Source organism: Chenopodium album, chromosome 13, assembly GCF_948465745.1.
Source record: "Chenopodium album chromosome 13, dcCheAlbu1.1, whole genome shotgun sequence".
NCBI classification, from domain to species: domain Eukaryota; kingdom Viridiplantae; phylum Streptophyta; class Magnoliopsida; order Caryophyllales; family Amaranthaceae; genus Chenopodium; species Chenopodium album.
In genome coordinates this window covers 44,273,095-44,345,183 of record NC_137846.1, presented here as the reverse complement: position 1 = coordinate 44,345,183, position 72,089 = coordinate 44,273,095, and the positions used below count along the sequence as shown (strand labels likewise).

At 34.5% G+C, this 72,089-nt stretch overlaps 2 protein-coding genes and 1 long non-coding RNA gene across 4 annotated transcripts; 1 reads left to right on the top strand and 2 right to left on the bottom strand.

The window, feature by feature from the left end:
• Nucleotides 1-29,775: 29,775 nt before the first annotated feature.
• LOC145574794 (uncharacterized) lies at nt 29,776-35,120 on the bottom strand. 2 transcript variants are annotated; one of them, XR_014098176.1, is made up of 4 exons: nt 33,527-35,120; nt 32,260-32,402; nt 31,768-31,908; nt 29,776-30,016 (listed from the first exon to the last, which is right to left on the bottom strand). It is a non-coding gene; the product is annotated as an uncharacterized LOC145574794 (long non-coding RNA). The 2 variants fall into 2 exon arrangements; XR_014098175.1 differs by lacking the exon at nt 29,776-30,016 and having other exon boundaries at nt 31,478-31,908.
• Nucleotides 35,121-43,831: 8,711 nt separating this feature from the next.
• On the bottom strand, nt 43,832-58,359 carry LOC145576693 (polynucleotide 3'-phosphatase ZDP-like). Its single transcript, XM_081634418.1, has 12 exons — nt 57,961-58,359; nt 57,618-57,665; nt 57,146-57,208; nt 55,901-55,954; nt 55,635-55,703; nt 55,284-55,340; nt 47,818-47,894; nt 46,849-46,930; nt 46,554-46,670; nt 45,140-45,252; nt 44,947-45,016; nt 43,832-44,189 (listed from the first exon to the last, which is right to left on the bottom strand). The coding sequence occupies exons 1-12, from the start codon at nt 58,321-58,323 to the stop codon at nt 44,142-44,144; spliced, it is 1,161 nt and encodes a 386-aa protein (XP_081490544.1). The 5' UTR covers nt 58,324-58,359; the 3' UTR covers nt 43,832-44,141.
• A 767-nt stretch (nt 58,360-59,126) lies between these two features.
• On the top strand, nt 59,127-69,891 carry LOC145575560 (uncharacterized). The gene is made up of 6 exons (XM_081633414.1): nt 59,127-59,342; nt 62,779-63,447; nt 66,470-66,652; nt 67,049-67,231; nt 67,324-67,414; nt 69,543-69,891. Exons 1-5 carry the CDS (start codon nt 59,127-59,129, stop codon nt 67,351-67,353), a joined length of 1,281 nt encoding a protein of 426 aa, XP_081489540.1. The 3' UTR covers nt 67,354-67,414; nt 69,543-69,891.
• Nucleotides 69,892-72,089: the final 2,198 nt, after the last annotated feature.

Sequence of the window (72,089 nt, the reverse complement as noted above, 5' to 3'; positions counted from 1 at the left end):
CTCTTCTCACCATATAAATGGGTCATATTAGGGCCAACCAAAGGAAAGCCAAATACAAACACAAAAGTACGAATCAGCAAAAGCTTAGTACATATGCACCAAACTAACATGAATATCCCATCAATAAGAATAGTAATAAAACACGCTTGTCATACAATCACAGTCAACTTACCTTTGACTCATAACTAGCAATATTAAGTATTAATTAATAGCTTTGGATTACGCATCGAACGGGTTTCCTTCCTTAAAAATATATCCCATTAAAATGGAGCTTTCAACCAGGGAGCTACCCCAATTGGCACCTAGTATGTCTCACCTTGGTGACGGAATTCTAGCGCATAAATAATAATAAAAGAAAGTACAGCGTCCTATACCCCTTTAGAAGCTATGCTCAAATATAAAGTCACATAACCCTCCCATATGTTCATACTCAAGGTATATACGTTCCAAGAATTTTGGTGCGTATCCTCTTACACTTTACGTGAATAATATGTGAAGATTCCAACCAATCAATCAAGAATAAACATAATAATAATCAACATATTCTTCCAATTAATTCTTGAATTAATTAGTAAGCACGCACTATTTATTTTAATTAAGGTTCCTTGCCTAGTTTTGTGCACAAAATTGCACGATTACTACCTTGGTGCATAGAATGCACTAAAAAACTCCTTGTCTCGATCTCAACTTACTTGAGTGAGCAAATAAATAAACTAACTTCCTTGACTCAACACCAATAATAAATGGGTGAGAACAAAATTCATGAATCATGTTCAATAATTCTAATTATAGCTCTTTTAAACATACATAAGTCTTGCTTATTAATTTCATGCTTCCTTGATACTCAGAAATAAAACATACTTCCATGATTCACATATATTCAACTTGTATCATGCTTCAAATATCATATTCACATGCTTGCATAATAATTCATGTTCAATCAACATCAATTCCAAGCATATAATCAACCAAACATGCAACTAATTCATCACTTCAATCACAATTTACAATCCTAGCATGATACTACGCATATGCACATATGTATCTTGAATAACGCCTAAACTCGACCACACTTGCTAGAAATCACCTAGCTCCAAACTTCCTACAATTAAAAATATATAACTATAATTAATCCACTATTCTCACAAATTTCAAGCAACTATAATACTATATAAAACATACTAATCAACCCCTTTTTAATGACAATAAAGCCATAAAACCTTTTTCTTTGAGTGAGTACTTTAAATCCTTTCAAAAAGACTTGATTTGCATGACTTAAATAAAATTCCAGCATACTTATTTAGTATAAAACATCACTTTTAGACTAGGAAATCATATATAAATCATTAAAACCTTTTTCCCTTTTATGGGTAATTAAACCCTAACTCAATAATTAAAAAGTAGTGTGTGTAAATAAATTCCAGCATTAAATTGAGGGCTTTAAACTCATCAAAAACATGATTAGACCAGGAATTAATCAATAATAATAACCTATCCTCAATCCCTAACCAATTATACAATATCCCCAATTTCTAGGGTTTATAATTTGGGGTTTTGATTAAATAAAAATCTAAAATTTATATTAATAAATTAGCAACATCAAAATCCCAAAATCAATACCAAAACATAATAAAAATCATGCCTTTAAAACAATACATCAATAGAATTAATTTTAGGATCAAAAGAAGTTTTTTTTATATACAAACAAACCGAAAAGAGGAGAGAGAAGGAGGAGAGGGGCGCCGGCTGGTTGGGCTGCCGGCGCTGCTGCTGGCGCCGATGGTAGTGGTGGCGCCGGTGAGCTGGCCACGCAAGAGGAGGAAGAAGGAGAGAGGAGATGCATGGGATTTAGGGGAAAAAAGAGAAAAGAAAAATAAGGGGAAAAGAAGAGAAAGAAAATAAAGAGTAAACATTTGAATTTTTTTTTTTTTTTTTTTGTGAAATCTGACAATTAACAGGGGTCACGGTGATGAAAAACTGGGGTTACCTTGACGTATATGGGTTACTTAAATGAGAAAAGGGATTACTCTTTTAAACGAGAGGAATCATTCTTTTATTTCTTAAAACAAAACATTAGGGGTTACTCGAATGAACAAATAGGGTTACTTGTTTTTAATTATTTCATATTAGTCGTGTAATGAATTTTTGTTATTTTTACGGACAAAATTAGGTTACTTGTATGAATAAACGGGGTTATTCATACATATAAATTAAGATTACTCTTATAACTCAATATGGTCACACCGTGTAGCTAGCCACATAAAAGACTTACTGGGATTTTTAAATACTCGTACTAGATATATATGAGAAATATGTGGTTTATTGATTATCACTAATTATACCCATAAGGCCATAACAATGCTAGCTAATAATATTTTACTACATCTGTAAGTCCGTTTAGTGATAATTGTAATATGTAGCTTGACTTTTACGCTGTTCAATTTTCATGAATAACTTAACTTAATTAATTAATACTAAAATAGACACTGGAAGTGACACATGTCATTTCCTGGTGGTGTTTTTTCCCTCCAAAACCCCCTCTTTATTTTTTTTTCCTTTTTTTTAAGCCAACGTAATCAACTATTTACTCTATAAATACACATAAAATATTCACCAAATCTTATAATTGTAATAAATTTGATTCTCTTATTTTCTATTTATGTAATAAAATAAGTTCCATATCTATTAATTCGTATCTTATAAGTATTACTTTGTATATCAATTATTCTTGTATCTTTTCATAGGACAGTACAACCTATTTGATTCCTTCAAATTATTAATGTATGTTAAATTTGATGATAAATTTTTTTGGAATTAAATATGATAATTTTGTAACAACACATTTTAGGCCCCGTTCATTTTACCTTAAAAAAAATATAAAGTAAAAACTAATTTCAGTTTAGTAAATATAATTTCAGTTCAGTAAAAATAAGTTCAGTTCAGTAATAATAATTTCAGTCCAGTAAAAATAAGTTCAGTTTAGTAAAAACAAATTCAGTTCAGTAAAATTACTATCTTTAATTTCAGTTCAGTAAAATTTAGTATCTTTAAAAATTGGTAAAAAATAATTTTAGTTCAGCAATCAGTAAAATTAATTTCAGTTCATTAAAAATTATTTAAATTTAGCAAAAATAATTTCTATTCAGTAAAAATAACTTAAGTTCAGCAAAAAAAAAAATTCAGTTCAGTAAAAAAATATGGTGAAGTGAATGGGGCCTTATTCCTTGAAGTTATTTTTCTTTGCTTATTTTTTAAAAAAATTTAAAATGCTTTTCTTATTAGGAATTTCCACTAATAGCATATCTTTTGGACACAAATAACAAAATTCAATTTTAAAATTTTTCAGAAATTTATGTACAACGAAGTATTGCTTATTTACTTTTTTTTTGTACTATCACAAAGTGTATTAAATTCACAAAATTTTACATTCCGATGCAATTTTTATCTTCTCATCAATATTGTTTTTAGAATTTTTTTATTATAAAATTGAAATTTTGGTTTAGTAATGCTCTAATTAGAAGAACATAAGAAACCGAAAGGAGTTTAACATTATAAACCCTTAAACTTAATATATAATATATGCATGTAATCATGTAAAAAGTAACAATTTGATTAAAATTTCATGCTTTTTTAATTTTTTTATCTGTAATATTCTCATATTATCATATTTTGTGAAACATAAAAAAATCGACTAATAAAACATCATTAAATAGGGGTTCGTTACAATTTCTGCCCATTGGATATAATATATAATTACAAAAGGCTTATTTCGTTAATATAAAAAAAAAGATACTCATTCATTTTTAAAACACTCATATGGGCTATTGGGCTAAGATGTAGTTTAATATAGTAATTGGTCTAATCGACTCTGTCACTATATTATTCCATGTTTAATTTGACTACATATGCAAAATAAGAATAAAATAAATACAATATATGTTATAGTTGTATTTTTTCCATGTTATTTTTATTTACAAAATTAATTGAATGTAGTGAAATTACTATGCATGGCACGCGACCTAATCTAGTATGCTTATATTACTTTGACAATACTTTTTACCAATATATAAAAAACATATGTTGTCATGTAAAAAAATTTGGATTAATTTTTATATCTGTATAGGGAATATTTCAAGCATCCCACACTTGAGCCCCACTGTGATCATACTCTTAAGTATAGTGGCGTCCAAAGGGAAGGAAGCTAGAGCAAGAGTCGCCAATAAGTCTTAAGAACTTGTAAACCGTTCACAGGGTGAAGGTTACACCCCTTCACGATCCATGAGATCGCTAACTCCATAGTGGTCTGGAACCATAACTGGATATTCGGGGATGAAGGTACAAATCCAACCTAAAAGAGATTGAACCTGCCTTAATAATAGACCTCTACTTTATTCTTCTCATATTCATGTGCACTTTCTGACTAATATATAATCAATAGGTTAATGTTTAATCTATGTTGGTTGAATATTAATGCACAAACAAATCTATTATTGGCGATCACTTGAATTAAAATCATATTAGCCTAAACAAGATTGTTAATTATCTTATTAAGTGTGATTACAAATACAAATTCCCTTTAAACCTGCAAGAGAGGGCGTGATCAATCAATAACAGTAATATCAAGCAACATAACAATATTGATTATAGACACAACAACCATAATAATAATAATATTCAATCTCAAAGCATAATAATATTAGCAAGATCCTAGTCATGATACTAACATGATTGAAGAAAATAGGAAGCAACCTAAACATGATACTAGAAAGCAATAAAAACACCCTAACATGATACTAAGAATTAAAATAATCTAAGCATGCTTTCAAAAGATATAGAGCAATAAAACAACTTACTTTGTTGCTTCGTATCTTTTTCTATTAAAACAATACACACGTTAGTAACTTCAAGGAAAATATTAAACCAAACAATTAATTTAAGTAATTGAAATAGGGATTTGAAACCAAACCCTCAGAAATTATCCACCTTTCACGTCTAGGGCGAAGGCAACTTCGAGCTTGGCTAGGTGTGTCTAGAACTCGTGAAGGCGGTATTATGTTTGTAAAAAGGCTAGGCTAGAAAGAGAGAAAAAGAATAAGCTATTGCTTTTAGAGATAGAAGAGAATAGAATTAGATGATCGTTGATTTTGAAAACGGGGAAATACGACCCTATTTATAAGAAAAAATAGTCTGGAAACGATCAGAAAAAGACCGAATCCAATCTAGAATAAAACTACTTCTGTCGCCGCGCGATATGATCTAGCGCGGCGCGACAGCTTTTTCGTTTCGCGATGGTTCACGCGTTTTCTAAAATCCATACAGAGTCCTTAATCTAATTAAATTAGACTAATTAACATATGTACTTATCTTTTAAAATCAGATTTAATTCTTTTAAAAACACTTGTTTTATTCCAAATAAAATTCTTTACTTTCTAAAAATATAATTATTAATCCTAATCCTATTAGAACTTAAAATAACCTTCTAAATTATTCTAGAAGATTAAAATCAATCCTAATAATTTTAGGAATAATAATTAATGGGATTTCCACTTGATCATTGGGCCACATAAAACCATTTCAGGCCCAATTTAGTATTTTGGCCATAATTTCCTCATTATTCTTCAAAATTGGGCTTATAATATATCATTGGAAAGCTCTTTTCGAGCCCAATCTAACTACACCATTATTGGACCCTTATCATGGACCAAACTAAATTGGAATGGACATTTTAAATAGAGTACATTTTCGAAAACAAAAAGAAGTATTTTTATTAAAACAACCACATCACAAGACTTTTCACACTGTCACTTCATTTGATAATCAATGACGTAAAAGGTATTCATCACTGGGTTTGGTTTTCTGGGGAGACACAATTAGGTGTCTACAAATACATTATATTAACCTTTTATACTTCTTAATAATATATAATTACAAATATTAATAGTTGTAGGGAATATTTCAAGCATCCCACACTTGAGCCCCACTGTGATCATACATACACTTAAACATGGTGACGTCCAAAGGGAATGAAGCTAGAGCAAAAGAGTCGCCAACAAGTTTTAGGAACTTGTAAACCGTTCACAGGGTGAAGGTTACACCCCTTCACGATCCATGAGATCGCTAACTCCATAGTGGTCCTGAACCATGACTGGATATTCGGGGATGAAGGTACAAATCCAATCTAAAAGAGATTGAACCTGCCCTAAAATAGGCCTCTACTTTATTCTTCTCATATTCATGTGCGCTTTCTAACTAACATACAATCAATATATTAATCCTAAACCTGTTTAATCTATGTTGGTTGAATATTAATGCACAAACAAATCTATTATTGGCAATCACTTGAATTAAAATCACATTAGCCTAAACAAAATTATTAATTATCTTATTAAGCGTGATTACAAGTACAAATTCCCTTTAATCTTGCAAGAGAGAGTGTGATCAAGCAATAACAATAATAAATCAAGCAACATAATAACAATCATCATAATATTCAATCTTATCAAAGCATAATAATATTAGAAAGATCCTAGACATGATATCAACATGATTAATAATAAATCCTACCATGTCACTAAGCAATAAAGATCAAAGCTTTACCCCTAACATGACACTAGCATGATAGAAGAAAAAGGAAGCAACCTAAACATGATACTAGTTAGCAATAAAAGCATCCTAACACGTAACTAAGAATTAAAACAATATAAACATGGTTTCTAAAGGAATAATTAGGTAATTAAATTACTTACTTCGATGCCTCATATCTCTTTCTAATAACAAAATACACGCGTTAGTAACTTCAAGGGAAATATTAAATCAAACAATTAATTTAAATAATTGAAATAGGGATTTGGGACCAAACCCTCAAAAATTATCAACCTTTCACGTCTAGGGAGAAGGCAACTTCGAGCTTGGCTAGGTGTGTCTAGGACTTGTGGATGCGGTATTGTATTTGTAAAAGCTAGTTAGAAAGCAAGAGGAAGAAAAGATGTTGCTTAAAAGAGAGAAAAGAATAGAATATTGTTGATTGTTGATCTATAAAAACGAGGAATAAAGACCCTGTTTATAGAGAAAATAGTCTAGAAACAATTAAAAAAGAGTTAGAATTCGAATCGGAATAAAACAGCTCCTGTCGCGTACGACAGGATCTAGCGCGAAACGACAGGAATCACGCATGGCGACAGGGTCTGTCGTCGTGCGACAAGGCTGTCGTTTGGCGCTGGTTCAAAAGATAAAATGCGCTTTTGTACAGAATCCTTTTCCTAATATGATTAAGCAATTAGACTCCGCGTTTATAAATTTTAAAAACATATTTATCATAATAAAAGACTTATTTTATTTCAAATCAAATTCATCATCTTCCCAAAAAGATAATTGTTAATCCTAACTCTATTAGAATTTAAAAGAACCTTCTAGATTATTCTAGAAGATTAAAATCAATCCTAACAACTTTAGGATTAATAATTGATGTGCCCTCCACTAGATCATTGGGCCATAAAACCATTTCAAGCCCAACTTAGTATTTAGGCCATAACTTCCTCATTGTTCATCGGAATTGGGCTTATAATATATCGTTGGAAAACTCTTTGCGAGCCCGATTCAACTACACTATTATTGACCCTTGTCATGGATCAAACTAAATTGGACTGACTATTTTCATAAATAGAGTTCATTTTTAAAAACAGAAAGGAAAGTTATTTATTAAAACAACCGCATTACTTAGACTTTTCACACTTTCACTTCGTTCGATAATCAATGACGTGAAAAGTATTCATCACTTGGTTTGGTTTTTGGGGAGACACATTTTCTTGTGACAATCCTCCACAGTGCCTTGGGAACATCGTTGAAGGTGACCGTACATCGTCATCTTCAGGGTTGTGGCAGTACACGGTGGTAAAAAATTTAGTAATTAAATAATTCAAATTAATAATCCAATAATAAGGGGTGTAGGGAATATTTCAAACATCCTACACTTGAGCCCCACTGTGATCATACATACACTTAAGCATGGTGGCGTCCAAAGGGAACGAAGCTAGAGCAAAAGAGTCACCAACAAGTTTTAGGAACTTATAAACCGTTCACAGAGTGAAGGTTACACCCCTTCACGATCCATGAGATCGCTAACTCCATAGTGGTCCTAAACCATGACTGGATATTCGAGGATGAAGGTACAAATCTAATCTAAAAGAGATTAAACCTTCCCTAAAATAGGCCTCTACTTTGTTCTTCTCATATTCATGTACACTTTTTGACTAACATACAATCAATATATTAATCCTAAACCTTTTTAATCTATGTTGGTTGAATATTAATGCACAAACAAATCTATTATTGGCGATCACTTGAATTAAAATCACATTAGCCTAAACAAAATTATTGATTATCTTATTAAGCGTGATTTCAAGTATAAATTCCCTTTAAACCTGCAAGAGAGGACGTGATCAAGCAATAACAATAATATTAAGCAACATAATAATTATGATACAAAAAAATCATTATCAAAATAATCTAAATCTCATAAAAGCATAATAATATTATTAACAAGATCCTAGGCATGATACCAACAAGATTAATAACAACCCTAGCATGTCACTAAACATTAAAAATCAAAGCTTTGACCCTAACATGATACTAACATGATAGAAGAAATAGGAAACAACCTAAACATGATACTAGAAAGTAATAATAACGTCCTAACACGACACTAGAAATTAAAATGATTTAAACATGCTTTCCAAAGAAATAGAGCAATAAAACAACTTACTTTGTTGCCTCGTACCTCTTTCTATCAAAACAATACACATGTTAGTAATTTCAATGAAAATATTAAATCAAACAATTAATTTAAATAATTGAAATAGGGATTTGAGACCAAACCCTCAGAAATTATCAACCTTTCATGTCTATGGTGAAGGCAACTTCGAGCTTGGTTAGGTGCGTCTAAGACTCGTGAATTCGGTATTGTATTTTAAAAAGGGAAAGCTTAAAAAGAGGGAGAAAGAATAAGCTTCTAGCTTAAAGAGAGAGAAGAGAATAGAATTAGATGATTGTTGGTGATTAAAACGGGGAAATACGACCCTATTTATAGATAAATACATCCGAAAACGATTAGAAAAGAGTTAGAATTCGAATCAGTATAAAATTTCTTTTGACGCGGCAAGATAAGGACTATCGCGGCGCGGTAAAAACAGTTTTTTGCGGATTTTATTTTTATCATAACTTTTAATCCAGAAGTCGAAATAAGTCATATAATATGTCATTGGATGTATCTTGAATTATACTTTCTAACCCAATTAGAATCATATTAAAATCTTTTGTAGATTAAAAGATATGGCTGAAATAGTGGAAGGGTGTCAGTTTTGGATAGTGTTTTGTATTTCTTTCATATCTTTTTCGTTACAGTTTGGAATTTATATTATAATATATCATTGGAAAGATAATTTCAAGATCTATCCAACCATATAATATTTGGATAAAAATTATGAGGCAAAAAAAATAATATCTGAACATATTCCATTTCAAATAGAACAAGGACTCTCAAAAAGAGAAGTTTTATTCAATTTCAAATTCTTAATCTTATCTTTTCAAAAAAGGATAATTAAAATCTCTTAGAAACTTATAGAAGCTTCTAATTAATCCTAATTTGTTTAGGAATGGGATTTAAGCATTTGGACCCTCCACATGATCATTGGGTCGTAGGTAAAATCCGGTTTGGGCTCAGTTTAGTATTAACTTCCTCATTATTCATCGGAATTGGGATTATAATATATTGTTGGAAAGGTCTTTTCAAGCCCCATCCAACTACACAATTATTGGACGCATATTATGGACCAAAATAAATGGGACTGGACATTTTTCATAAATAGGGTATGAAAAGAATGATTTTCAAAAACAGAAAGAAGTATTTTTTATTAAAAAACAGAGAGATTCACGAGACTCTTTCACATTTCACCTCGTTAGATAATCAATGACGTGAAAGGTATTCATCATTGGGTTTGATTTTTGGGGAGACACAATCAAGTGTCTACAGAAGCCCCCACTTTGACTGAGTTTGGAGAAACATAAGTTTCAAAAACAAAAGTCAAAGTAGTGATAGGGACGGAGAATGATTCAGAACATTATGCGATCCTAAATCATTTTTGTAACGTCGATACCTGCAAACTAGCGTTAGTTAAATAGATAAAAGAGTTAGAAACGTGAAAGGAATAGCGTCCTTCGAACAAGTGTATTATTCCGATAGAGGGTTCGGAATTATTAGAAAACTAATTATTCAGTGAGGTCAAGTGATCGGAATTCCTGGGTGGAGGCCGCTTCCGATCAGTAATATTAATTAATAATTAATATTATAGCTTAATCTTGACTGAACCCTTCGGGTCACACCCAAGCAACTAGCGAACTGAAGCGACGAATTAATTCAGAAGGAATTAATGAGTCGCCCGAGTAATTAATATTTAGACGTCGGAAATTCGAGCTTGGAGCGTCGAAAGTCGAGTCAAAAATAATAAAAGACGAGACGAGAAAATTACTAATAAATCAACATAATGACCAAAATACCCCTAGCATTGGAATGCCCCAAGAAAACCGAGTGCTAGGGGCATATGGCCTAGTATGGTGGCTAGCATGCACACCAAGCCGAGCCTAGGCTGGCCGGTGCGTGCTAGCGCACGTATGCTAGCAAGGCTAGCCGCAGCCATGTGCTCGCATGGGCTAGCAGCCATGCCACAGCAGCCAGCCGCAAAGGCCAGCCCGCAGCAGCTAGCAGCAGCATGGTCGCGCCATGTGTGTTTGCTAGCAACAGCCCACGGCTGCAGCAGCCCACACGCAAGTGCTGGGCCTATTGGCCGAAGGTGGCAGCAGGCCATGGCAGCCCACTTGGGGTGCCTTGGTGTCCAAGTGCGGCTGCCATGTGGCGCAAGCAAAGAGGGGAGTGAGGAGGTGAGTTGGCCGGTTTTTAGAGAGGGAGTGGGGAGCAAGTTTGGTCCCTTCCTTCTCCAAATGGTCCTCACCTAACCTCTCATGTGAGCTTGACACTTGTTGATTTATTAGTAGCTTGATTATTTATTTTATTTTAGATTTAAAATAAAATGGAAAATTCAAATCTCCCACATTGATGGGTGAGCGTTTCTCACTCTTGTATTTCCCTATAAATACCCAACTTGGGGTATTGGGAAAAGCACTTGAGTAAGTGTTGAAAAAGGCATCACAGAGTGAAAACCTTTGAACACTAATTACTCGGGTTTTGAGGTTGGGCCTTGCTAACTCCAAGGCAATAGACCGAGTTTAGTGCTCGCGTTGCGGGTGGACTTCGAAGGAGGTCTCCGTGTGAGCGGAGCTAAAGGGCTTTCGTAGTAAGAGCTCAATTAAGTGAGCGAAGCACGCTACAAAGGTAATAATCTCTTACTTAGTTTTGTGTTTATGTTAATTATGCTTATGGTTATAATTATTGTGAATGTGATCTTGGCTCGGGTTTCCTTCCGCGGTGGATCGGACTCATCGAAACCCAACAAAATGCGTATCTTGCACCGTCGAGCACACGTCTCTGGAGTAACCGATTTTTCTGCATCTGTGAAGACCTTCCTCAAGCCAGGGGAATATCATTGAAGATCGCTCCGCTTGTAGTTGTCTTTAATTTTTTTTTTTCTGTGACAATCCTCCGCAAGCTAGGGAACACCGTCGAAGATTGCTCCGCTTGTAGCGATCTTCTGTTGTTTTGTGACCATCTTCCGCAAGTCAGGGAACATAGTTGGAGATAACTCCGCTTGTAGCCATCTCTCGTTTTCGTGACAATTCTCCACAAGGTAGGGAACATTGTCGAAGGTGACTCTGCTTGTAGTCATCTTCAGTTGTTTTTGACAACCCTCTACATCTTAAGGAAAGTCGTCGAAGATCATTCTGCTTGTAAAGATCCTTTTTGTTGTTGTGAACTTGTGACAATCTTCCACATCCTAGGGAACATTGTCGAAGATCTGCTGCTACATCACGAGCTATTTTCTTGAATCAAGGTGACAACCTTAACAATTATAGCGAATGTTGTCGAAGGCCGCCTCATCACGAAACGTCCTTCTCAAATCTGGGTGACGACTCCGCAATCATAGCAAACGTTGTCGAATGTTGCTCATCTCGTGCCATCTTCTCAAATCTAGGTGACAACCCCCACAATCTTAGCAAAAGCCGTCGAAGATCGCCCATCTCGTGCCATCTTCTCAAATCAAGTGATATCCTCCTCAATCATAGCAAAAGTTATCGAAGATCGCGCATCTTGTGTTATCCTCTCAAATCTAGGTGACAACCCCCACAATCTTAGTGAAAGATGTCGAAGGTCGCTTCATCTCGAACCGCCCTTCTCGAATCAAATGATAATCTTCACAATCATAGCAAAAGCTACCGAAGACCGCTTCATCTCGAACCGCCCTTCTTAAATCAAAGCGAGAAACCCTTTAATCTTAGAGCCTCATGTCGAAGCCTTCTTCATCTTGAGTCTTCAAATTTTCTTGTCTTTACTCCTAGAAGTAATTGACCTTTCCATCTTTGGAAACTCATCTTAAGAACCATATCTAAGATTCTTAAAGTCTTCAAATTGATTTGTAGAAATCTTCCATCCTATGAATTCTTTGTGATTGTAATCAATCACTGTTCAAATGTTCTTAATCATTTTTTCAAATATGCTTCATTTGATCGTCATCAGGGCGATCATCAATCAAGTTGTAATCGAGCTGACTACTAATCAAAAGTGTAATTTTTCTAAGGTGTTCATTTAATCAAAATATGATCGTCATCAGGCCGATCATCAATCAAGACTGTAATTGGGCCGATTACCAATCGAATAGCTATCGATTGCTCAAATGCTCATCAAAAGGCTCACATGGATTAGTCACGGACAGACCAATCCAAATTGGAGACCATCGAAGGCTGACGCGGGCAAATCAGAGCCATCGCACAGGGACAGGTCTATCGCACAGCGACAGGTATATCGTGCTGCGTTAGGAAGTTTCGTGCTGCGCCAAGGTGCATCGTGCTGCGTTGGAGTGCATCGTGATGCGTTGTTTATTTTGCAATGCGCTTGAATCCTAGTCAGAGCTTTTTCAGCTCGTTTAGCTTTAGACTTAGTGTACCTGCATCTATATTTTGGACTATAAGACTTTGCCCATGTTTTTCTTAAGGTTGACCTAAGGCTTGGTGCTATTCAACTCATTGTGTGAACTCGACTTAATGCATTTTGACACATACGACTCAACATGACTCAAGGTGCAAGACTCCACTCGATGTGATATGACACGACATGACTTAATCTACATGACTCGTGTGTGCATTGTATTGTGATTGTGCTCGTGCCACTTGAAATGCGGAAAAGCACAAATTTTTCGTCATTTTTGTGCAGGGTACCGACTTTCTCCCAAAAAAGAAAGACGCGAAAAGGAAGAAGTGAAGTGTTTGAGAGTGCATGTTGAATGATTTTAGTCAACTGTATGTGTTGATGTTATATCTCATGGTGCAAGGATTATAACATCCTAGGCTATCTCAATTGTTGACTCGATGATGAAAGTATTTAGGTAACTTAGGCACGGAGAGTAAGTACTTCATACTTTGTGATGCAATGATGACTATGATAATAAGTGATCTTGATATGACAAGGCGTGCTTCATAGTTGTGTTAAGATTTCATGAAAAAGGGTTCCTAAAGGAAGGATTATTTGGTCATACTATTGAGAGTTGTTGGAAGCTAAAAGAGGCTATCCAACATTTGATCGATAATAACAAGCTTCCCATACCTCCAGCTAGCAAGAAGAGCGAGTGATGATAAAGAAAACGACACAAGACAAGAGGCGAGTTTCAACGACAAGATTTCATGACCTCTTTTCCTTTTTTCATTTTTTCCTTTCCCCAATAAGTCTAGCATAGACATTTTTTTCACTTTTTTCTTTAGATTTACTTTGTAGATTTTTTTTCTATTTCCCTTTCAATAAAGTGAGCATTTTATTTCTTACATATGATCATCGCATTGCATTGCATTTAAAAAAAAAGAAAAAAAAATCCGTGTCAAACTAAGCACAAGATATACCAATGATTTGAGACACCCCTTGTAGCCACATCATATCACCTTTCACCCTTCAAATATGCAATCCTTTCTTGATAAACCACTTTGAGCTTCATCTAACGATTGACCTTTCTTTCTTCAACCCACATCTACCTAACCTTGGGATGGGATAGTGTGTAACTTATGCAATTTTCAAAGAACAAAAGCTTGAGTGAATCAAAAGATTAAAATAGCAAAAACAATAAAAGTGTACAAAAGGGCAAGTGTTCCAATGTCTTTGACATGAACATGTCTTTGATATGAACACGTCTCAGATTGCGTCTCTTATCGAGTGCTCGGTACCGTGCCTGAGAAACATGAATGCCAAGTGAGTGATAGACCGCATGATCGGGATTGCCCACACTTATAAAAAATAAAAAAAATGCAAAAGCAAAAAAAGAAAAAAGAGTTAAAACGCTCAAGCATAAAAATACAAAGATTCAAAAGCAAGATCGCACACCTTGGGGGCTTACCTAGGGTGTTGAGCCTTTATCCCTTTCTTTTTCAAACCTTTAGCCTAACCACGTTACAACCCATAAAAGACCTCTTTGAGGAATACACATACTTGTGCGAGGTACAGCTAGAGCTACGTTTGGCCTGATTCCTAACGGATACGTAGGCAACCTCACATTAGGGTGCGGCCGTAATAAAAGTGCATTCGCGTTTACGTTCATAATTGATCATATCTAAGAATTTCCAATGCTCATCCTTTTCCATTCAGAGCTAGACTTGGGGGCTTGATCCCTACATCATTAGCCTACCCAGCCTAAGAGTCACCACCATTTGACTCTTTTCAATATATTTTTCCACACACTTAGCCCTTGCGGCCTAACTTTAGTGTCACTATCACACACATCACAGATACATGACCAAATAGTCATTTCCTTAGGAACCCTTTGTCATGAAATCTTAACACAACATTGAAGCATACTTTGTCATAACGAAATCACTCATCACTCATCATTGCATCACAAAGTATGAAGTGCTTAACCTCCATGCCTAAGTTACCCAAATACTTTCATCATTGAGTCAACAATTGAGATAGCCTAGGATAAGTTAATCCTTGCACCTTGAGAGATAGTATCAAACAACGTTTGACTAAGCTCATTCAACATGCACCATAAAAAAACTTCTTCCTTTTTGCGTCTTTCTTTTTCGGCAGAAAGTAGGTACCCTCCACAAAAATGACGGAAATTTTTGTTTTCTGCATATCGAGCTTCATGAGTCAACACTATGCACACATGAGTCACACGAAGTAAGTCATCGTTAAGTCAAGTTTATATCTTGAGTCATGTCAAGTCAATGAGTCAAGCAACACTAAGTCTTAGGTCAACCCTAAAGAAAGATAAGCAAAGTCCTATAGTCAAATATAAATGCAGGTGCTTCCCAGCAAGCAAGAACATTCCCGGATTTTTCCAAAAAAACGCGAATATGACACATGAGATTCTTCCAAGATGAGAGGAGTTACATAGATCAGTAAATTAGAGATGAAGAGCTTTAATTTACAAAAGATTTGAGCGGATTTGGTTGAAAGGAAACGACCAAGTTCAAAGTTCGGAGCGAAACCGAGCAACGAACAACAGCAGCAAGAGCAAAATAAGGAAGACCCGACTCCAGCGCCAGACGACAAGGATGTTGCCTGGCAACAACATCTGTCGACCGGCGACAGAGCGAGAACGCGGCGACAATATGTTCTAGCGTGCGCCGGTGCGGCGAGAGGATACATGGCCCTCATAAGTGACTATGTGGACCTTATGCAGCAATTTCAGGTTCCTTGGTACGACAGTTAGCCCTATAAGCAATTCGACATGATTAAGTAATCGGCTTGATTACAATCACAATAAGTGATCGACCTGATGAAAGATCGTCTCACTCAGCTTAAAGCGCCCAAACATTGGCTCATCGCAAAGGCACCGACATAATGGTTCACAAGCAGCAGAAGGCACCAACGTAATGGTTCACAAACAGCAAAAATGCGACGACGTATTGGCACCGCGGAAATTACAGCAAAAAAAAATTTCAACAGCAAAGTTCAAGCGAGCTTTAAAGATCGACAAGCGTTGGTCTTCGGTAATTTTCTTTGGAACATTATCGTAACAACTGAGGATGACTTCAAGCGAAGTTATCTTCGACATCATTCGCTAAGATTGTGGAGGTTGTCACCAAGATTTGAGAAGATAGCACGAGATGGGCGGTTTTCGACAGCATTCGCTAAGATTGTGGAGGTTGTCACCAAGATTTGAGAAGATAGCACGAGACGGGCAGTCTTCGACAGCATTCGCTAAGATTGTGGAGGTTGTCACCAAGATTTGAGGAGATAGCACGAGATGGGCGGTCTTCGACAGCATTCGCTAAGATTGTGGAGGTTGTCACCAAGATTTGAGAAGATAGCACGAGATGGGCGGTCTTCGACAGCATTCGCTAATATTGTGGAGGTTGTCACCAAGATTTGAGAAGAGCGGTTCGTGATGAGGCGGTCTTCGACGACTTTTGCTATGATTGGGAGGTCGTCACTATGATTCAAGGAAAAGGCTCGAGATGTAGCAGCAACGGCAAGATGGCATTCCCTAGGATGTGGAGAGTTGTCACAAAATTGAAGATGGCTACGAGCAGAGTTATCTTCGATCGTGTTCCCTAGGATGTGGAAGATGGTCACAAACAACTGAAGATGGCTACAAGCAGAGTTATCTTCGATCGTGTTCCCTATGATGTGGAAGATGGTCACAAACAACTGAAGATGGCTACAAGCAGAGTTATCTTCGATCGTGTTCCCTAGGATGTGGAAGATGGTCACAAGCGACGGAGAATGACTACAAGCAGAGTCATCTTCGATGAAATAGGAGGCAGCTACAAGCAGAGCAGTCTTCAACAAACACAAAAAATCGGTTACCTTTAGAGACGTGTACTCGACGGTGCAAGATACGCGTTTCTTAACTCTTTTATCTGTTTTAACTAACGCTAGTTTGTAGGTATCGGCGTTACAAGAATGATTTAGGATCGCAGAACGTTCTGAATCATTCTCCGTCCCTATCGATACTTTGACTTTCGTTTTTGAAACATGCGTTTCTCCAAACTCAGTCAAAGTGGGGGCTTCTGTAGACACCCAAATGTGTCTCCCCAAAACCAAACCCAATGATGAATACCTTTTGCGTCGAATGATAATCGAACGAGGTGAAAGTGTGAAAGGTCAGGTGTTGCGGTTGGTTTTTTAAAAATTCTTTCTTTTTGTTTTTGAAAACAACTCTATTTTATGAAAACAGCCAATCCAGTTTAGTTTGGTCCACGATAAGGGTCAAATAATAGTTTAGTTGGATGGGGCTTGCAAAGAGCTTTCCAACGATATATTATAAGCCCAATTCTGATGAATGATGAGGAAGTTATGGCCAAAATACTAAATTGGGCCCGGTTTGATCTTTACATGCGGCCCAATGATCTAGGGGAGGGCCCAAAATTATTATTCCTAGAGTTATTAGAATTAATTACAGTCTTCTAGAATTCTCTAGAAGGTTCTCTTTAGTCCTAATAGAATTAGAATTAATAATTATATTTTGATAAGTTTTATTTGGAATAGAATATTATTTTATGGAAAATACGATTTCAGTTTTCATACGGACTTTACAAGTCGATTTTGATTGATAAGTGGACTCCGGTTTGAAAGCGTGTAGGAATCCAGGCTGTCGCCAAGTGACAAGCCTTGTCGCCACGCAACAGAGCTTGTCGCCAAGCGACAAGGTCGATTTTGCGGCGACAGAGTGGGGTTTTATTCCTTATCAAATTCTACCTATTTCCGGACTGTTTTCTTATAAATAGGGTCCTGAACCTCCGTTTTTATTCATCTTCAATCCACAATAACAATCAATTATCAATCAATCACCTATTTCTCTCTAGGCTCTCTTTCTCTCTATCTTTAGCTTTTCACAAACAAAATTCCGCATTCACGAGATCTAGACACACCTAGCCAAGTTCGAAGTTGCCTTCGTCCTAGACGTGAAAGGTTATAATTTCTGAGGGTTTGGTCCCTAATCTCTCTTTCAATTATTTGATTTAATTGTTTGATTTTATACTTTTCCTTGAAGTTACTAACGCGTGTATTTTGTTATTAGAAAGAGGTACGAGGCATCAAAGTATGTAATCTTATTGCTCTATTCTTGTAGAAAGCATGTTTGTTATTTATTAATTCCTAGCATCATGCTTAGGATGTTATTATTGCTTTCTAGTATCATGTTTAGGGTGCTTCCTATGCTTTCTAATATCATATCAATATCATGTTAGTATCATGCTAGGGCTAAAGCTTTGATTTTTATTGTTTAGTGACATGCTAGGGTTTGTTATTAATCTTGTTAGTATCATGCCTAGGATCTTGCTAATATTATGCTTTAACATGATTATAATTATTATGTTGCTTGATATATTTTATTTGTTATTGCTTGATCACACCTCTTATGCCTGTTTAAAGGGAATTTGTACTTGTAATCACGCTTCATAAGATAATTAATAATCTTGTTTAGGCTAATATGGTTATATTTCAAGTGATCGCCAATAATAATTTTATTTGTGCATAATAATCAACCAACATAGATAAACAGGTTTAGGGTTAACCTATTGTTTGCATGTTAGTCAGAAAACGCACATGAATACAAGAAAAATAAAGTAAAGGCCTTTTTAGGGCAGGTTCAATCTCTTTTAGGTTGGATTTGTACCTTCATCCCCGAACCCTACTTGGTTCAAGACATTTTGGAGTTGACGATCTCATGGATCGTTAAGGGGTGTAATCTTCACCTTGTGAACGGTTTACAAGTTCCTAAAACTTGTTGGCGACTCTTTTGCTCTACCTTCCTTCCCTTTGGACGCCACCAAGCTTAAGTGTATAATCACAGTGGGGTTCAAGCTTGGGGGTAATGCTTGAAATATTCCCTACACCTTGAAATAAGATTTCCAACCATATATCATAAGCCCAATTCCGAGCTATAACGAAAAAGATATGAGCCAAACACTAAACTCGGCCCAAAACCGACACCCTTCCACTAAAACGGCCATATCTTAAACTCTACAAATGATTTTGACCTGATTCCAATTGGGTTGGAAATTAGACTTGATAATCTTTCCAATGATATATTATATGCCCTATTCCAATTTACGGATCAAAAGTTATGATGATTTTAAAAACGTGTAAAAACTGGAATTACCGCACACAGTGTAAAAGCACCGTGTCACGGCGCCTGATAACGTGGCACGGTGCCTGGTGTCGTGACACGGTAATTTACAACGTGTCACGGTGCGTTTTTCCATGTTTTTAATCCACCGTGTCACGTGAATATTGCCGCGCCACGGGATTTTGCACCGCGTCACGGTACAATTTCCCGTGTCACGGTACCCATTCAGTGACACGGGGTTGTTCCGTGTAATTTCCGCGCACTTTTTTTTTTACCGTGACACGGTGTACTGTACCGTGCCACGATGGACACTGCCGTGTCACGGAATTTTCTCGTGTCTTTTCCGCGTAAACCCTTTATGCGTTTTCACTTCTCGTAGGTCAAATATGTCCCGCGTCACTCCAATTTTCCCCGCGTCACGGGATTTTCCCCCGAATTACGGTGCCTGGCACCGTGTCACGGTGTTCACTGCCGTGTCGCGGTGTTAATTTTTAGGGTTTTTATCTTTTTAGGGTTCCGTGTGTTCCCTCTACTCATTTTCCCTATAAATACCCCCTCCTTTTTGCAGTTCGGGGCAAAAAAAAAATCATTCTCTCTTCCTCTCTTTTACACCAAAAATCATTCTATTCTCTCTCTTCCATATTCTAAGCCTTAAACCTATATTCCTAATTACACCATTCTTCCCTTAAGCACTCCAAGGAGTCCATACTTAACCCGAGGTTCCGTCCTTAAACCAAGGCGTGAAAGGTACAAATAACTGAGGGTTTGGACCAATTCAAATCTACATTTATTTAATTTAGTTTCCATTTGATTTATTATTTATTGAAGTTACTAACAGTTTATTCATGATGTAGCAATTTAAAGGAACGCGCAGAATGTAAGTAATTAATTAATTTAGCTACTCTTATTTTATTTTAATATTGCTAGTATCATGATTAGGTTATTTTATATTCAATTTGACTAACGCTATTATTGTTAAATTGCTTCCAATATTCATGTTTGTTCTATTATTATTTCTGATCACCATATTGCATGTTAAAGGAAATATGTAATTGAAAATCACGCTTTTTAGGTTCCTAATAACAAAATACACGCGTTAGTAACAAAATACTTTGATGCCTCGTACCTCTTTCTAATAACAAAATACACGCGTTATATGTGTTGCTTTCTAATAACAAAGTATGTAATCCTAAAATATTTGTGATCACTTGAATTAATAACAAGATTAAAAAGGAACCTAAATCGGTCGTCCAAATTATCTTTGATTATGTGTTGCATTAATATTTAATTTGGACGACCGATTTAGGTTCCTTTTTAATCTTGTTATTAATTCAAGTGATCACAAATATTTTAGGATTATGTGTTGCATTAATATTTAATCAATTTATCCTAATTATATTTTGGAGCAAATAGAATCTTTGTTTGCATGCCTTTGAGATTGTAGGAATCACTTTACACTATAAGAATCGAGTAGAGGCCAATACGGGCGAACGTGCATGACTCACTTCGCACCATCATCCCCGATCCTCCTTTCGTGGTTCCGAACCATATAGATTTAGTAATCTCATGGATTATGAATGGGGTGTAACCTTCACGGGTCAATCGTTGTTGCCTATCTTTGTCCCTTATCGTGGTTGCCTTTTATGATTAGTGAACGGTTTACAAGTTCCTTAAAAACTTGTTGGCGGCTCCCTACTTTATTAGTCCCTAATCGTATTATGTCAATTCCCACTTCCTATGAGTGCCAAGCATATTCACAACATGCTTTAACGTAGGCGCATTTCGAGCGATGCCTACACCTACTATCCGTTAGGAATCAAGCCGAACATAGCTCTAGCCGAACCTCGCATAAATGTGTGTATACCTCAAAGAGGTCTTTTGAAGGGTTGTAACAGGGCTAGGCTAAAGGTTGAATAAGAAAAGATAAAGGCTCAAGATCCTAGATAAGCCCCCAAGGTGTGCAACCTTACTTTTGAATCTTTGTATTTGTATGTTTGAAGTTTCCTCACTTTTGAACTCTCTTTTGTTTATATTTTTGCTTTCTCTTTTTTGCTTTTGCATTTTTTTTTTATATTTTGATAAGTGTGGGTAATCCCGATCATGCGGTCTATCACTAACTTGGCATTCATGTTTCTCAGGCACGGTATCGAGCACTCGATAAAAGACGCAACCTAAGACGTATTCTTGTCAAAGATATATTCATATCAAAGACATTGGAACACTTGCCCTTTTGCACACTATTTTTGCTATTTTAATCTTTTGAAATTTTTATAACATCACTCAAACTTTTGTATTTGAAAATTTCATAGGTTGCACATTATCCTATCCCAAGGTTAGGTAGATGTGGGTTGAAAAAAGAAAGGTCAATCGTTAGACAAGGCTCAAAGTGTTTTATCAAGAAAGGATTGTATATTCTAAAGGGGTAAAGGTGATGATATGGCTACAAGGGGTCCCTAAAATCATTAGTATACCTTGTGCTTAGTCCGACGTGGATTTTTTTTTTTTTTTTTTTTTTTTGTTTTTTGTAATGCAATGCGATGATCATATTCAAGAAAATAAATGCTCATTTTATTCAAAGGAAAAAAGAAAAAATCCTACAAAATAAATCTAAGGAAAATAAAAAAGGTGCCTATGCTAGACTTATTGGGAAAGGAGGGAAAAAAAGGAGGAGGTCACGAAATCTTGTCGTTGAAGCCCGTCATGTGTCTTGTGCTTTATCATCACTCGGTCTTCTTGCCAGGTGGAGGTATGGGAATCTTGTTATTATCAATCAAATATTGGATGACTTTTTTTAGCTTCCAACAACTTTCGGTAGCATGACCCCTACCTTAATGTACTTGAAGTGTTGATTTGGGTTCCAACTAGGCAACCTCTTTTCAGGTGCGGGATCTTGAATAGGTCCAATGGGAGTAATGAGTCCCTTGGCATGGAGTCGATCGAAGACAGTATCATAGCTCATCCCAATAGGGGTGAACTCTTTCCTTAGTTGCTTTTTAGGTCCTTGATTATCCATGGCTAAGACTTCATTGAGGTCAAAGGTACTAACATTGTTACTAGAGTAGGTGTGTTTGGAAGAAGAAGGATTATTGTTCTTCTTTCCTTTTTAGCCACCGTTGTTACTATTGTTAGTAGATTTTTGTTTTGCAAAGTCATCTTTAATGTCAATACCTATGTTATAGATGACCTTGAAAATATTCAGGTTGTGTTGGTATTTCAAATGCTTTGAATACTTTTCTTGGAGGTTCTTGATGAACATTCTTACGGACTCCTTTTCGGTAGTAACCTCTACCATCCTAGAGGAAGTTTCCTTCCACTTATTGAAGAAAGAGGTGAACCCTTCATTTTCCTTTTGCTTTAGCATCTCAAGGTCCCTATGGTCAGCTTCAACTTGAATGTTGCACTTATATCTATCAGTGAAAGCGTTTGTTATAGAATCTCCAGAAGAGATTTTCTCTTTGTCAAGAGAGAAGAACCATTGTTGACAAATAGATATAGTGAAAACTACGAGTGGAAAGCTTTCCTATCAATTTATTATAGTTCCTTGTCCACCGAGACCCCTTGTGAGCTAATCCCCTGAAATTTATAGTCATTGGAAATTTTGCTCAAGCTTTCTTCCATTCGCTCAAGTTGTTGTTTCTTAGCAGGGTCATTGACTTGGAGAGCGAGAGTTTTGAACATCTCGGTCAAGTTAGTCATGTTTTGCCTTAGTTCATTAACTTCTTCATGGGTTGCCATTTTCTTCTTAGCTTTACTTTTTTGTCGAAACTTTTTATCAAAAAGTAAGACTTGGACGAAAGTGTTGTCTTTGATTAATCGCCCTTCCTTTCTTGACCAAGCGCTGTAAATATTAAACCATTTTGACTTAATGACTTGACTCAGATTGACTTTGACTTTATTGGGTTTAAAAAACAAAAGCAAAAATAAGGTGCATATTTTTGGGAATCATGTATGGGTTTAAATAACAAGGTTATGTTGGGGGGATTAATATCCGACTTACCCCCCTAAAAAAATGACGGAAAACACGCGCACACAAGACTCTCTAGACATGGTCATGGTGAACATATATACAAAGTGTGTGCTTAAAAAGTGAATGAAAGTGGCATGTGTAGACACCAAATTTTGATCCTACTTTTGTAATTATTACTATTATTATCTTTATTGTTTTTGTAAATAATTAATATCATTTTTATAAATATTTTTATAAACTTATTGACGTTTTTTTATTATTTAAAACAAAGAAAACGAGCAATAATAATGATTTTATTCATATTTCCAAAATACATGTTACAATTTGTACTTCTAAGCTACTAAATTACAAAATATTGAAGTACAGCTAATGCCACATGCATTTTTACCCTGCTCCACCGAAGTAATTTTCGGGCTTTACTTGTGAATTAGCAAGTAAATTAATGCAGCCATTAGGAGGACCACTAGCCCCACAATGTACATGAAGTATACCCGTATCATCATCATGTCTTCCTCAAAAGTAAAGACAGGCTGATCTTCTTGGTTATCTTGAAACATGGTGGCCGAAATTAATGGTGGTTTTTGTTTGGTTCTTTCGGGTAAGGAGGGAGATGGAAGAAGATAAGAATTAAGTGGTGAGTGGAGATTTTGGATAAGGGTAATTTCTTTTTATAGTAAAAAGTAGGTATTTTAGATCGTATTTTTATACGTATATGTATAATAATCGTATAGTATAAAGTACAATATTTTTTTGTCTCGCCAGGGGAATATGTCATTTTCTTTATAAACAAGCATTGTTTACTCCTTTAGAGTATAATAAGTATATTCGTATGTTCACTTAGATTGTTAGAGTATTTTTTTTATTTTTTTTATTTTTATTTTATCTAGTGATTTTTGCGATTTGTGCAATACCCTATTATATGACCAATTTACCTATAAAGTCCGCTACTCTAAACACTCATGCCCAACAATGTAGGGAAATGACAAACATTCCCACACCTAAATATGTACTACATGTTGTAGTGCTAAAGGGACCTCCTTTTATATACACTTGTTAAAATGTCATTGTCTTTTTTATTCCACAGTTAATACTTGTTCCGATAAATACAAGTTCGGACCAAACCCGCCGATATTTATCTAGGTGTTGTATGGACGAGAGTAAAAGAGGGATACGTATGTATAATTGTGTATGGTTGTTACGCGTAACTTTAGATGATTAGTATATTTTCATCGTTATTTTAGGATCGTGTTGCTGCGAATTATCACCTTGCTGCATTCATTCATCCACTTTGATAGTGGAATTATGTTTCTGACATCTTTTCTTTTGGTGGGTGTTTCGTTTTTGTTTTCTGTTTTTTTTTATATATATATTTTTTATTATCTTTTATCTTATTTTTTTTTATGACTTGTTTATTTCAGTCTAGTTTTTGTATCCTTTCGTCAATTTTGATGAACATTGTCAATAGTGAAACAACGTTACCTTTTTTTATCCCCCGCGGTTAATATTGTATCCAATAAATTTCGATATTGGATCAATTGTATCAATGTTTATCTGACGCTAATTGGGAAAGCTGGATTTTATACGCGTCACATATTGCATATCACTATTCAAACACTATTTGACACTATTCAAATAGTATTTTCCATTACGTTAATTTGCGTTGCCGACGTGAATTTGGTCTTCTGTTTTATTTGTTTTCCTGTTGTTTTGATCTAGTTTTGTATCTTTTATCTTTTTTTTTACGACTATGATAAGTATAAATTTGTGTTTTAGTAGAGTGAGGCAAGATAAGAGTTCATCTTTTTTTAAAGGTTATTCGGTTAAGGGAATATATTTTACCCTTGACTACCTTAAATTTATGTCGTATGACTTAATATTGTATGATTTTACATGCTGTATTTTCACTTTGACCATGTCAATCTTATGATTTTATATGATTTACCTTACTTTATACTTTTAGTAAGGGTTATTATTTGAAATGCTCGTATTTATAAGGTTTTGTCGTATGTTTAGATGTTCTTAGGTAAATTTATATGTACTATCTAATAAAGGCAGGGGTTTTTTTTTTTTACTTTTTTATATAAACTCTGAAATATTATGTCCAACCCTACTAGTATTGTAACCTAATGTCTTTGTGTATCTATCGGAGCTGACATCTCAGAACTGATATTTATTTTATAAGAGTTGTTTTAGTACCTTGGTGAGTATAATAGTCACTAAATAAATTTAAGCACTCTGTTATCGTATACCATGTGAGTATTATTTTTGAGTTGTGACGTGACTTGGTCATATATTTTCTTTTTTGTAATACCATGGCATTTTAGAACCTTTTTATTTATGAATATTAGAGTTGATTTTATTACGTTTTCTTTATTTTATCAGTTTAAGTGTTGGAAAACAGATTAACTAGTTTGTTACATATAAAACGAGAGAATTTAATATCAAGATTCTCATTATTACCAAAATCTTGATTATTACCAAAATAATCCTTGAATTATATTTTATTTAATTTTTTTATTTACAAATTAACCCCTTTATTTTCCTATAAACCCCCCTCCCCTAATTTTCTCATTTTAACACACCAAAATTTCCTACGAATTCTCTCTCTAAAAATTCTCTCTAAAAAATTCTCCTCTAATATTTTGCTTTAGTTAAAATCTCTCTAATTTAGCTTTATTTTTTAGTTATTAGGTTATAAAAAGCATCATATACTTAAGTTGTTATTTTTATTTTTATTTTATTTTTTTAAGTATTGTTATTATCTTCAATTCCTATAAAAAAAATAAATAAATAAATAAAGAAACCCAAAAATATCTCAAGTTCAAGTACTGTTGTTATTTTCATCTTTGTTAAAAAAATTAGTTAATTATTTAAGTATTCCTATTCTATACTAAAACCAAAAAAAATTTATTTCTTAAGATTTGGTTTTATTTTTCAAGTTTATTTTCTATAATCAAAAATCAAAAAAAAAAGTTCATTAGCTTTATTTTGCACTAATTTCTTTTAATATCTCAAAATTCCAAAAAATATCACTTAGTCTCTTTCATTGCATTTTAATTAAGGAGTTATCACCTTTTCATCCTTGATATACAAAAGAGGCTATCCAAAAAATTGTTACATCTAGCTCAAGGTATTATCTTTATTCCTTTCTTAATTTCCTTAATTATTATTATGCTAACTAATGCGTTTGTTTCCATGTGATGATACCAATAGGGGTAATGACGATATTAGGTGCTAAATTAGCCCTAAATCTTTCATTACTCCAAATTAGAAAGCCAAGCCTATTGGTGAGGTGATAGGTTACAAAGAGGGAGGTTAATTGCATTTTGCATTGCATCTCTTTCTAATGCATTTTAAATATGAAAGGTTAATATATTCATGTGTTTGTCTAAGATATATTTTTTTAAAAAATAATTTCCTTCTGAAAGTGAGCTTAAAGACCTAAGGAATTAAGATTTTATGTAAAGGATGTTCAAGAGTGAAGAGTTACTTACTACGTCCCAAAGATGGCCTATAAAATAACCCTTACGTCCAAAATCAGTTCTACTTTAGCTCAAGTGATAGAAATTTTCAAGAGCTTTCCAACCGTATCTCACAATAATTTTTTCGATTTTTCTATGATTTTTAATGATTTTTTTAGTTTAAACTATCAAAGAGATGAAATAGGCACGTTTTTCTCTTAATTTTTTTTTAAAAAAATTGTATTAATTTATTTTCAAGAAATTAATGGTGTCATGGAACCTATATTACACTATATCATGCATTTATATTTATAGAACTTTACTTATTAAGAGTTTTAAGTAACTTAAATTTTATCTAGAGATGACTTTAGAAATAAGAGTTTTTCACAATTTTTAATTCTAAAAAAACGTTTTAAAATCTTTAATCTTATTTTAAAGATGACTTTAGAAATAAGAGTTATTAATAAACTTTAATTCAAAACGTTGTTTTTTTAAAAAAATATCTTTAATATTATTTAAAAAATGACTTTTGAAATAAGTGATGTCTTAAGGACTTTAATTTTATTTTAAGATGACTTCAGAAATAAGAGTTTTAACAAACTTTAAAAAATTTTATAATTTTGTGAACCTTCTTATTTCAAACCCTTTCGCGACACAAGAATGAATCGTAACTTTGCTTGTTTGTTTTAATAATTAATGATAGTTAATATAAGGTTATGGCCTCATTTCCAAACATGAGGTTAAGATTAATTATTTAGTTGTATAAGGTTGTAACAATTATCCATCTTCATAAAAATAAGCTTATATCCTATTTATAATTACCCGATGGATTAATTGACAATCGGATATGATTAAATAGTTTATTGTTCCCTTTTATTTGGAAGTAAGGCCTTGACAGGTGTCGTGTTTCACTTGGTCAATTCCATAAGCCTAAACACATAACCCTTAAAACCTTACAAAAATTACCCTTGAGTGTTTTTAAACCCAAAGTGAGATTATGCAGTGAACCCTTACAGTTTCACTCCAAAAAATACCTTGACCCACTAAAAAAGTCGTCAATTGGGACGCATTTGTTGAATTGTCTTCTTCAAAAGACATTTTTGGTGATCACTACCGTGATTTTCCTCAACCAAGGTGGTTCATTATACTTTTATGAGTGAATCCGTCAAAGATCACTAAGATCCCACTTATAAAAAATGACGTTTATGTCAACTACCCAAATTAAAAACCCAATGGAATTGGTTATTTTAAACATGGCATCTGTCCGAACTACGAAGGTTTTGATCCGCGAGTGAATTCAAAATCTCACTATGACCGGTACGTATTGCAACTTTGGTGCTCAAACCTACCTTATATTAATTATTATATCATTTTTTTGTGATTAACATGTCTTAAAACTTGATTTTTAACAACGCAATAGTAAGAGCCTGTTCCTTAGAATGGAAGGGAAGACGAGTTCCAGACGTTCGATTCTCTTAACCTAAACCCCGAACCCTGTGCCTTATTTATCTTTATGGAGTTAACAGTTGATTTTTTTTTTAGTTTTATTTCTTAAAATTGACTGTTTTAAAATCCGTCCTTATTCGGATAAAAATAAGGTGGCGACTCTAAGTTTTGTTTACAAGTCTTATCAAACACTTAAGTGGAACCTTTATAGACTAATTTTTGTCCACTAAAACCCAGGTACCACAGCATGTTATGACACTTGTGTAAGACCCTGGGACTATGTGCCTAAACTCAATTAATGGACTAAATAAAGATTTAGTTAGTAATAAACTGATTAACTAGACTCGGCGTAAGGACTCAGACAGAAAACTATACCATCGCTGAAGCAACGGAACTGTCGTGAAACGCTAGGGGCCATCACGACGCGATATGGTTATCGCGTCGCGATGGACACTTTCGCGTCGCGCCATAGGTCAAACCTTCGCGTCATTATTGAAACGTTAGTCTGGGCCTATTTCCAGTGTTTTACTTTAAAAGGACAATCCTATAGTCGTACTAAGTTAGATTTAGTCAATTTACTAGGCTTTAATTAACCATATTGATTAATTATTGCCAAAATAAATTTTAGGAATTAAAATAAAAATTCTCCCCAGCGGAGTCGCCAAAAAACCTTAGGGAATATTTCAAGCATCCCACACTTAAGCCCCACTGTGATCATACATACACTTAAGCATGGTGGCGTCCAAAGAGAAGGAAGCTAGAGCAAAAAAGTCGCCAACAAGTTTTAGGAGCTTGTAAACCGTTCACAGGGTGAAGGTTACTCCCCTTCACAATCCATGAGATCGCTAACTCCATAATGGTCCTGAACCATGACTGGATATTCGGGGATGAAGGTACAAATCCAATCTAAAAGAGATTGATTCTACCCTAAAATAGGCCTCTACTTTATTCTTCTCATATTCATGTGCGCTTTCTGACTAACATACAATCAAAATATTAATCCTAAACCTGTCTAATCTATGAAGGTACAAATCCAATCAAAAAGAGATTGATTCTGCCCTAAAATAGGCCTCTACTTTATTCTTCTCATATTCATGTGCGCTTTCTGACTAACATACAATCAATAATTAATTTAAATAATTGAAATAGGGATTTGGGACCAAACCCTCATAAATTATCAACCTTTCACGTCTACGGCGAAGGCAACTTCGAGCTTGGTTGGTGCGTCTAAGACTCGTGAATGCGGTATTGTATTTTGAAAAGGGAAAGCTTAGAAAGAGGAAGAAAGAAAAAGCTTCTAGCTTAAAGAGAGAGAAGAGAATAGAATTAGATGATTGTTGATGATTGTTGGTGATTTTTGGTGATTGGAACGGGGAATTACGACCCTATTTATAAAGAAATACATCCGAAAACGATTAGAAAAGAGTTAAAATTCGAATCAGAATAAAATTCCTTTTGACGCGGCAAGATAAGGACTATCGCGGCGCGATAGAACTATTGTAACACCCTAGAAATTCCTTTCTTTTAAAATACATGTTTTGCCCTGTTTAAAACTTTAAATAGGAAAATCTAAGATATTACCACCACCGTGAAAACGGCTAAGGCAACTATCAAAGACACACAGCGGAAGACTCTCCTTAAAAACATTTAAAATGACTCAACTTAAAAAGTCAACCAATCAAAAGTAAAGTCAAACCAAATTAAAATAAAGTCAAACCTACAACTTGGAACCATCGTTGGCCCTTAGCAAAACCAAATCAATTTAAATACCTTTACATTAGTCTCGCAACAATTATATTATAATATAATAAAAGCAATAACACATCATAAACTTATGGAAACTAACATGATTCGCTCTTCACTCATGCCCATCATGAATATGCTTCATCACCTGAAAAGCTTCTCTCCACTTGTTTTCACTACTCTCCATTAAAAATGGGTCATCATAGGGCCAAGGTAAAGACAGGACCAACAAACATACAAACACGCAATCAGCAAAGCTGAGTACATAAGCGTAATTAAACACACTAACATGCTTTTACCTATCAACACACAACTTACCTTGTTGCACCTGTTTTCAAGCACACAACATACAACGAAACTTCTCAACTAAGTAACTAAATAATTTATTTAGTTTTGATTACGCATCAAACAGGTTTCCCCCTAACCTGCCTCAATAAAGGGGTACTAACACGGGAGGTAACCGTGCCAGTATAAAAGAACCACTCGTAAGTGGCGGAATTCCTGCACATAATAATAAAAGGAAAATACACGTCTTGTACTCCCAGTAGAAGTTATGGTCAAACATAAAGTCGCATAACTCCCCCCACATGTTCATACTCAAGGTATATACGTTCCAAGAGTTTTGGTGCGTAATCTCTTTCACTTTACGTTCTTTACATATTATTAAACTTGGTGATGACTCACAAATCATAATAACATCAAACATTATAATTATTCAAACAATTAAACACTCCAATTTAATTCTTGAATAATTAGTGACCACATAATATTTAATGTTGAACCCTTTTTAAATCTACCTCGGTGTTTAAGGCACCTTAAATGCTTAATGCACCAAAAATCCTTCCCTCGGTGTTAAAAACACCTTAAGTGCACTAAGGCACAAACATACAATTTATTCCTCGTGTTCATATACACTTATATAGCTCCTTCCTCATACTTATAGCATCAATAAAAGTTATAGGAATCAAAATAAAATTCCCTTTTAATATTCCAATTCAAATTAAAAATTTAGTTTAATTAAACATGCTTTCTATCACTACAAGAAAAAGGGGAATTAGCGACGGCCAAAGTAGTTGCAAATCAGTCGCAAAAATGACTTTGCGACGGATTTGCAACTGCTTTGGTTAGTTGCCAAAGACCCCGTCGCAAATCCATTTTTGCGACTAATTTTTGAATAGTCGCAAATTTAGCGACGGCTTTGCAACGACTTAGCAACTGCCATTTAGCGACTAACTTTCAAATTTTTGCAACTAAATCATTGTCCGTCGTAAAATATTTGCGACGAATTAGCGACTACGGAGACCAATGTTTTAAGACTACTTTTGCGACAGATTAACGACTACAAGACCAAACTTTTGCGACTACGAAGACTAATTTTTTTGCGACGAATTTGTGACTATTGAGACTAATTTTTTCGCGACGGATTAGCGACTACATACGAGACCAAACTTTTACGACTACAGAGACTAATTTTTTGCGATAGATTAGCGACTACTGAGACCAATTATTTTGCAACTAACCAATCAGTCTCTAAAACAAATATGCAGTCGCTAAATTTTTGCAACTAACTATCAATATTTGGAGACCATAATTCAAGCGACGACCAATATCAATAAAAAAAGGTACCCACGCATCAATTCAAATAACCATAATGTTAACTTTATTCAAATATCCAAAATATCATCAATTTTGTATCAATGTGTTAAAAAACAATATTTTAAACCATATGACTAATTGTTTCAAAAATCACCTCCCACATAAAGAAAACTAATTCAATAAGAACTAATGACGATATACAAATATGCCTAAAAAAATTAAGGATTAGTTGGTTTTCTTCCGTCATCTTCTTTAATTCTTCAACTTGAGAGCTTAGATGAGAAATCATAAGAGTGTAGATAATGCAGTAGGGTGAGAAGTAGGATCTTACTTGTAGTACATTTGTGTAGCACTCCCTAAACTGCAAATTTTTCCTTTCTTTTTGCCCACCTATAACCTCCAAGTAGACTTTGTCGGGGCTTTATCTCAAAATCTTTATTCTTATATTCCTCAAGTTTTCCATATATTATCCCTGTATTAAGATACATATTAGTAACTATGGTCTCAATTGTTAAAACTTAAAAGACTTAAAGCACTAAAAAAAATACCACACTTATAATAATATTAATGTAAACAATTATTAGTAAAAATTTCGGCGTAGTCTCCTTTGTAAATCGAACAATTCCCTCCAATAGGGTATGGAATCAAAATCTACTCCAATTCACATCATGCCATACCACGTTAATCATTTGATTAACGCCGGCAAATTATTCTCATCCTCCAACTCAATCACACAAACAAATAAACAACCTATAATATCTCAAAACATTAACAACCATAACTTTTTTTGTAATCTTAGCAAAATATACAAGTATAATCATACCATGACTTGATGAGTCTTTTTCACCCATCAATTCAATTTCATCACTGCCCACATCGAAAAAAGGAGTGCTCTCATAAACTTCAGCAGCAGTTGGTAAAACTCCATCCCTTTTCTTTGCCTTCAATTAGAAGAAGATGCTAGCACTAAAAAAATGCAACATAACAACAATAAATGCTTTTTATAGCGGTCAAAATGCTTTTAATAGCGGTATTTGCCTCTAAACCACGCACATAGTACACATATAAACAACCAGAATAGCGTCATGTCACATGACAATGTGACAGCAGTGGTAACAACAGTAAAGAGTGACAACAAATAGCAAACATTAGGCAGTAGGGGGGAGGAGCAGTAGGGGGAACTACCAGCAGGGGGCAGTAGAAGGAGGGAATAGCAGAAGGGAGGAGAAACAGAAGAGGGGGCAGTAGCAACTAATGTACAATGACAACAATAACAACATAACATAGCAAAAAGTAGTAGCACATTACGGATTTAGCTAGCAAAAATAAGGGAACTTTTAATCTAGTAGCTCAAAACATCACCTGAAACGTGGATTGTGACATTTTTCTGGCCAACTTACAAATTTTATTTAATGTATAGAATTTACCCTATATATTGATGCCTAACATTATGTGTTTACATTTGTAATAATTACAATGTACCCCCAGAGAGTAAACACAACAAATGGGGTCAAACTTTTTCATAAGCATTTTTTTTAGGTCTTAACTTATTTTTACTTAGTTTGTAGGGTCTATTTTTTTTTTACTAGCGGAATTAAAGAATTGGTATAAAAAACTTAGACCCTTGGTTAAATAACTAAGGATCTTATAATTAACCAATCAAAATTATCATAAAATAAATAAAAAGTTAACCGATCAAGAAACTTAGACCCCTCAACTTTTTCATGCTCTCTAGAGGCACCAGCTTTTATAAAAGTTGCAAGAACCTAAAATGTTGCAGATAGTTTCAATTGGTTGAATTATATCTAAGTAATTCCATCTATATATCCATGTCCATCTATGTAACATAATCAGCTCTTTCAGCAGATTGTATGTCAAATAACAAAAGCAATGTCAAGCGTAAGGCACTAAGGATGTAAAACTTGAAATGTAATTGAGATAAGAAAAATAAAACACCTGAATATCTAAACTCCAACATTGATACTCAACACACTCTTAAAAACATTGGTAGCACAAGAAGCAAAGTCACATACTAGTAAGCATATCAAATATTAAAGTCCTGACTTTATCAAGGGGATAAAAATTAGAACCTTCTGTTGGAGATGATATTTGTAGGAATCATCTTAATACTTCTATGAGTCTATTGTTTCAGCTTCCATATGGTAGTACCAACCATATCCATAAATGGGAGAACTTCAAGAAATTCAAAAATCGACATGCATAGAATCAGTTTTGAGCAAATAAACAATACAGTTCAAAATACTTAATGGTTATTTGACAACAAAAAAATTCCAGGGGCTAATTTTTCTATTAAAATTTTAAAAACCAAGCATAAAAAGATTCTACCATTCGAGTACCTGTATTACCAACTTAACCACCAAAATTATCAGAACTAAATATTCAGAAACTGATCAAATCTATACATAGGTACGCTGTTCACAAAAGTAATCCAAAGAAGCTTCAATTAAGGACATATAATTGAACCCAATCACGACAAAACCAATTCAAACAACACAATCTCACTAATAAAAAGCATGAGTAAAAATCCCAATACATCAATCGCAAAATTCAACTTCAATTTTAATGAGAAACAAACCTTAAATTGAAGATCAATAAGCAAATTATTAGAGCCTGTCAAAAATAGCACGGCCAATTTCAAAATCCCAGTTCATAAATTTCAAAGTAGCACCGCCTATTTCGAATCCCGCCAATCTATCTAGCTTTTAACTAATTAAAAGTATTAACTCCAAGAAACCAGAACTTCGATAAGATGGAAAAACTAATTAAAAAGATGATAGTATCGATTTAGATTGATAGTAAAGACACAAGCAATATAATTTATAATTCATCTACATTCAAATTTCCTATTTAGAAAATTAAAAGCAGAAGCAAAATTTAACAATGAAGCCAATTAAAAACATTGAAATCACAACCAAAAAGGAAGAGAATATCCAAAAGGCAAAATCATAAAAGCTTGAAAAACAAGAAATAAAAATAGAAAGCATAAATAAATTAGGGAGTACCTTACGAATTGAAGATGAATAAAACCATAATAACCCTAAGTTCCACTCAAAATCTTCAATTGAACCTGATTAGTATAAGTAGCAGTATGCAAAACCAACTATGATATAAAATTGCAATAATAATTAGTCAGCACACAAGTGAACATCCATGTGATTTTAATTCATACGAAGAATTAAGAATTAAAAAGTTTATAGTTTCTCCCTAAAATTAAAGGGTTCTGCAACCAAATTAACAACCAAACTTGAGTTAATTTGAACCCAAAATTAACCCTATTGAAAATTAAATTAATAGAAAACCCTAGATAGTGAAAATGATAGTCGATGATTAAAAAGAAAATAAAGAAAAAAAAATATACTTGATTCAATCAATGGAGAACAAAAGGCTAAGAAGCCACTACGATGGAGAATTCAGAGTACGGCTTCAACGGAGAGGAGAGCAGAGGATTCATTGGACGAGCGACTTCAATCGAGTGCAGCACAAAACTGGGCTTCTCCATGCTCTCCTTTTTCGTTTTCGTTTCCGACAATGGAAGGCGGGTTCTTCTTCACCATAAAATTTGAGCTAAAATGGAGGAAAGCATGGAGAAGCCCAGTTGAGCGAAAATGGAGGAGAGCAAAGCTGAGAAAAAGGGGGTCAATAATTTGTTCAGTGCCAAAGAAGAAAAACATATAAAAAAAAAAAACTTTTGCTTGTTTTGGTAGTAGCGGGCGGCTTTAATGTTGTCGGTTACAAAGATTTTGGTCAATTTTTATTTGACCTATTATTTTTTAAAAAAATTATCATAAATAAGTGGTAGCGACTACAAGATTAGTCGCAATATTAGTTGCAAATTTTAAATTAACTAGGGGATCTGACGCGCGCGATACGCGCGAAACAGCTAGCCGATTTGTAACACTATTAAGGTTCGTGATAAATTGTTTTATAATGTTGAAAATTCTTATTTATTGGAGCTCTACGGGAGTAATTCTAAGTGAAAGTTAGTACGTATGTGATTATGCATACTAAATGTTGAAAAAGTATAGTAAGTGTCACAAAAGAACATTAGTTAGAATATATATGAGACTGATGTGCTTGACATATACATGAGCTTGAATATCTACATATATATTCATGTTATATCTTCACAATTGAATAAAATGCAAAATTCATAATCAGCCACGAATATATATGTATAAGAAAGCCAATCCACAGGACCAATATCATTAGCACTTGGTAAAAATAATAAATTATTTTTATTATTGACTCTTAACCTTATTGTCACAGCATACTTTTTCAGAAATAATGTTTTACAAAACTAAAAAGACTTATTTTCCTATAAAAAAACTAAAAAGACTTATAAAAACTAAACGAAATTATAACAGACAGACAGTAAAGAACAAATTATTGATAAGAAAGATTAGAGCCAAAGTTCCATGAGCTTCATATATCACCTTTTCCATTCTGGCATCCCACAAGTCATTGACATTCACTTGTTGACCAAAGAGTATTATCATGGTCAAGAGATGAACATAATAAATAGAGAAAAGGGAAAGTCAAAACCGTACCAGTCCATATTCACAAAAATAAAATAAAATAAATCATACATAATTACACCAATTTTACTTTGAACAAGTATAATAATTTCCATTTCAGTGTTAATGAAAGGTTTTAGGAGCTTTGAGCATACTGATTGTTCGAGAATTTTGGCAACCGTACTTCCTTCTATTGCTTTTAAGTTCAATCTGTTGATCAAACTTGACTCAAAAACATCAAAATTGAGCCAAAAACAGTAAAGAACAAAACATAAATTCTATACAAAAACATCAAAATTGAGTCAAAAAAATAAAGAACAAAACATAAATATATTATAAAGGTAATTGAATTGAAACATTGCAGGATAAGAGAGGAGGTTTTATCGTGGGACTGAATTCTTCCATATATTTTCATCCAATTAGCCCTTCCAAAGAAACAGCTCCTTGCAATGCAAATACTAATTGATTTGGCTAGCAATTACGTTCTCTATTCTTGGAGAGCCTTCTTTTGGCTATATCTCATGTATCCATATTAGACAACAATGGTGTCTCCTAATCAAACTCCTTTTTACAATTAATTTAATTTGTCTCAATTTAATAATTAATCGAGGGTTGTAAAATTCAATCAAACCATAGACAAGAGAAAGTGAAAAAAGTAGAAATTATGGAATTAACTTGCAATTGCCAGTAAATTTAAACGTCAATTTCGTAATATACGCTACAATTGATTCAGATGCATGCATATGAGTACTAAAATTAATGAAAAAAAACGTAGACAATAAACTTAACAAACCTAGATTGTGAACTTGATATTCAATAATTTAAATTAAAAAATGAATAAACAAATTTGCCTCACCACATAAACTATTTCAATGGAGGAGAGAAAGCTTGCTAAGTGCTTCAATGGAGAACTCATAAGTCACTTCAATAGAGGAGACAGGCAGAGGAGGAAGCTAGGGAAGGAGGAGCGTTTTTTTTTTTTTTTTTTTGAAGATAGGAGGAGCGTTTAAGAGTAACAAAAGAGGAAAAAATAAAAGGGTAATTAATCTAATATGAATTGAGGGCATATATGTAAACTAACATTTTGAGGATATTATTGTCTTCACACTATTCATAAGAGATTTTTCCCACTTTTTATAAGGTAGGGAAAAATGGTAAATAAATTGAGAATCCCTGCAACTATTGTTTTAGTCGCAAAAATTATAAGAGCGTTGCAAATTTAGCGACCATATTTTTTTTTTTTTGAAGAAATTTTTAGCGACCATATAGCAACTACTACAAAAGTAGTTGCAGAGTTTGTGACTACCATCTCTTTTAGTTGCAAAAATATTATTTGTGACTGGATATTATGGTAGTCACAAATTGTAGTCGCAAATTAGCGATCGCATAGCAACTACTGCAAAATTAGTTGCAAAATTTACGACTACCCGTCTCTTTCAGTCGCAAATTTTTTTTTTTTTTTGCGACTGAATATTAGGGTAGTCGCAAATATTAGTTGCTAATTCCCCTTTTTTTGTAGTGTATCATGCCATAAATAAAAGTGTGGTTCATACTCAACATGCCAAACTATTATTTTCCAATCATTAATCCATCACAAATAAATCATGCTTCATAATTCAATCACCAATATCAACCAAATCACAATTTTCATTCATAATCTAGCATGATACTACTTGTAATCAATTAATCACATCTAGCATGCTACTACATCATCAAAAATATGCTAAGTACGCGAACGTACCTTGAATACGATCTTAATATCGCCACGACTAATAAAAATCCCTCAGTTCGAAGTCTTCTACAATTTAAAATAATAATAGAACATTAAAATCCACTCTATACAAATTTCCAGTAATATATACTCTTATTAAACAACTCATAATTTAATTAAAACAAGCTGAAATTTTATTTAAAAACCTCATACTTTAATCCCAATTAATGGGTAATTAAAATTCCTTAAAGAAACTTGATTTTTAATATACTACTAAAAATTCCAACATTATATTTACATAAAAACATGCTGTAATTAGGCTTTAAAACACTCAAATCAAAGGTTTAAACCACCCTAAATCATAATCCTTCAATAATTAATAATTTATAAATCTAGGATTTCAAAATTGGGGCTTTTTTTAATTAGAATTAAAATCTGAAAGTAAATTACATACTACTTATAATCAAACATCATAATATTAATCACAAAACCCATATTTATTAATTAGATCTAAGGTTTAAACAAAAATTAAAAACAAAGATTGAATTTTTTTTTTCGAAGGGGAGAAGGAGCAGCCGGACAGCAGGCCGGCACCACTGCCGGTCACCGCCGCTGCCGGCTGCTGCTGCTGGTGGCCGGTGGCCCACCGGTGGTGGTGGTGGTCGGCAGTGGTGAATGGAAAACAAGGGGAAGGGGAAAAAAGAAAGAAAGAAAAAAGGAGAAAAATAAAGGAGAAGAGAGGGAAAGTTTACCTTGGGTTTTCTCCAATCTGGACAAAGTTTAATTTGCCCAAGTGTTGAATATTTATACCCCTTTCTTTAGAAACCCTTCTTACCTAAACTTTCCCTTTTTACTCTTTCCTAATCCCTTTCCTAATAAAACTTTATTAAAATAAAACTTTCCTAAATTAAACCCCAACTTTAATAAAATAAATAATTAAATAAGCTTTCCTTTTATAAAATATTTCCAAACTTTTTTAAAATAAATAATAAAAATTCCATAAATAAAACATTTCAAAATATTTAAATACTCTACAAAATAATTATTTTAAATAAAATACGCATAAAAATACGGGGTATAAAAATCAGTTTTTTGCGGATTTTGTTTTATCATAACTTTTGATCCAGAAGTCGAAATAAGTCATATAATATGTCGTTGGAAATCTCTTAAAGTCTAATTTCCAAAACTATTGGAATCATATTAAAATCTTTTGTAGATAAAAAGATATGACTGAAATAGTGGAATGGTATCAGTTTTGGATAGAGTTTCGTATTTCTTTCATATCTTTTTCGTTAAAGCTCGGAATTATATTATAATATATCATTGGAAAGATAATTTCAAGATCTATCCAACCATATAAGATTTGGATAAAAATTATGAGGCACGAAAATAATATCTGAACATATTCCATTTCCCACAGAATAAGGACTCTCAAAACGATCAATTTCAAATTCTTTAATCTTATCTTTCAAAAAAGGATTAAAATCTCTTAGAAACTTATAGAAGCTTCTAATTAATCCTAATTAGTTTAGGAATGGGATTAAATCCTTTGGACCCTCCACATGATCATTGGGTCGTAGGTAAAATCCGATCTGGGCTCAGTTTAGTATTTTGGCCATAACTTCCTCATTATTCATCGGAATTGGGCTTATAATATATAGTTGGAAAAGTCTTTTCAAGCCCCATCCAACTACACAATTATTGGACCCATATTATGGACCAAACTAAACGGGACTGGATGTTTTTAATAAACAGGGTACGAAAAGAAAGATTTTTAAAAACAGAAAGAAGTATTTTTTATTAAAAACAGAGAGATTCACGAGACTCTTTCATATTTCACCTCGTTCGATAATCAATGAAGTGAAAGGTATTCATCACTGGGTTTAGTTTTTGGGGAGACACTATCAGGTGTCTACAAGGGGTAAAATATTTTGTTGCTAAATTACATATAAATTACAATTTGTAGTTTAGGGTCGGGGCCCCTATTTAAGTTTTTGCTCCGGGCCCCAAAAATATTTGAGACGGAACTGCCTCTCATCATCATATACCGGGTAGAATACAAAATACATATAAATTTGTATCCATACTATTAAAGGATTGAGTCGAGTTTCCTTCTTGTCTTACAGAGGTTTACAGAGGTTAAAATCTCATGGTTATGAGATTTGAATTGAGTGACTAAAGTGGTAACATTCTTTGTGGTCATCAACTCTTACAAGCGTAACCTTTCTCCTTCCAATGCGCAACTTGATACCCAAAGGGCAGGATCTGTTAAGAACGAGTTCAAGGAATTCAGAGATGATGATTAGATGAATGAAAAAACACACTTCCTCAATTTAAGTGAGATTTGTAAGCAGTGGCGGATCAAGGAATTCTAATGAGAGGTAGCATAGAACAATAAGAAAAAAAAATAGAAACGAGTTGATAATTAGCTTTTAAATTTTTAACGATTATTTTGGTGGATAGATATTTATATTACAAATATAGAATAATTTATATTCTAGTTGTCAATATAATATCAAATTAAATTGTACTCCATATATTCAATAAATTATTACTTTTAATTTGTATGTACACTTCATCTACTATTCATAAGGTTAAAAACCATATGGTAATTTATAAGGGTATGCTATAAATAAAAGATATTATTACTCATAAAATTAAATAATAAATATATTTGTAGACACGGTAATTTTATAAGTGTCATACATTAAATTAAATAAATTAATTTGGGTTAAATCATGTTAATGATCCATTTTAATTATTTTTGGGCCCACCCAAATAAATAATCTGAATTAATCAAATAAATTCGGGTTATAAAATAAATTAAACGGACCAGGTTGAAAGACTTCTAAGTCAAAAAATGGGCCAAGCCCAAACCTATTAAGTCCACTCAAGGGGTTCTCATCTCCTATAAATACACCATTCCTCCATCATTTGAGGGCATCCAGAAATCATTATTCCAAGAGCTCATAAAACTCAAACGGAATTCTCTCTGAAGTAAGTCAATAAGCACATCAAACTTGTGCCGACTTGTTCAGATACACTCAAACACATTTGAACGGGATTAAGCTTCATAAGCCCTCGTTCAGGTGTATTCAAACAAAACCCTTGAATACAGGTTGACATCATCAAACGTCACCCTGCGTTCAAACTCAAGTCGACGTCATCAAACGTCAACCTACAAGTGTCACATACGTGTCATCGTCAAGCTGCGGAACAGAATTAGAGGACTTAGTTTATTTTATTATAAACTTTTATACAGAGATTGTACCCAAAATTCATATATTAATATAAATTCATTTGTTACTTTATTTCCCGTCTTTATTTATTTAGACTCGAAATTTGTGTAAACAATATTATTTGTCAAAAAAAAAATAGTAAATATATTACTTATCAAACATGTGCATTGAAAAGTACAATTAAAATGGAAAATTTTCATCTAATATAAAGAGTAATAAATAAAAAGTATTATTACTCATTTACTTATTTTATCTTTATATTAAATTGGTATCATGTATGATATTTAGAGATAACTAGGTTAAATCCCGTGCCATGCACGATTATAATTAAACTTTACAACAAAAATTATAAAGAATGGTTTTTTTTTGCTGTTATTGTTGCTTTTTTTTTTGGGAGGGGAATAAAGAATGGTTGTTAATTTAACAATAATTTATCCAAAAAAAAAATATTTGTGACAAAATAACTTGAATTTTAATTTATACCAAATGCATAAAGGTTATTATTTTGAATTTTATAAAAAAATAATTTAGTAATAGAAATTTAGAAGCTATTAGGTTTTATATAAGAAAATGAATATGTAATCTTAGGTTAGTACCCGAATATGTCTTCAAAAAAAAAAAAAAAAAAAAAAAAAGGTTAGTACCCGTATACAAACTGATATACATACATTTGTCCTTATATTTTTGTTGACACACTTTGACCGGCATTAAATGAAAATTTAGTTGATTTTATATTACTTTAGGATAATTAATATTCCGTAATCAACTTTTTTAAAACATATTTATAGTGAGTTTTAGCGGTTTTTATTTTAATTTTAATAATCACATTGCATAAAATGTGTAGAGTAATTAGATTGAAGTTTTCAATATATGTTGAGTTAAAATATTTTACACTATTCATGTGTCATCATTTACTTAATTTATTTTGCCAATATACAATATAAATATGATCATATATATGTTGTTGGATTTGTCATATTTTCTGCTTTTATATATATATAAAAAAAATCATAATTTTTAATAATCTCTAATTAAAGATGTTGATAATTAAAGTTGTGTCTCGGCAAATGTGCAAATCCAACTCTAGCCTATAAAAAATGGAGGGAGTATAATATAATAAAATAATTTTGTTTAGTTGTTTGTATAAACGTTATGTTTAATTTTAAGATTCATACAAATTACGCTACCAAAATGATTTTTCTATTTTTAATTAAAATAAATTTTATTGTCAAATGATTAATATTGGAGGAAAAAATTGATACTCCTTATTAATATTATAATAATCTTGGACAATGATATATTTCATTTCAATACCTTATTTTTAATCTATGTTAGTATATTTGTAACTAAAAGATTAATAGTATATAGAATATATGTTAAAAAAAATTAATTGAGTATGATTGGATTAGATATGTTGTCAAAATAGAAATAAGTATTATTGTAGCTTATAAAATGGAAGTCATTAACATTTGGCAAAAAAAAAAAAAAAAAAAAAAAAAAAAAAAAAAAAAAGAGGAAAGTGCAAAAAGGAGGAAAAATTATTAATGACATCGTGATAAGTGTCATTTTAGGTTCGCTTTTAGTATAGGTTAATTGATGATTAAAGTTTGAATATAAATTAATGCTCCCTTCGTCTTTTTATTAGAGTCTCATTTCTAACATTTATTATTCACATAATAAAGAGAAATAAGACTCTAATAAAAGGAAGGAAGGAGTATTAGTTTTTTTAAACCATAGATTCTATACTGCTTTTTTAGAACATAGATTATTTTCTTTAACATAAACCATAGATTCTACTACTTAAATGAGAGTCTTTAGGGAAAAAAAATGGATGAATACAAATTAATAATGCACACATCAAAACATACAAGTAGAAGAAAAAACATTAAAAATAAAAAATAAAAAAGTCAAAAGAAAAAGTAAAAAAAATAAAAAAAGATAACCTAAGAGACCTGTTTTTATGCATAACAGGTCTATTTTGGTTTAAAAGGAGAGCAATGCAGGTAAGTATTAGTTTGCTATTGCATCATCAAAGAGACCTGTTATTTCAAAAAATAGGGGTAGCAAGTACTACCCCTTGTGACTACGTAGGTCCGCCAATGTTTGCAAGGCTCATGAGCCCCGTCCTACTTCATAGCCATGCCAAATTGGAAGAATGAGTCTTAGGGCCTCTTCTGCTGAACTGAATATTTTATGAGAGAAGGAAATTAGAAACTGAACTGAATTGAACTAATTGAAGCTGAATTGAATTGAATTGAACTGATTGAAGCTGAACTGAATTGAATTGAAAATAAGCTGAAGAGAACATATCCTTAATAAAATGTGTTTTTTTTATCTATGTTTGACATACATGGGATAGATTTTCTACTAAGTTTCTAATCTCCTTTTTAACTAGATTTTCTTTTCACTCAAATTATCTCTTTTTTTGTAGCCACCTATCAAGTAAAGTTAGGTGCTCATATTTGAGGATTGTCAAGCAGCCATTAAGTAATAAACTAGGTTCTGCAAGAGAAAATACAAGTCCATCTTCATGATAAACAAAAAAAGTATTTATTTAGTGGCATTTCTGTAAATAATTAAACAAAATTTATTAAATGCGGAAATAATTTTTGTTTATCATGGGCTCCCTCGCTTGCCAGCTTGTACCATATTACACCATCAACATATACACCTTTACACTTTCAAGAGTTCTGATTTTAAAGAGCTTAAGACTCACCCTATTCTAAACAGTTTTAACATATGCTAAGCTAAGAAATGTGTTAGGATTAAAATATGGGATTGAAGAAACTAATGCCAACATGACAACATCCCAACAGGCTGAAATAGTAGCAATTTTTTTTGCTTATAATTGAGAATTAGTAACATACTGAGGGGGGGGAATCAAAACAAAACAACAAATTTCGTGATTGCGATTGATAAGAGCAGACATCTTATATAAACAATTAAATACCAATACAATAGTAGATCAGTTCTACCAAAGGTGCATTACAAATTTTTACTAGTAGGCTAAAACAGAGATCTCAACTTCAATAGTATGTAGAAATATCATAATTGACGTACATATCAAGCATACAGCAGATCAGAAAATTTTCAGCAATGATAGACCATGTTTATTATGTACAAGGGAAAATCAGGATGACCATCGAAAAATTAAGCGCAATCAACTATCGGCAGCAGCCCAGGAATGTCAGTTCATATACATGCTGTGATTAGTGCATGTCTATACGGTGAAGAACTCCTCTGGAACATAGAACTTCAACCCAACATCCTGCATAACAAGTAACAACATGATCATACACAATCAACCACACTTATCAGCATCCTAAAAGTCGAGAATTTTAACCAGCTATTGCAGAAAACCTCAACCAGAGAGCCATAGAAGTAGCTCTGTTGGGAACAAACCTCCTCGAGCAACAAAGAGGGTTAGAGGGTTTTGGAAAGGTTATACTAGCGCTGTGTTAAAGGGAGTTCAATGAAATTTAGCTTACCAAATTTCAAATATACAATCAACCACTTTTTGACAGTGTCACATAAGCAACGACAAAAGTTAGCAGGTTTTCAAATGCAATGCATGTAATAGATAAAAGCCTAAAAGTCACAATGGTAATAATACATGAGGCTTGGTCACTCAAGAGAGTTGCAATGCTCAAGTTGAATAACTAAAAATTGAATATATATCATAGACATTCAGAAGCAAGCAAACCGCTTGGATTTTACTGACACTGTAGGCCAATTTATTTTAATTGATTCAAAAGAAATCCCAAGCACTCACTCCTCAGCACAATACACTTTGTGCAAAAAACCTACTCTAATAGATATTTTCTTTCAATCTCCTTAATATGACATTTCTTTGTATAACACAAGCTACTTTAAGCTACAAAACAATCTAATTTGATCCTCATTTTTTCACCATATTGTTGAAGGCAAAATTGTGATTGTTAGTATTGTTTCTATCCTTGTAAGAAATTGATAAGATGACGTCAATCAAGTTGTTCAACAAAGAAACCTACAGGCTACAGCAATACCTGAGCAAATTTGATATCAGCATCACTGTGATCATTTTTCCTCCCAGCTGCATCCCCGACATAAAAGGACCTGCCCACAGGAAAGCTCATAGCATCTCATAGATGACAGGACAGGAAATATTTGTAGTTTTACTTGTATTACATTATCCTAATCAGACAAAAAAGTTTTTCACAAAGTGGAGAGAGAAATTACTGATCCATATCAACTGGAATTCCAGAATTAAAGTGCTGTTCCATAACATGCCACATTCCAGTTTTGGGTTTACGGTATGGGTCTGTAGGTCCAAACCCGCATGCTATGTATACCTGTAAATAAGTTATCATTGTATCACCTACTAGGTCTTGCAAGTCACAGCAATACATTAATATTTTGACTTAGCAAGCATGACATGACAATGCAAGTCTTAAAAATAAAGCAAAAAAAACTTCCCACTTTATCCAATGCCCGGTAAACAGCTAATCAATCATATAAACAAACAATAATATATCAAACATCAAAAGCCTTTGCTACTCAGACTTAATTGCTCGTGTCAGTCTGGGACATGTGCTTAAGTGTCCAACTTGGCTATATCGTGATTTCAGCCCAAAATGAAGAGGCATAGTATCCAAAACCATGTCGGGGTGTCAAGGATCCGACATTGGTACATGAGGCGATATGAAGAGCCTGGATAACATGAGTCAAAAACTACAACAATATAAACATTGCTAACAGCAATTACATGTCAACTAAATGATAAAACTCATAAACTTAAATAAATAAATGAAATTGGCATGTTATATAACCTTTTGATCTATAACGATGGCTCAAGCCATCCATGTGTCCCTCAATTTTCCATATAAACATGTTTTCATTCATTGGATATCTCTGTATCTCCTTAGAAGAAAAAGGCGATCTAACTACTAAAGTCAGTACTCAGTAGACACCTGTTCAAGCTACACCAACATTTTTCTGCCTCTCAGGCTATCATCCAGCTTAGCTACTTTCAGTTGTATTATATGGACTCTACTTATACTTTCTGCATAAAGAGGTCTTTTCGTTCTTTACATTTTTTCATAAAAATGCTGGGTGGGGAGTAAAACTAGAAACTCCATTTGATGTTAACTGATCACTTAACTAACTTCTTGCATTTCATATTACTTGTCATTCAAAATTCTATGCATTATTATTTGTGGGATTAAATATCAATGCAATATAACTTCTAATGCATGAACTAACAATTATTATACACTTGGGCATAGCCTTTGATGAAGATACAATAAAACCTCACTCCGTTCATCGGGTGCAAAGCAAACATGAAGTCAATTTTATTTTCCTTTCCCTTATCCATCTTCGATCATATCAATCTATGACAAGGAGAAATAAGCTTCTTCGTTATTGACATACATAAAATTCTCCTTGATTCATTGATTGGCACAGAACATATGATATTCAATATAGGCAAAGTTCAATCACATCTAGTAAGTGGAAGAGTTCAAAATCATAACAAGAAGAGTTTTGACATACTGTCAATGGTAAGTAAAAAAGGTACTAAACTATTAAAACTCAACACCATAATCTCATTAGACCAGTAATATTAGCAACATGAAAACATCTACAGCTTTTATACCTGAATCGGGACTTTCACAAGGTTGATAAAGTTGTCCAGACGTCCAACTTTTGAATCCACAGCTTTCTGTCTCTTATTCTTCCAGCGGTCTATATTGGATTCATTAGTAAATATGACCTGAAATAGTTGCAGTCCTATCAAAGACATTCTAAGGAAAGGAGAGCAACAATAAATAGATAAGTCGCCTTTTGTTTTTTTTGTTTTTTTTTTTTTTTTTTTTTTTTTTTTGTCACTTGGAGTTGGGGGAAGGGAAAAAGGAAGTCAAATTCTGGAAAAGTGGAAGAGGAGATGCAACCAGCTTGTAGCCATCATTGTACAGCTTCTGCAATTTGTCAGGTATTGATGGATACATAAGGGACCAAGCATCTGCACCAGTCCTAATAAAATGAGCTGACATAAGATTGTCTGTAATTTATTACATCAAATTATCAAAGTATCATTCTATAGAAAGTTAAAAGATTATCTGTCAAATCATAGAAACTAAGGAGTAAATTTCAGTTGACCAGAGCAAGGAGAAATCCATTCAAGCTTCAAATCATCTGACTATTTGTGAGCTTATTGATGATAAGGTATACACCTAAGATATAGGATTTTCTTATACATAGAATAACACTCCCATTAATGCGAGTATATAGCCAAGTTAAATAGGGAAGATAGTAGTAATCATGATAATAGAAGTGAAAGAAATTAAAGAGTTATTGACCTTACAGGAAACAGGCACCCAAATAGCCTTTCTAAGTCTCTAGTACAGAAAAATCTGGACAAAATTTTAAAATATTCTTCGACAATGAAAACGGCAAAATTACACATTGCACAGCGCCAAACAGAAGCTTGCATTCAGTAATGTAATAAAATGAGGTAGTGTCTGCAAATCTGCAATCATTGCATATCGAATTTATACTGTCCATTTACATTATGTGCTCTATAATTATGCAAGTAAAATATTTTACAGTGCTTACGCAACATCCTGTTTGCAGAGCTTCACTCCCTTTTTTTTCTCTCTCTGTCAGGACGGCGGCTGCCGGAGGGGTGGGGGGGGGGTGTTCTAATATAGTCAGCTCATGTACAAATGTACAATATGTTTTTTTCCCTAATTGCCAGTCAGGAAGATAAAATTTTAGTCCATGTAGCCTACCCCATATTTGGGATTAAGGCTCTGATAGTTGTTTTAATCGCCAGTCACATGAAACATCCAAAAACTAAATAAAAAAAAAATGCATACAGGCTAAAGTAGTAAGGCAACTTTCTGGGCTGTTGAACATACCTCTTCACATCAGTGTTTGCAAGACATCCATCAAAATCAAATGCGGCAATTTTACTTGAATCTTGTAGGCCATTATCCTACTCAGGGATAAAAAAAGCAGAACAGAAGTAGATTAGGTGAAAATGCATCTTGTAAGAAATACTCACAAAATGTTTCAAAGAAACTACTACTCCCTTTATCACTTTTCTATGGTTACGTTTGGTTTTTTACCCGGGTATTAATTAAAAACAATAGAAGTATGTAAAATGAGAATATTTGTTTTGAGAATAGGTAAATATCTAGGTATATTGCATCAAAAAAAAAAAAAAAAAAAAAAAAAAAAAAAAAAGAATAACTAGGTATATGAAAAGATTTGCTATGGGAGTGGTAAAGATTTTGGTAAATGGAAATAGTTGCTTTGTGAATATGTAAATAATTTTGGTAAATGGGAATAGTTGTATTGGAAATAGGTAATATAAGGGTAAGTGTATTGGGAGTGTGAAACATGAGAGTAAATGCATAAATATAGTATTCTATTTGAGGAAAGTTTAGAAATGTAACCAGGGCCAGGAAATGTAACCAGGGCCATTCCAATCATTTTTAAGGCCCTGTGCAGTTGAGATCAAATTTGGCCCTCTCCTCAATCAATGCAAAGCGTAGAAAAAATCGTTGTGAGATAATATTTGATCCTCTCTTCAAACGCAAAGTTAAGAGTAAAATCATTATTGGCTATTGCAAGACATTTAAAATCTGTCACGGATGCTCATAGTCAAGGTCAAGATCAAGATGTTCAACCAAGTCCTATCAAGGTCTATACAAGGAGGAGGCAAGTCAACCAAGATCAAGGGAGAAAGTTTCAGCAGCAGCAAACACCAATTGGGAAGGTTACAAGCTCCAATTGAGAAGATGACAAAATTAATTAAGAGGAAGAGAAGGAAAAGAAGGCAACTTAGTTTCTTTGTGCTATTTTATGTCTTTCTATTTTAGCTATGTTTCACATGTATGCTTCAAGGTCTCTATGACCACCGTAGTATAAGTAGTGTAAGTGTTAATTTAATGGGTATCCAGAAATTGAGTGAACATTTTGTGAGAGTTGTAGCCTCAAGCTACTAAGGAGAGTGATAGCCTCAAGTTATCGATTTGTAATCCCCCTCAATCGTTAATCAATCAAGCTTTAAGCCTTCCTTCCCATTATTATTCGTATAATATTAGCATTAATTTAGTTACAGCAAGTCGGTACATCACAAATTGGTATCAGAGCAGGCGGTCCTGCGGCTGCCGGTGACCGGAACCACCAGTCCGACCACCATTTAAAAAAAAAAAAAAAAAAAAAAAAAAAATGGAAGCTAATACCTCGCAACGATTGGACGCCATGGAAACCACGCTCACCGAGTTGAAAGACCAGATGACGGCCATCGCAGAAAAGCTGCAAACACCAGACGACAACCTCACGAGGGTGGTCGCCGCTGCACTAAAATCAGCCATGGAAGAACGGAGAAAAACAGAAGAGGCCATCGCAACCGCGGTGAACAAGATGGAAATTCGCCTCGAAAATTTTCGAGCCACCGTTGAGACACAGGCCGCCATCGACAGAGGAAAGGTCGCCAAACTCCAACGAGACATGGAGAAAACGAAACCAGATCAGCCCCAACCGCAACTTAACCCACCGTTCGTACAGTTGGAGGACGAAAGCGCACCCCAACCGGGGTTTGAAAGGGCTCAATCACCGGTGGGAGGGAGGTCGTATGGTGAGCAAGAGTGGCATCCTCCGGATCCTGGAGGCTGGCGTGGTGGAAGCGGAAGAGGAGGTGGAGACGGTGGCGATTACGGCGGAGCTGCGCGGTGGAGACACCGGAAGATAGAAATACCGGTGTTCGACGGGTCGGACCCGGATAATTGGATTACACGGGCAGAAATGTACTTTGAGGTTCACCGTTTGTCGGAGAGGGAGAAGATGGAAGCATCGGTGGTCGCCATGGACGGGGCGGCGCTGAGGTGGTTTCAATGGGAGCAGAAGCGCCGACCGTTTTACGGGTGGCCCGACCTGAAGCAGAAACTCTTGGGAGAATTTCGACCAACCAGTTCCGGTTCATTACATGAACAATGGTTGGCGGTGACGCAACAGGAGGGGACGGTGTTCGAATATCGACGGCGGTTCATAGAAAAAGCAGCCCCCTTGGAGGATATACTGGAAAGTATTATGCTAGGTCAATTTATAAATGGCTTGAGAAGAGACATTAAAGCTGAGTTGAGGTTGCTCAATCCTCCAAGCTTGGAAAGAGCCATGGAAGTGGCTAGTAGAATTGAAGAGAGGAACCGTTTTCAAATGGAGCAGAAGAAGACATCAGGGGGTTGGAGGAGTGGATCAAGTATGAGTGGGCCAAGTTCTAGCAGCCAGTAGAGAAAGGAGGAGGAAGCGTGGGGCTAATTAAGACTTATGGTCTTCCCAGCACCTTGGGCCCAAAGTCGTGGCCAAAAGCCCCGGAATCATCTCAAGAGTCCGTGAATCAGGGGCAGCCCTGCCCAGCAGCAGGTCCGTTGGCACCACCCGACGATTGACCGAGGCGGAGTTGCAAGACCGGAGGGCGAAAGGTCTTTGTTTTCGATGTGATGAGAGGTGGGGAGTGGGACACCGGTGTAAGAGGAAAGAGCTCACACTCATGGTGGCCGGTGAAGAAGAGGGTGATTTAGAGAATGGGGATCACGAGGAGGAAATACGGGAAGAGAATGAGACTACTATTGGAGTTTCGTTATGCTCGGTGGTGGGGCTCTCAAATCCTAAAACAATGAAAATTGGCGGAAGGGTGAAAGAGAGACGAGTGGTAGTCATGATTGATCCGGGGGCAACACATAATTTTATTTCAACACAATTAGTAGTGGAGTTGTCTTTGGAGGTGCACGGTAGTATGGAGTTTGGAGTGGCCCTCGGAAATGGAGACACGGTGAAGGGTCGTGGTGTGTGCAAGAATGTGAAGGTGGAGCTAGATGGTGGAGTAACCATTAATGAGGAGTTCCTACCCTTGTCCTTGGGAAATGCCGAGGTGATACTTGGAATTCAATGGTTGGAGAAGTTGGGGTCCGTGGTTACTAATTGGAAAACTCACGTGATGAAATTCACCGTCGCCGGAGCTCCGGTGACCTTGGTTGGCGACCCCACCCTTGAAAAATCCCAAGTCTCGTTGAAAGCTATGGTTAAAAATTTGTGTAAGGAGAAAGTTGGGCTCTTGGTAGAAATCAACAAGTTAGAAGGAGAAGAAGAGGCCCAGAACGTAAGGCCCATTCCAGAATTTCTTGGAAGCCTTATTGAAAAATATCAGAAAGTCTTCAACATGCCCATAGGACTTCCACCCAAACGTGAGCATGAACATTCAATTGTTCTCAAGGAGGGTAGCAACCCCATTAGTGTTCGGCCATATCGCTACCCTCAAATTCAAAAAGATGAAATCGAGAGGCTCATCTGTGAGATGATTGAGGCCGGGATAATTAGACCCTCCACGAGTCCTTTCTCTAGCCCGGTCTTACTTGTCAAAAAGAAAGACGGTTCTTGGCGATTTTGTGTTGACTACCGAGCTTTAAACAAAGAGACGGTACCGGATAAATATCTTATTCCGGTTATCGACGAACTTCTTGATGAGCTCCATGGGGCAAAAATTTTCTCAAAACTCGATTTAAAATCGGGTTATCACCAAATTCGGGTTAAACCCGAAGATGTGCCGAAGACCGCTTTTCGCACTCATGAAGGGCATTACGAATTCTTAGTAATGCCGTTCGGCCTCACAAATGCTCCGGCCACTTTTTAATCGTTAATGAACGATGTTTTCCGTCCTTTTCTACGGAAATTTGTCTTGGTGTTCTTCGATGATATATTGGTGTATAGCCAAAATGAGTGTGATCATGTAAAGCACTTAGAAGAAGTGTTTGATGTATTGGCAGTACATCAATTATACGCCAATCTTAAGAAATGTGAGTTTGGCCAAACTCAAGTGGCTTACTTGGGCCATATTATTTCTTGTCAAGGAGTGTCCATGGATCAAGAGAAGGTGCAAGCAATAGTGAATTGGGCCTGCCCAAGGAATATAAGGGAGCTTAGAGGCTTTCTTGGATTGACGGGCTACTACCGAAAATTTGTAGCCCGGTATGCTTGGATCGCAGGCCCACTCACGGCCCAACTGAAGAAAGATTGCTATGGTTGGACCGATGAGGCAACCCAAGCTTTTCAAAGGCTTAAGGAGGCCATGATCACCGCTCCCGTGTTAGCCATGCCGGATTTCTCCAAGGAATTTGTAGTAGAGGCCGACGCATCGGGGTATGGTCTTGGTGCGGTTCTCATGCAAGCAATCGACCCATTGCCTACTATAGCAAGATGTTGGGCATTCGGGTCCAAGCCAAGTCCATTTACGAAAAGGAACTCATGGCTATTTGTTTAGCTATTGTCCGATGGAAGCACTACTTGATGGGGCGTCACTTTGCAGTGAGAACCGACCAACAAAGTCTCCGGTATCTCACTTAACAAAGGGAAGTCGGGGGTGATTATCAAAAGTGGCTACGAAAATTGGTCGGGTTTGACTTTGAGGTTCAATACAAACCCGGGGCTTCTAATCGAGTCGCGGATGCACTATCACGAATTGGGGGAGAAATGGGCCAAGTAATTCCTAAGGCCAGTTCGCTGCTATGGTTTCCTCAATTTGGGTGGACTGGTCAGAATTGGAGAAGGAAATAGAAGCTGATTCTTGTTTGGGCCAAATTAAAAAGGGCCTAATTGTTGGTGATGGTCCAAGTGGGTTCAAATTAGAAGGAAATAGACTCCTTTATAAGGGGAGAATCGTGATACCCAGAAACTCCAAGTTTGTGATTGAGCTTTTGAAGGAGTATCACGCCACCCCTACTGGTGGTCACGATGGGGAAATCAAGTCTTATTTGCGGGTCGCCGCCGATTGGTATTGGCAAGGGATGAGGAAGGATGTTGGGGAATTTGTGAGAAGGTGCGAGGTTTGTCAGCGGAACAAGGTAGCGCAGCAACACCCCCTTGGTCTTTTACAACCACTACCGATTCCGGGGGCGATTTGGGAGGATTTGTCCATGGATTTCATCGAAGGACTACCTTTGTCCAAGGGAATTGATTCGATTTTAGTGGTAGTGGATCGGCTCTCAAAATATAGTCATTTTATCGGCTTAAAACATCCCTTTAATGCATTGAAGGTGGCTGATTATTTCATCCGTGAGGTGGTACGCCTTCATGGATTTCCGTCATCGATTGTTTCAGATCGCGACAGAGTTTTCATGAGTATATTTTGGAGAGAATTATTCAGGCTCCAGGGAACACAATTGAAGCGTAGCACGCCTTATCACCCGCAATCCGACGGTCAAACTGAGATCGTCAACAAGGGACTTGAGGTGTACTTACGGTGTTTCGTGGCGGGGCAACCGAAGCAATGGGCTAAATGGCTGGCATGGCCAGAGTATTCTTATAATACGTCTCCACACACTTCAACCAAGATGACCCCCTTTAAGGTGGTCTATGGTAGAGATCCGCCTAAGTTGTGGCGAGTGGGAACAGGGCAGACGCCTGTGAGTTCTCTGGAAGAGAGTTTGAGGGAGCGTGATTTTGTATTGGAGGAGTTACGCCTCAATTTGGTACACTCCCAGCTTGTCATGAAGGAATACGCTGATAAAAAGAGGAAAGATGCGGAATTTAAAGCAGGGGAAGCAGTGTATTTGAAGCTTAGGCCGTACCGACAGAAATCCCTTGCGAAGCGGCCTTTCGAGAAGCTAGCAGCACGGTATTATGGGCCGTTTAAAGTGTTGCAGCGAATTGGTCGAGTGGCTTACAAGCTAGAGCTGCCACCAACTTGCAAGCTCCACCCTGTTTTTCACATCTCTCAATTGAAACACGCGGTAGGGAATGCCTCGGTCAATTCGACAAATCCAGAGCAACTCACTGATGAGTGCGAGCTAGTGGTTGAACCTGATGCGATTTTGGATGTTCGTGCAACGGATGTCAGTTTGGGAAAAGATTGGGAGGTCCTTGTCAAATGGAAGGGGTTGCCGGAGTTCGAAGCTACGTGGGAGGATGGTGCAGCCATGGATCAACGCTTTCCTGACTTCCACCTTGAGGACAAGGTAAGTCTTTTGGGGCGGGGTATTGTCACGGATGCTCATAGTCAAGGTCAAGATCAAGATGTTCAACCAAGTCCTATCAAGGTCTATACAAGGAGGAGGCAAGTCAACCAAGATCAAGGGAGAAAGTTTCAGCAGCAGCAAACACCAATTGGGAAGGTTACAAGCTCCAATTGAGAAGATGACAAAATTAATTAAGAGGAAGAGAAGGAAAAGAAGGCAACTTAGTTTCTTTGTGCTATTTTATGTCTTTCTATTTTAGCTATGTTTCACATGTATGCTTCAAGGTCTCTATGACCACCGTAGTATAAGTAGTGTAAGTGTTAATTTAATGGGTATCCAGAAATTGAGTGAACATTTTGTGAGAGTTGTAGCCTCAAGCTACTAAGGAGAGTGATAGCCTCAAGTTATCGATTTGTAATCCCCCTCAATCGTTAATCAATCAAGCTTTAAGCCTTCCTTCCCATTATTATTCGTATAATATTAGCATTAATTTAGTTACAGCAAGTCGGTACATCACAAAATCTTTGCTTTTTTTTTTTTTTTTTTTTTTGAAAAACTATCATAAGCATTCGTTAATAATTAAATGTTCAGAGAAAAACTTGAGTATGAAAAATTAAAACCATTAAAGAAAATGCATTGACGGATTTTATGAAAAGGAAAAATAATATAAAAATATCAACATAGGAGTAATGAAAGAAAAATAAAAAAAAATAATTATTTTTTACTTGATAATTAAAAAATGAATAGAGTGTGAAGAATCGAACATGCGACCAAACATTAAGTCGCTAATTAGCGCTTTGTTTGCTGTGCAAAACGCCACTGAAACACACCAATTATGTATGATATTAATGCAATATGTTATTATCTTATATTTTATTGTTGAGGCCCTAACCAGTTTATGGGCCCCTGTACAGTTGCACATGCCGCACCGGTTAAGGGCCGGGCCTGAATGTAGCCACAGAAAGGAGACACCCAAATTAGAATATGTAACCATATGAAAGTGACGGAGGGAGTATTTAGAAAATGCTGAACCATGGAAATATGCAAAGAATATGGACAGCTACCTTCCTTAGTCCATGAAGGAAACTACTATCTAGAAAATGTTGAATCATGGGTACATTCAAAGAATATGGACAGATACCTCCCTCAGTCCATACAAGAATTGAAGAGTCAAAACATATTTATAATTAAAAGGAAAAAAAAATGATTTGCTTGAATTATATGAAAATTATAAAAATGACCAAAAAAAAAAAAAAAAAGTATTTCTGAGCAAAAAAAAAAAGCATTAATTCTGTTTGGAATCTGAAGCTCATATTCCTCATACAACATAACATGACCATAAACCTCGGAGTTGAGAAATGTCTCACCTTCTCAAGAAATATGATGCTATGAAATGCTTTCCAATTTGGCAGTAATGTAGCTCCCTGGATCAGAAAATGTGATATCAGAATAATAACAAAGCAAAATTGACCATCTCAAACAAAATTTCAATCATCAAAATTTGAAAGCATTGATCAACTGATTATGGGCAAAACTGCAAAAGGCCTCAAAAAAGTCATCTTGAGAAGGCCATTTTACAGCAAAAGGAGTATAAGTGAAGAAGTAAAAGATTAACGTGTAAACATAATAATATCACATACAGCAATTAGATGTAAAAAAGAGGGAAGTTGAGAAAACATGAATAAAATTGGACACTAAAAATTAAAAGTATTTTGTACCTGGTATATATCCTTTATATCAGATGTTGCAAGTGTAATCTTAACATTCGCCTCCTCGGTCACAGAAAGCTAGAAGTAGTCGTGTCAAAACAAAGAGGAAAAAAATGGACACTTGAATAATGCTTAGACTCTTTGCTGCCTTTGTATCCCCAAAGCATCAACACTTTAATATCATACAACTTTCCAGACATGCTTACCTAAGTCACGTCCTAGAAAGTTCACCAAGCGATAGTGAGACCCTTGGAAACAAAAGGCATTTTCCTTACCTGCAATTTCTTCGAACTTTCTTGCTTCTCTACAGCATCATCACTATCTCCACGCTGTACAAAGTAAAACAAATGTGATGTAAATTGTATTACCATTGTAACATAAACTTGTTTACAGTACTAAATTGAATGGATTAGCCATTAAATACACATAACATACAATAAAACATCTTGGACATGCTTGGATTGAGGGAAATATATTACTAGGGTAATAAAACTCAAACTAAGCAAAATGAAAGTAAATAGGGAAGAAGGAGACAGTGATGGTGTGCTTGTAAGAAAAATTGTGTAGTGATGGTGAGGTGTGAAGTGAAGAAAGAGACTCATTTTGGGGGTAATAGTTACACTAGGGAGAGAGTGTGTAACTATTACCTTCGTTATAGGGTAATAATTCCTCCATCTCTCTCTTTTTCTCATGGAACAACTACCCTATTTCATTTGTAAAAACCTTACCTCCTACAACAACACCTCTAATTACTTGTGTTTTTTCAAGTTTGACTGTTATTAACCCCTTAATATATTACCCCCAATCCAAGCATGGCCTTAAAGGGAACATCTAAATATGAAATGCACTTTTAGGTGTCCAAAATTATACATTTATGTAAGCAACCATTCTGTTTTTGAATTCCCTCATTTTAGTTACCACTTATCAGTTATATACATGTAATTCAATATTAATAAAACAAGAGATTGCAAAGAGTTGCTTCAAAAGATTTCTTAGCCATTAAGTCATATATAACTCTAAAAACTAAAAAGGGGTCATATATTTGTGTTGGTGTAAACAAGCCTTCACAACTAATTGTACACATTTGCTACCTGACAAAACTTAACTGTGTGCGTGCAATGGGCATTGCAATGAATTGCTCAATATCAGCAAGGCACAGTGATTTGGAGAAATTAGCAGAGATATCTTAACTTCCCAAACATGTACAAGGAAAATATTCACGATCATATGGTTTGACCAAAATACAAAGTATAAGTTGAGGTTGCAAGAAAATTGCAGGGCATCCTATACATAAATAAAGATATGAGAGCAAATGATATTCACTCTCTGACTCTCGCCAGGCTTTATGTCATAGGAGAAGAATTTATTTCATTAATTGCATGCACAACTGAATTTGTTCCAATTTTCAATCTGATTTTCTTTTCCCATCTCAGATTCTGACTACTTTGCTCATCAATTTTCATTGACAATATTCTCTCCCCTTAAACAGGATTAAGGAAATAACACAACTATCTTTTTACCTTCTTTTTCTTGGAAATGTTTTGTTCCTGTCCAGCAGCTGCATCATCATCGACATCCTTCTCCTACAGAAGCAGTAATGAGTATTGAGTAACTGGTGTACCAAAATTCTCCTAGTATACGAAACCAAGAAACTACAACACATAAAACCCAAACATCATCCACTAAATGAGTCAAAATGGAAAAAGGAGAGGAGCAGCAACTTCGAGCATCATCCAGCCCGAAGTTCCATTAAATTCAAATTTTGGTCAACAAACCACTTAAAATTAAAATGAGTACTATATCGAGTTTGAACTCATAAATTCGTGGTTATATAATCATAATCAGCCTCCAAGGGCTCCAACTAAATCAAGACCACCACCACCACAACAACAACGCCTTAGTCCCAAAATGATTTGGCGTCGGCTAACTATATCCACACCAATGAAACCAAAATACAAAGTTTACAATCAAAAATAACAATTAAACTCAAACCTTGTCAAGTTCCTCCACCAATTTCTTCATAGCCTCTTGATCGTCGCTCTACATTAAATTCAAACAAACAACAAAAATGTCAAAATTATTACTATTAACCTCCATCTCTCTTGAGACGGCCACATTTGACTTATTGCAATCAAATAATTGATTCAAGACCAAGTAAACCATAAGAAAAACATTATAAATATGAGTATATGACGTATTAAATTCAACAAATATAAAACAACATTGGAGAAATTCTACTCAACAAAAACCCTCAATCAATCAATTAACACACAATTAAAATAAAATTGAACAACGATAATGGAACTTTTAGAAACGGAGGGAGTAGTTAAAACACCTTAAGAGAATCAAACCCTCGAATAGCCGAAATAGACGAAACGGAGTTAGACTTAAAGGAGAAGCAGTGGAAATGGTGCCATTTAGTGGCGTCAAACCCTCTTTGTTTGTCTTTGGTGACAACACCCAACCTCAATGCATTAGCAGCAATTTTTTCGGAGCAAGTTTTGCAAGCGGAGCGATTCGATTTTGCGTACTCGGCGACGAAGGAGGACGCCATTGGAGGCCGAGCTTGGAGGTGAAGGAAGGAGAGTTGAGAGGTAGGGTTTTTGAGGAGGAGGAGAGGTTGATGAGAGAGAAGTAGACGGCGAGGAGAGAGAAAGGCTATGGTGGTGGTGGTGGTGGAGACGGCGGCGATGAGCATTCAGGTTCCTGGGTTTGTGGACTTTGGGTCTGGGGGATTTTGTGTCTCCCGCCAAAGTTTTGACTATTACGGAATATAGTATGAGTACGTTATGATGTTACAATGTTACTCCCTCCGTTTTTTTTTAGCGTCCCATTTTGAGATTTTGATACTATTTATTAAATATAGATCAATGTTTGTGATTTTTTTTTCTTTTTTATTAAAAAAAAAGAAGATCAGTGTTTGTGAATTATACACAAGGAAAAATATAATTTTGTGCGTAATTGTTGGAATCATGTCAATGAATAGATTATTAAATATTTAATTTTTATATTTTATAATTTATGATAATTTTTTCTTTTTTTTTTGTTGAAAAAAGTTAAAAAAAATTAATATTGAACTTCAAAAACGTGAAGAACGCCCTGAGGAACCAAGCTACAACAAAACAAGCCTCAAAAAGCAACAAAACTAAGCATATAAAACAAACTATCTGCTACAAAACGGGTTCTTGAACCATTCCTGATTTCTTCTGCTGGTCTTAATCGGCATTGCAAAAGATATTATGTGAAAGAGCTCAGACCAAAGGTCCTGAATCACCTTTCTCTTGTTGCATAATGAATCTATCCTAGATGGTTTTATTTCTCTATTTTCAGATCACATAGAGTAAACCAGCATAACAATTATAAACTACCTATCTCTAAAATCTGCCTTTGATGACTCTCATCTTGTCATTATAGCCTTCAATGTTCTAAGGCTCTAGCTTTATATTCAGATTTCTTTCACCAAATTAACACATTTCTGCTGTAATCACATTCGAAGAATAAATGATCTATGGTTTCTTCACCATTCTCACAAAGAGGGTAGGAGGCATCAGTGATCACCCCTATCTTAAGAAGATGAGCTCTAACTCGAATCCTTCTCCACATAATCATCCAGCATACAAATTTATGCTTAGGAATGTTCAACCTATTCCAAACCCAATCACTCCACTCAACCTTACCATGTTGAGTGTTGAGCCAATTATAACCACTTGTTATGTTGTATCCTTTTGGAGTATCATGTAACAACCTAGAAATCCCTTTCTTTTAAAATACTCGTTTTGCCCTATTTAAAACTTTGAATAGAAAAATCTAAGATATTATCGCCACTGTGAAAACGGCTAAGGCAACTATCAAAGACACACAGCAGAAGACTCTCCTTTAAAATATTTTAAAACGATTCAACTTAAAAAGTCAACTCAAGAACACAAAGTCAAACCTAAGTAAAACAAAGTCAAACCTACAACTTGGAACCATTGTAGGCCCTTAACAAACCAATCCAATTTAAAACCTTCATGTTAGTCTGGCAATAGAAATATCATAATATAAATAAAGCAATAACACATCATAAACTTATGGAAACTAGCATGATTCGCTCTTCACTCATGCCGATCATGAATATGCTTCATCACCTGAAAAGTTTCTCTTTACTTGTTTCCACTACTCCATTAAAAATGGGTCATCATAAGGCCAAGGTAAAGACAAGGCCAACAAACACACAATCAGCAAAGCTGGGTACATAAGCGTAATTAAACACACTGACATGCATTGACCTATCAACACACAACTTACCTTGTTGCACCTGTTTATCAAGCACACAACATTCAACAAAACTTCTCAACTAAGTAACTAATTAATTCATTTAGTTTTGATTACGCATCGAACGGGTTTCCCCCCTAACCTGCCCCAATAACACGGGAGCTAACCGTGCCAGTATAAAAGAACCACTCGTAAGTGGCGGAATTCCTGCGCATAATAATAAAAGGAATGTACAGCGTCCTGTACTCCAATAGAAGTTATGGTTAAATATAAAACCCCATAACTCCCCCCATATGTTCATACTCAAGGTATATACGTTCCAACAGTTTTGGTGTGTAACCTCTTCCACTTTACATTCCCTTTACAATTTATTAAACTTGGTGATGACCCTCAAATCATAACAACATCAAACATCATGACTATTCAAACAATTAAACATTTTAATTTAATTCTTGAATAATTAGTGACCACATAATATTTAGTGTTGAACCCTTTTTAAATCTACCTCGGTGTCAAAGACACCTTAGACGCTTGATGCGCCAAAAATCCTATTCCTCAGTGTTAAAAACACCTTAAGTGCACTAAGGCACCAACATACAATTTCTTCCTCGTGTCATAGCTCCTTTCTCATGCTTGTAGCATCAATAAAAATTATATGAACCTTAATAAAATTCTCTTTATATATTCCAATCCAAATTAAACATTAGTTTAATTAAACATGTTTTCTATCATGCCATAAATAAAAGTGTGGTTCATATTCAACATTCCAAACTATTATTTTCCAACCATTAATCCATCACAAATAAATCATGTTTCATAATTCAATCACCAATAACAACCAAATCACAATTTCCATTCCAAATCTAGCATGATACTACTTGTATTCAATTAATCACATCTAGCATGCTACTACATCATCAAAAATATGCCAAGTACGCGAACATACCTTGAATACGATCTTAATATCGCCAGACTAATAGAAATCACTTACTTCGAAGTCTCCTACAATTCAAAATAATAAAAGAGTATTAAAATCCTCTCTACACAAATTTCCAGCAATATATACTATTATTAAACCCCTCATAATTTAATTAAAATAAGCTGAAATTATATTTAAAACATCATACTTTAATCCAAATTAATAGGTAATTAAAATTCCTTAAAGAAACTTGATTTTTAATGTAGTACCAAAAATTCCAGCATTATATATTAATGAAAACTTGTTGTAATTAGGCTTTAAAACACTTAAATCAAAGGTTTAAACCACCCTAAATCATAATCCTTCAATAATTAATAATTTATGAATCTAGGGTTTCAAAATTGGGGCTTTTTAATTAGAATTAAAATCTGAAAATTAAATTACATACTACTTATAATCAAACATCATAATATCAATGACAAAACCCATATTTAATAATTAGATCTAAGGTTTAACAAAAATTAAAACAAAGATTAATTTTTTTTTTTTTTTTTTTTTTGTTTTCGGAAATTCGGGCAGCAGCCACGACACCACAGCCGGCTGCTGCTGTGCTACTGGTGGCGCCGCTGCTGCTGGCGGTGGCTGGCGGCCCACCGGTGGTGTGGTGGTGGCCGACGTGGTGAAGGCCGAAAAGGGGAAGGGGAAAAAGAAAGAAAAAGAAAAGAAAAATAAAGGAGAAGAGAGAGAAAATTTACCTTGAATTTTCTCCACTCTGGGAAAAGTTTAATTTGTCCAAGTGTTGAATATTTATACCCTTTCTCTAGAAACCCTTTCTCTAGAAACCCTTCTTCCTAAACTTTCCCCTTTTAATCTTTCCTAATCCCTTTCGTAATAAAACTTACTAAAATAAAACTTTCCTAAATTAAACCCCAACTTAAATAAAATAATTAATTAAACAAACTTTCCTTTAATAAAATATTTCCAAACTTATTTAAAATAGATAATTAAAATGCCATAAATAAAACATTTCAATTTATTTAAATACTTCACAAAATACTTATTTTAAATAAAATACATATAAAAATACGAGGTATTACATATCATTCCAGACATTTTTGCATAATTAAAGATATTATTGATTAAAGTTTGCATCGATATGCGTGGAATGTCACTATGAGGCATTTAAAAAAAAAAAAAAAACAGAGGGATTACTTATCTAAAGTCCAAACCAATGCTCCATTAGACAATTCACTGCGTGATGTTACATGAACGAATTAAGAATACTATAAAATCTTGTTACCAAACTTTCTCATGCAAGAGTAAATATTGTCACTCGGAACATTATGCTCGATTAGACTTTTCACAACATGATTAAATATATCGAGCAAAACTGTTCATGTAGCGGGAATAGAAATTAACGCATACTCTAGTACTTCCACCTTTTACACTTGTAATTCCAGTAGATTATCATCACCATACAGATCATCAATGATACCAAAAGTTAATCATGCACTTAAAATTTGGCGTAAAGATTTGACAATCTTTCTAATCCATTTATATTACGGATATGATACATATGCCCTAGTTGATTACTGAAAGCAAAAATGAACATATCTCATCTGATATTCTGATCACACGTGACACGCCCGTGTGCCCTAACTGCCTGCCTGCCTGGTACACTTTTTGAGTTTCTTGTAGCAAAAACAGTTCATTTTGCTCAAACACAACACCATCAAAGACCAACTTCAAAATTTCCCACTAAAAATGCAAAGGGGAAACTATAATCCTCACATAAATCCCTTCCAAACCCACCAAATTCATCACATTCCCCCTCAAATTCATCAAAATCCACCAATTAACAACCCCTATAATCCTCCATTAAACCACCCAATTCACCATCTTCCTCTTCCTCAATACCCCTTTTCACCAGAATATGAAAGAATTTTAAGGGATGAAGTTATTTACCTTCATTCTTTATAGCATAGAGGTCCACCTTCTTCAACCTTAAACCCTAATTCTCAAACACCCCATTATCTTAAACCCTCAATTCCATCAATTTTCAAGAAAACCCAGAAAACTTCAAAATCCCTTGAACCCCATCTCTTTTCTGATAAAGAATGGTCTGTTGAATCAATACCCAAATGTCCATCTTCTTCTGGGTCGATTTGGCCTGAGTTTAAGCCCCAATCGGCCCCGGCTTCTCAGCCCGCGACGGCCGAGGAGAAGGAGAGGGTGTTAAGTTTGAAGATTCATCTTAAGGGTTTGGATTGTTGTTCTGGATTGTTTGATAGTGATAATGATGATGAGGAAGATGATGGTGATGATGTTGAGGAATTCGAGTTTTTTATGAAAGTTTTTGAAGAACAAGAGGAATTGAGGGGTTATTATAAGAAGAATTGTGAGAATGGGGAGTTTTATTGTTTAGTTTGTGGGGCTTTAGCTGGTAAACTTTCTAGGAAGTATAAGAATTGTGTTGCTGTTGTTCAGCATTCTGTAACTATTTCTAATACCAAGAAGAGGAAGGCTCATAGAGCTTTTGGGCATGTCATTTGTAAGATTCTTGGATGGGATGTTCATCGGCTTCCGTCTTTACCGTCTAAGGATGGGGGTGCTAGTAGTCAGTCCTTGGAGAAATCCTGTGTATTTCCGGTGAGCTTTTTTTTTAAAAGCTATTTAAAGTTTTGGTTATTTATATATATTGAATAAGTATGGTTAGTTTGGATGGTTATTTAAATTATGGTTATTTATATATATTGAATAAGTATGCTTAGTTTGGAGCATAATGTAAAATGTAGGGTTATTGTATGAGCGGAAAATTATATTCTTCTGCTTTAACATATGTTGCTGTCCTTTAGGTGTTGAGGGATGTGGGAAGGAACTGAATTTGATAGACATAGATTAGTGTAGCATTTCGTCAAATACTAATTAAAAAAAAATAAAAATAAAGAGATTAGTGTAGCATAAATGATTAATTATTAAACTTAGCCTCTGTGATCTACTAGAGTATTTTTGTATTTTTTGAAAATATTCCGAGTGATGCGTCTACAGTTGCACATTGTACAAGGGAAGTACTTAAGTGTGTTGTGAGTTCTGCAAAGAGGTTTTGTGTGTGTGTGTTTTCTGTGCTTCTATTCCCTTGGTCATGGGTGTTTAGTGCTTTACTGAAGTTCAACAATCGCAGTACTTAACTGCTGCTTAGTGTTTTAATTATTGATTAGTTTGTTAGGTTGCTTTTGATGTTGTGGGTGTTTAATGATCTTATAAGAATTTGGCTAATATGTACTTACTTGATCCTATCCATGACACTATCTTATTGTCAGTTACCATAATATCCATAGATAAGTTTGGTCAAGCTATATAACATCCTAGGTTCATATGCTGTAAACTTCCAGAAATTCATGAGTCATAACTCTATGAGAAATGGAATTATTGGCTTTTATAATTTTCTGTCAGAGCTAAGCCACACATATTCACCGAGAATTTGTGATTACCTCTAAATACTGGGCAGATACCTTTCTAACTGATGAGTGATGAACATATAAGAGGGAAATTATGAGAAACTGTATCAATGATCTGGTGCTGGCTGCTAGTGCTATATAACTGTCTATGGTGACTGGTGACTGGTGACAAGTGTAAATGTGAAGTACAACTGAGGTATTTTCATTGATAGACTAGAAGCTACAAAAATCATCTTGTTGTAATTAGTACTAGCAGGTGTAATAACTGTGAAAGGAAGAATTTAATTTTGAGATATTATCTATGCCCATAAAAAAAGGAATATACAACTTGATTTCAGACTCTGTAATTTTCAATTGATTCCTTCTTTCTTTTCTTTTCACTTTACCTAAATATCAAACAATGACCTCTTTGCATTACAAAGAGACTACGACGACTTTAAGAAAATTAAGTCTGACTTCTTGCTCCAAGATCTGGTCTATTATCATCAAGCTTAAAAAAACAGTGTGTGAATTACCAGTGTCCCTTCGGTGTATTCATCCTTGGGTGTAAGAGCCGAATTGGCTATTTCCTATAGGGTATATCAGTGATTGATTTACCAAGTGTGTCATTTACTACTTGTAAATTATCTTTTAAATTTAGCTTAGTTTTGCTCCATACTAATAACTTCACTTGAGTAAATAATTCGTCCTTGCAACCAAGCTTCTTGGCAATTGGAATATAATTTAAGAAAGTGAGCGGAGAGGGTAAATGGGTAAAGTAATCAAGACAACTTATTACCCTAATAACACAACCCATTTCTCTTACATTAAATTTCTATTTACCCATTTTGTTCCCTTTTAGAAATGAGGGTAGTAATAAGTTTCACTTTAGCAAAAAAGTAAGGGGGCATTTGGTTTGCAAACTGCTATGGGGTTGGAATCAGGAATGAAACTATAGTGGTATGGGTTTGGAACTTGATTCTTAATACCATATGTTTGGTATGCTTATGGAATACAATTTTTTTCTTTTATTTGATACCTAAAAGTATGGGAATGAGCCAAACCCACCTCCCCTCCAAGGTTTCTAAACCCCATACCTTGAGGGTTTGAAACTCTTAAAATCGTAAAACAAACATAAGGTATGGGTTTAAACCATTCTAAACCCATACCTTATACCTTAATTATGTGAACCAAACGCCCCCTAAATTGAAAAAATAGCCTTATTTAACATTGAACAACCTAAAATTTTGGGAGAAGCTCTTCGAACTTAGTGCATTAAGATATTGAGTCAAAAGTAGCAAGTGATAGACTGATAGTAATTGATAGGAGAAGGGATGTAAAATATAAGGTGAAGAATTCAAATCACCATGTGTAGTTAGGCTAAGATGCTTCCATTGTTATATTGTACTTTATGCAATCAGGAATTTGTATTACTAGCATCTTATTGTTCTATATTAACTAAAGGTGATCACAGATTGGGCTGGGTTTTGTAAAGAAAAAAAAAAAGGTGGCCCATTTTGGGGACAAGGCTTCGGCCTGGTCCAAGCCAAAAAACCATGCCCAAACCCGCTATTTCGGGCCAAACTCATGTCTAATTTTAACTAAAAACGTAAAATAAAAATAAAAAATCTCCGGGCCCAAAAAAATTTTCCCAAACCCCATCAAGAGGTAAGGATTGTCATCTCACAACCATGAGATTGTGAGATCAACTCTAACCCCGGCTAGGTACTTTGTGAGAGGCTCCGGTTTGGTTGGGTTTCTTTTTCTTACCTAGAAATAATCGAATTTGCTCGAACAAGAATTTCATCTTGGGTGGGGGAGACACAGAGACAGAAAGACTAACATGCAAAAACTAAAAAGCTGGAAAGATTCTACGGAAAACTAGAGCTTTGTCTTATTCCTGAATCAAGATGTCAAAAGATTATAGGTCTTGTCCTAAATTTATGAGGCTAATAGTTAGTGTTTTATAACATTGAAGGCAATACTATTCATTCAGTGTTATCAATGCAATATATTTTCCAATAAAACTCCAGGCCTCATATCTAGCTACATGTCTACTGCTCAAGTCTTCTACAACATTGCGTACATAATAAAATAGAGCACTGGAATCTGTATAGACAGACTAATCTGAGTTGAAACTCTTTCATTACTCAATATTTTAACCTTTTAAGGTTGATTAATAAATGTGAGATGATGTGTGCAGTGTGATAAATTTAGTTGAATGTATATTGTAGGGTGTGGTCGACAACCATGCTGATGGTTCGAAGGACAGTCCTGCCGTTGTTGAAAGGGAAGGAGACTTTGCAAATGTCAGTAACAGTGATGCAGGCCCAGGAGATAAACCTGATGCTGTTGAGATGCAAAATGATTGCACTACAGATGCAGGATATGTAACTAGTGAACTGGTTCAATGTGTAGTAAGTTACAGTCTTGCAGTCAATTTATAGGCTTGTAGCATGTATCCCAAAGCATATCTTATAACTGTTAAAGATATTAGTATATTTTGTATGGCCTTTGTTTTTATTAGTTGCAAGACTTGCAACATGTCAATTTTTTACGCTTGCAAGTGCATAATTCTGATCATTAATATCTTTAATCATCAACATTGTTGTGCGTTATGAATTTCTTAAGAGTTCTGCAAATTATATATATTTGAGTTGACCTATTAGTTGACCTTTCACATTTGAATTAATGCTGGTGATCATTTTTCTCTTGTTTTCCTTATCCGTGGCTGCCTGTAGGGGCTATTAATTTCATATCATGCACTTGTGTTCTATTGCAATTCAATTGATTTGTTTCTATGCATATGACAGAGTGAGAGTAAGGTCAATGCTGATGGATGTGAGGCAGATGTGCATGGAAGTTTGAAAAAGGAAGATTGTAATTCTGAGAATGTTCAATTGGAGCAAACTAATACTCCTGATTCAGCTCAGAAGATTGAAAATATAATGAGAGAAGAAGGCTCTGCTTTTGGCGGCGAATCAGTTAATTGTGAGGTGAATTGAATACTGGCTTTTATGTAGTACGACTGTATGAGTTATAAATAGAAACTGACAGTTCATTTCCTCTCTACTCTTGTAAATTGAAGTTATCATTAACGGGAGATTCTGTGAAGTAGTGATTGGATGGTTTGCCTAAAGGGTTTCTTATTCAGGATCATCTGTGTAGCCAATAATAACGTAAGCTTCTCACTTGCTCAATATTCATAACGTCTTATCTTCTCATTCTACTAGTACTACTACGTATATTTGTTCTTGAAGTGCTTTCTTAAATGATGATGTTTCCCTACCTTATAAAAAGTAGAAGTTAGCTCTTAGGAATAGTGTGCTACCAAATATATCCTCAAAAATATGTACAAAAATGTGTAATTACTTTTTTACCCTCATTAATATATTTGCTCTCATTAATATATTTATTATTATTTTTTTTCATTAAACATATCATCAATTAATTCAAAGTTTTTTTTTCCTACCTTATAAAGAGTAGAAGACAACTCTTAGGAATAGTGTGCTACCAAATATACCCTCAAAAATATGTACAAAAATATGTAATTACTTTTTTACCCTCATTAATATGTTTGCTCTCATTAATATATTTAATGTTTTTTTTTTCATTAAACATATCATCAATTAATTCAAAGTTTTTTTTTTTTTTTTTTTTTTTTTTTTTTTTTTTTTTTTTTTTTTTTATAACAAAAAACTTGTAATGCCTTTTTTTTAAATATAAAAATTATACTTCATATGTTATTATTATTATTATTATGTAAAAAGAAAAAAAAAATGTATTTACGATGCCTTTTTTTAATATAAAAATTATACTTCATATGTTTTTATTATTATTTAAAAAGAAAAAAAATTGTATTTACGAAGAAACTCTTTATTACCAAGAGACCGTTTATTTTTACTCCTTCGTGGTTGCTCTTCTTATTTACAATCTTGTCGTCCTTTAATTGCAACACTATTGTTAAGGTTTATTAGCTTTTGAATTGAAATTGTTTAATGACACATAAATAACGTTATGGAATTTGAATGGGATTCATATTAAATAGTGATATTTAAGCAGATATTATCAAGAGGTAAAAAAGTAGGGGGAAAAAAAAAAAAAAACGGGTACGGAGTATTAATTATGGAGAGAATTTACAAGGAAAAATATAACTAAGTAGTTATTAGATATAGATATTAGATGGTAATAGAACAATAAAGAACTTTTTTTTTTGAACGGGAGAACAATAAAGAACTAAGTTTATTAAGTTTTTAGCTAAAACGAACATTTCACATATTATTACTCTATATGAGCATCTCAAAAAAAATTCATTTGAAGAAAAACACACTAGATATTATTGGATCATGCAAATCAATTAAGAGTTCTAAACTAACTATAGTTTAAGATATGAAAGGATGCAAATCAATTAAATATTATTTAATAATAATTTTGAAATAACAATGTCAAACTTTGAGGGTTTCAAAAAATAATTGTCATAAAAGATTTTGGTGGCTTTTTTATACTTTTACAAAGTCACTACATAAGCACATAAACCAAATAGTACGTATTAAAACTAGCAGGTCTACCAGTCAAACCAAAGGTGTAAATACACGCCAATACCATTTCTCTACAAGAGTTAAATCCTTTGCGCGCATCGCGCACATAGGCCACCCTAGTTTAGTTAAAAAGTATGATTCGGTATCCTCTCTAGGATGAGGAAAGGTCAACTGATGTTTGATTAATTTCTCTTTTGCATATTGCTGTGTAGCTAATAGCAAAATTGGCATCAACTTAGCATTTTAGTAGATTGAAATTTTTTTGAATTAGTAGAATAGACTTTTGTTCTGGATCTCTTGAAATATTTTACATTGGGCTATGTTTAAGTGTGAATCATCTGGTACTCTGGCCTTAAACTTGATAGGATTATGCCAGTCACATGTAATTGCATCTTTGTTTTTGTGCCCAGCCTTACCTTAGATTGTGGTAACAACAGAGTTTCATGTACCCTGCAAATTCATATTACCTATGGCACTCCTTAACTCTAAAAATCTTTGTATTGCTTCTTCAGCATATTGTGAAGTTACTCTAGAAGTCTAGATAGGGGACTCTATTGTTAAAACTTTGGCAAATGTCATTATTCATTCTCACATTATTTGGCTGCACATCTTCATGGTCCGGCATTATGGGGTGATGGATTATAGTGTGTTTGAGCGGTAGATGGCATCGGACCTTGTTTTGATTGGTCTGTATGTCTGCCTGCATACCTATAATTTTCACTCTCATATCTAATGTGGTGACCACTGTCACATTTCTTTCTGTTTGTAGGCCTTGTAAATATTGAATGAAGATCGCCTTGTGTTTGAGCAAGCCTCCTAACAGAAGATTAGAACAGAAATGTTTCAGATGCTCCTTTCTAATTGAGTTGTAAGAAAGACATGGGAAAACTAAAGAGTTTGTGTTTGATGTAGGTATTTCCTACTGTAATATCTTATATACACTAGTTAGTGTCTTGTACATTGTCACAAATTCATTGTATGTGATTTGTGGGTGTACTAGTGAAACGGAGTCAGAGCATTCTAATCGTTGGGGTAAAATCAGCTACTCTCTTGTATGCTAATAGCCTCAGCTATGCTTGCATTTTACATTGTGACTACAGCCATATGGCTTATTTAGCTATCTGCTAGCAATGCAATCAAAAGTCATCAATCTGTATATCATTTTTCCAGCTTAATGGTAACTTGTCGAACCAATAGAGCAAATGTAGAATTTCTTATATATACTTCTGTAGTTTTCTCAATCAAGTTTTTAACCCATAACATTTCTGTTTAACCGGTGGTGACGTTCTGTGATGGATCATAGTATTGGTGAGTTTCAAGATCCTGCTTCTGATGTTCTGTATCAGTGTATTGACTGTGGATGCATTCAATCTCTTTACCTGTGGAGAAGAAAAAATTATGAAAACGGGCTGCATTAACCAATTGTTAATGTCTTCCATTTTGTTTACAAAGCTTTTGAATCAGATTTATATTATTTTTTTTGGGTGCGTGACTAGTTCAGGTGAAAATTCATTGATATAGTGAGATAGCTTGACTTCAGTTTTCACTTTTCAGTAATGGAACCTGTTGGAGCTAATGCCTTTGTGCATGGTTAAAGGTGTAAACTGTAAACCACTCAACCAGAACCTGCATCACCAGCTGCAGCACCTCTTTAATAACAATTGTCTAATCAATTGCATTTAGCACCGTATGAGGTACATACACAGACACCGACATTGTTGATTCGAGGTCCAGAAATTGTTTCTGAAGTCAGAACTTGTGGCTGAGGTTCCTTAGCAAGCTATCAGTTATTCGAAGATGGTTAGGTGTCCGGCTTATATATAGCAGAAGTCCATTAAAATCATTAGGGACCAGTAAGAATGTAAGATAGTTGATTTCTTGCTAATTTTACATTTTGATACCAATTTAATATGGATCATACAATTCAAGGGATAATTAGAGGACAACAATACTTAATCTTTCAAACACTCAATGGAATTCTCTCATTTAGTGATTTAGATTAAAGCATAAAAGCTCAACTCATATTTTCATATTATTAATCTTTGTATGATAAAAGAATGTAGATTTTTTTACATGGGATTATTCAATAAACAAAAAAACCTAAAAGATAGATCTAAAACACATATCATTAAATGATTTAAATATATCATTTTTATGAATTTAATCGGTCGTTGCTATTTGAAATTAATTATCTATTGTAATTAAATGTAGGTGGTGTATATATAGGCAGTATTGCTAAAAGGGTAGTGAGAGAAGATTAGGATTCAATCATTCTCTTTAATAATTATGCTTTTATGAGTCATATCAGACTACTAGTAAAAGTAAATTGTAGTCTACAATCTACTAGTTTGGTAGAGACTAGAGAAGATATGATTTAATCGGGTATTTCTATTCATCCAAAAAAAAAAAAAAAAAAAAAAGTTCTTACAAATGTTCATGTCAACCTCTGTTTCATATTATTTGTAATGATTAGACATTTTTTCTTTCTATTTTATGTCAAATCAATGCAAAAAATATAAACGGAGGTAGTAAAAAATTTTAAACTAGAGGGTGTTAAATTGTTAATACTCTTTTGAATCCCTTTTGTTTGCCATTTAGTGTATGTTATTAGAACACAGTGTGTTTTAACACGTATTTTTAAAGACCCACAAAATCAAATAGGACAGAAAAAAATTATGACGTGAAAATTTGATGAGACTGTCTAAAAGAAAGCGAGACAAACTTTAAGAGATCGTCTAGTGTCTAGAGGAGAAAATATAAGTTTATCACTTTGATACATAAGACGTGTTTATCAAGTGGTAAAAATGCAAGTAATTAATCAAATATTTTATTAAAATGGCTTTTGCAGTTGTAACAAAACACCATACTAATTGGGTTTTTTTTTTTTTTTTTTGAAATATTTTGTGATATGAATGAGTCCCTTGAAAAAATGGGGATTGCACTATATGGAGAGAAAATACAAGTCTATCATTTTAATCTTGTTTATCAAGATGTCAAACTTACTAGTAAACTATAAAAAATTTGCATTGTAGGTAAAATCGCTAATGCCGTTAGCAGTTCTACCATGAACAATGCACATTTTTGGTAGTATTGCTAATAGTGTTAGCAGTTCTATAGTGCAAATTTTTTGTTATTCATTTACAATTTTGCCATTAGATAAACATGCTATATTGCTATATTTGTCAAAAGATCAATAAGAGCAACTCCAATGATTGTAGGTAGGGACTTGCTTGCAATTCAATAAAATCCTAGCTACTAGCTTGACCATTGGAGTTAGAATACTCAATTAGTTTGGCTAAGCAAATTAGCTAATGCC

What these genes read in the sequence shown, in the direction of transcription:
- LOC145576693 (XM_081634418.1), bottom strand. Translation starts at nt 58,323, where the DNA reads ATGCTCATCGCCGCCGTCTCCACCACCACCACCACCATAGCCTTTCTC. An exon ending in GAGGGTTTGATTCTCTTAAG is followed by an intron (nt 57,666 to 57,960) that starts GTGTTTTAACTA and finishes AATTTAATGTAG; the next exon opens with AGCGACGATCAAGAGGCTAT. An exon ending in GCATCATATTTCTTGAGAAG is followed by an intron (nt 47,895 to 55,283) that starts GTGAGACATTTC and finishes ATCCCTGAGTAG; the next exon opens with GATAATGGCCTACAAGATTC.
- LOC145575560 (XM_081633414.1), top strand. Translation starts at nt 59,127, where the DNA reads ATGATCTATGGTTTCTTCACCATTCTCACAAAGAGGGTAGGAGGCATC. An exon ending in AGAAATCCTGTGTATTTCCG is followed by an intron (nt 63,448 to 66,469) that starts GTGAGCTTTTTT and finishes TGTATATTGTAG; the next exon opens with GGTGTGGTCGACAACCATGC. An exon ending in GTGAACTGGTTCAATGTGTA is followed by an intron (nt 66,653 to 67,048) that starts GTAAGTTACAGT and finishes TGCATATGACAG; the next exon opens with AGTGAGAGTAAGGTCAATGC.